This window comes from Sesamum indicum, linkage group LG8, assembly GCF_026168435.1.
Source record: "Sesamum indicum cultivar Baizhima isolate 11 linkage group LG8, ASM2616843v1, whole genome shotgun sequence".
Lineage (NCBI taxonomy): Eukaryota > Viridiplantae > Streptophyta > Magnoliopsida > Lamiales > Pedaliaceae > Sesamum > Sesamum indicum.
This window is the reverse complement of record NC_142664.1, coordinates 10,665,553-10,737,641: the sequence shown is the minus strand read 5'-3', so window position 1 is coordinate 10,737,641 and position 72,089 is coordinate 10,665,553. Positions and strand designations below refer to the sequence as shown.

General features: G+C 36.7%; 1 protein-coding gene and 1 long non-coding RNA gene across 2 annotated transcripts; both read right to left on the bottom strand.

The window, feature by feature from the left end:
* Positions 1-37,854: 37,854 nt before the first annotated feature.
* Positions 37,855-38,352, bottom strand: LOC148787198 (uncharacterized). The gene has a single exon (XM_088883520.1). The coding sequence runs from the start codon at positions 38,350-38,352 to the stop codon at positions 37,855-37,857; it is 498 nt and encodes a 165-aa protein (XP_088739646.1).
* A 23,587-nt stretch (positions 38,353-61,939) lies between these two features.
* On the bottom strand, positions 61,940-63,718 carry LOC148787197 (uncharacterized). Its single transcript, XR_016066919.1, has 3 exons — positions 63,538-63,718; positions 62,957-63,023; positions 61,940-62,198 (listed from the first exon to the last, which is right to left on the bottom strand). It is a non-coding gene; the product is annotated as an uncharacterized LOC148787197 (long non-coding RNA).
* Between the last annotated feature and the right edge of the window lie 8,371 nt (positions 63,719-72,089).

The following is a 72,089-nucleotide window of genomic DNA, read 5'->3' as shown; positions in this document are numbered from 1 at the left end:
TTCTCCAACGTTACTTGGACCTTCCTTATACATACAAAATCTGAAACTGTGAATATTCTGTGTTCATTCTTAACTAACATCTCCACCCAGTTTGATGTTAAGGTGACGTCTATTAGTAATGATAACGGTTCTAAATTTTTGAGTGCCTCTTGTCAAACATTGCTTTAGAAACATGAAATAATACATAAAAAAAGCTGTGTTTATACACCGCAACAAAATGGAGTGGTGGAAAGAAAGCCAAGACATTTGTTACAAGTTGCTAGAGCCCTTATGCTTTAATCTCATTTACCTAGAATGTATTTGGCCGATTCTATCCTCACTGCTACCCATATCATCAATAAAATTCCTTCAGCCTCCTTGAATTGGAAATCACCTTATGAACTTCTATATAATTAACCTCCCTCATATGACAACCTTAGAACCTCTAGTTGTTTGTATTTTGCTTCCAATGTAAATCCACAGAAATTCGAATTTGAGCAAAGGGCTTTTAGGTGTATCTTTATTGGATATTTCATGGGGCAAAAAGCTTACAAACTTTATGATATTGATCACAGAACAATCATCATTTCGAGCGATGTTGTGTTTCATGAGAATTGTTTCCCTTATCATAGTTTCAGTACTTCACAAATTACAGAACCCTATCCTCTTCCTATTCAGATATTAACACTCCTGTTCCTGATGATCATACCCTTCTCTTATACACACTAATACTTCTTCTACCTCAGACTCATTTCATGTACCAGCACAAAAAAGATGGGATTTTTAACAACTTTTTTAAAACGGCCATATCATAGTTTTTGTAATGGATTGGACGTGCTGATATCATCTAGAGGATCATAAAAAGAAATCTTTTGTAACGGCCAAAACCATTACACACCCGTTACAAAATTGGTGTGTGCCTAAAACCGTTACAATTTGTAGGTCGTTACTATTTTGCCATGGTCTTTGTAACGGCTAGCTATTTTTATAATGGATAATTTTTCAGATATCAAGCTGTTAGAAAGGCAGTGACAAAAATTGTTCCAAAGTAAACAAAAGACGATATCGCAAGAACCATCACATTAGGAACGATTTTTTTTTGTGAAGGCCGTTACAAAATAACGGCTAATTTTCAACGGCTATATTTGGCGTTTCAAAGGCCGTTACACAAAAAACTTATATATATTCATTTTATTTCATTTGTTGAAAAAATTCTTATACTAATCACAAACACTCTCAACACTCTGCTTCTCGTGCATATACATTTGACTAGCTTGTAGACTATTACTTAAAGTTTGAACTGTCAACTAGTGCTGATCATCAGTTAAGTTGATTGACCAGATAACAGAGATTAATTTAATACTTTATTGTGTTTAATTAAATTAATTGTAGTACATTTACTTATTTTAGTTTTATGATTTTGTATTAGTCTTATATCATGTTAATTATATGTATTCTCCTAAATAGTGTATGCAGTACCGTAATATTTATAAATATGTTGGTCGTCAAATTGGAAAATTAATTAGATACATATTTTTATGTGTGAATACAGTGATATATATTATCATGTTACAAGAACTGAGGAGATGGATGTATAATAAAAACCTACCAGGGAGGGCAGATCTGACACCGGAGTTTGAGGATGGGTTTAAAACTTTTATAGAATAAGCAAATGGTCAGCGTGGACATATGGATGGAGAAAAAATTAGTTGTCATTGCCAAAAATGCAAAAACATTAAGTTCAGAACACCCGCGATGTCAGTTATCACTTGTGTATGGGAGGATTTATACCAGAATATTGTAATCGAACTTCTCATGGCGAGGATGGGGTGCATGAGTACTTTGAAGTTGTGACTGTCCCTCAAGTGCCTGAGGAGCAAACCTCAACTGCGTATGTCAAGGGTAATTATTCACATTGGGGTAATGAACAACATATGGAATGGGCGCAACAAATGGTTTTTTATTTAGCTCATTCTTCATATTTGTTATAGCTGTGGCCGCTATGGTTATGAGCTAGGGTTGGTAGACCATTTTTACAATGTAGTGCATGTTGCCGACCAGCCAATATGGAACAGTTGCACCCAATCTCAATTGACAACTATTGCTAAGTTGGTGGATATCAAGGTGGACGACAATATTTCTGAGCAATCATATGATCAAATATCCCAGTGGGCTAATAAAATATTGTTCCCGGGTCACACCCTGCAAAGAGATTACTACAACACAAAGAAGTTGATAAAGGATTTGAGTTTACTATTTGAGAAGATAGATGAGTGTACTAGAAGGACAACATCGATTTAGAGTACTGCAAGTTTGGTGGGGATGCTAGGTATAAGCCAACCCGAGGGCGAGACCCACACCGCAAGAAGTCCCAGTCTGCCGTCCTTAGGTACCTGCTGTTTACTCCTCTTCTGCAGAGGTTGTATTCTTCGAGGGCAACTGCCGAGCATATGACGTGGCTAAGGAAGCGACCATAAGCGGACGAAGAAAAGCATCTTTTGGGATCTTACATACTGGTCTACGCATTTGATCTAACACAACCTTGATGTCACGTACATTGAGAAAAATGCGTTCGACAATATATTTAGAGGGTACCCCTAACTCTTTCGGGATGATTGCTTCTATCCCGTACACCATGGTGAAGGGGTTTTCTCCTGTAGATCCTCTAGGAGTTGTGCGATATGCCCATAAGACACTAGTTAGCTTCTTTGTCTAATTTCCTCCTACTCGTTCTAAACGTCTTTTAATCCTTTGAACAAGTATTCGGTTGGTGACCTCTACTTGCCCATTGGCTTAGGGGTATGCTACTGCTGTAAATCTCTACTTGATGTGCAGACCCTTACACCAGTCTTGTATTTTGTGGCCATGAAATTGTCGATCGTTGTCTAAGATTATTTCTCGAGGGAATCCAAAGCGGCAAATGAAATTTTTCCATATGAATTTCATCACTTCTGCTTCCATGGTGCGGGCGTGCTGCTCAGTTTCCACCCACTTGGTGAAGTAGTTGATGGCTTCTAGCAAAAATTTTCTTTGACCAGGTGCTACGGGGAATGGTCCCACAATGTCTATCCCAATTGTGCAAAGGGGCATGGTGATAACATGGTCGTAAGGGCCTCTACAGGTTGATGTATAAGCGAAGAATGTCTTTGACACTTCCTCGCATTTGATTACCATCTACTTTGCATCATGCTTCATGGAGGGCCAGAAGTACCCTGCCCGCAGTGCTTTATTGGTGAGCATCCAAGTGCCCACATGTGCTCCACAACAACCAGTATGTATTTCCTTCAGGAAATGAATCCCTTCAGGTTGAGATAGACATCTAAGCAAAGGATGTGGTGAAGGATATTTTGTAGAGGACCACCCCCCTGTAACAGAAAACGAGAGGCCCAGGCCTTAAGCCTGGTAGCCTCCCACTGATGACCGGGAAGGAGTCCCTCCTCTAACCATTGGATGATGCGGGCCCTCCAATCGTTTGTGAAGGACAAAGTTTGGACGCAGATTGGAGTCCTCGGTTGAGGAAGGTATTGTATAGTGATCTGCCTCATCCTATAATCTTCTAGAGCATTGGCTAACTTCGAGAGGCAATCAGCCTTTATGTTCTCTTCTCTTGGAATTTGAATGATTTGAAAGCTGTCGAAATCTGTTTTGAGTTCTACTATCTATTGGAGATACAAGATCATGTTCTCTTCCTTAGCTTCATAGGAGCCTTGTATTTGATTCACAATTTATTGGGAATCTGAATAGGCTATTACATGCCTGGCTCCTACGTCTCGCGCCATTTTGAGTCTCGTCACAAGTGCTTCATATTCAGCCACGTTGTAGGCTTTGAATCCGAATTTGACAGCGAATTCCAAGTCTTCTACTTGAGGAGAGGTGAGGACTATGCCTGCGACACTACCTCGGAAGGTGGATGATCCATTCACGTGTAACAGCCATTTCTCAGCTTGGAAGGTACCTTCTTCGCACGTTCCTGTCGTTTCAGAAATGAAATCAGCTAGTGTGTGGGCTTTTATAGTGGTTCTAGGCATATAGGAGATGTCGTATTTACTCAACTCCACTGCCCATTTCACCAATTTCCTTGAGCTATCGGGTTTGCCTAGTGTCTGCTTGAAAGGTTAATTGGTCTTCACTCCCAATAGAATGTGAGAGAAAATAGGCGCGTACTCTCCTATTATTGGTGACCAATGTGAGGACTATCTTTTCTATGGAGGTATACCACCCTTCTGCTCCATTGAGGACCTTGCTAACATAATAGATTGGCATTTTCTTCATTCCTCTTTGCGAATCAGTATAGAGCTGATTGCTTGAGGGGTGGTTGATAGATAGACGTAAAGGGTATCCCTGGGGAAGTCTTCACCAGCAGGGGAGCCCCACTAGATATTGTTTGAGGCTCTCAAATGCTTGTTGGCAGGAGCCCTCCCACTTGATGTCTTTCGCCTTTCGGAGAATTTTGAAGAAAGGCTAGCTTTTTTCTGCGGATTTAGAGATGAGTCGGCTAAGCGCTGCTATCCTTTTCGTCAACCTTTGCTCCTCATTAATGTTGGAGGGTGCCTTCATATCTAGGATGTCTTTGATCTTGAGATGGTTGGCTTCAATTCCCTTTGGGTAACAATGAATCCCAAGAAAAGTCCTCCCTTCACTCCAAATGTGCATTTTCTTGGTTTGAGCTTCAATCGATATTTTCTCAAGACACCGAATGTCTCCTCCGAGTCCTCCACATGGTCTTCTTTTTCTTTGATTTTTACAAGCATGTCATGTACATATACTCCATATTTCTCCTGAGTTGTGGGCGGAATGTTTTATCAACCAAACGTTGATAGGTGGCTCCTGCATTCTTTAAGCAAATGGCATGGCTATGTAGCAAAATATTTCAGTGGATGTAATGAAGCTGACTCTCTTGTGGTCTTCAGGAGCTGCACTATTTGATGGTATCCTTGTAAGACGTCCATCATGCTTAGAAGTCCACATCTAGATGTGGAGTCCACCAGTTGGTCAATTCGAGGAAGAGAATAAAAATCCTTAGGACTGGCCTTGTTGAGATCACTGAAGTCAATGCACATTCGCCACTTTCCTCCAGGCTGGAGTACTAACACCACGTTGGATAGCCATTCGAGGAATTATATTTCCTCAATGTGACCAGCTGCCAATAATTTGTCTATCTCTAGTTGGATAATCTTGTCTTTTTCAGACCCAAAATGTCTCTTCTTTTATTTTACAGGTTTCATGCGGAGATCGATGTTGAGGTGATGGGTTATGACGTTAGGATCAATCCCTTCTAAATCTTGAGGAGTCCATGCAAAAATTGTCCATGTTGCAACATAGGCATTCGATTATTTTCTTGTGGCATCTTCTAATTGAGAGTCAATAGGCATGGATTTTTTGTATCTCCGGCACAATCTCGATATTTATTAATTCTTTCATTGGCTGGACCTTGGCGGGTGACTTTTCCTCCTCGCTGTTTTCGGCATTGCTTTTTCACGTTTACATGAGGGTGCTTCCTTATTGTGTCTGCTGGAAAATATTTGCTTGTTGTACTAGGTGGAGGATGCCTTTTTGCCCACTTATTGGAGGGTACCTCCTCAGGAACGTCCCTGGTTCTCTTTTGTCCTTTGCGTACAGCTGCTACATAGCATTTGCGAGATTGGAAAGGATCTCCTTGTACTTCTCCTACTGCTCCTAATGTAGGAAATTTAATTTTCATGTAGTAGGTGGATATTACAGCTTGGAAAGCGTTGAGAGTGGGCCTCCCTAAAATGATATTATAGGCCGAAGGGGTATCCACCATCACAAATTTTAGCAAGCATTTTCTTCGAGTAGCTCCACTGCCCAAAGTTAGAGGGAGGGAGACCATACCTCTAGGGTGGACTACTTCTCCTACAAATCCGTAAAGGGAGGTATTCACTGTTTTCAGGGGTATCCCCTAGTTGTATTTGATCATATGCTTCTCCAAACAATATATCCATGAAACTCCCTGAATCTATAAAGATGTGTCCTACTTCATAATTGGCTAATAACGCGGTGATGACTAGAGCATCATTGTGGGGGCTTTTAGGACCCGACCGAACTGGATGAGGGGGGCATTTTCCATGGTACCAAAAACCCAAACTTCGTTTACAAATGTGCCATGCGCCTCTCTGATATGCGTTTTTCTGGCATAATGAGAATCACCTCCCTGTGATCCACTTATGATCATCCGTATGACCTCTTTCTTGGGATGGTTATTAGCTTCATGTCTTCCTTGAAGGAATTTTTTACGTTCTTCATTGAGCGAAGGCTCCTGAGGGGAGACCTTCACTTCTTTTCCTTTTTTATTTTCTTGTTTGGTGTAGGGTCCCATTCCTCGAGTTTTTTCCCAGCAAACGTACTCCAGAAGGTACCCGTTTTGAATGAGCCTTTTTTATTTCATTCTTTAAATATCAACATTTTCAGTAGTATGACCGTAAACATTATTGAAATGGAAAAACTTGTTAGATCTTGGGCGTTGTGGCTGCTCTCCCCGTGATTGGGGGCGGGTGAGTAGACCTTTTTCATCGACCGCCATGAGGACCTGGGTGATAAACACTGTGAAAAGGGAATAAACAAATTGAATCCTATGGAAGGGTGCCTTCTTGTCCCTGAATTCTGTGCGTTGCTTCTTGAAAGGGACCTCTGCTCTGGCCTCTTTCCTCTTTTCTCCCGGCTTTCCTCTTGGCTTCCTGGGCCTCTTCCATTTTAATGCATTTATTTGCTCGAGCCAGGAGTGGGTCACACTTCGAGAAGGAGTTCTTGGCCAGGGACTTATTTAAGTCCCCCATCCTAGAAGCCTTGAGAGAAGGCACTCCTCTTCACTTCCTGCGTGGTGAAGGGTACCTCCAAGTCTGCAATATTAAATCTCTGCAAATACTCCCTCAAAGTCTCGTTGTCCCTTTGCCGCACTAGCAAACTAGTGTAAGCATAAGGATCTAAACTCCTCGAAGCTTGCAATTGCTCTAGGGGGCAGTTAGTTAAATCATTGCTGCGCGGCCTTGGCGAAGGTAGTCACGAAGACTCGACATTTGATCCCGTCCGTGTATCTGTGAAGTAAGGCTGCATTCTCAAAACGTCCAAGGTGTTCCTAAAGGTAAGTTGACCTATCGTACTTAGCAATAGCATGGGTACGACAATTGATCAGGAGCTCGTCCGCCATCACAACATCTGTTAAGGGGACCCCCTGCAATTCTTCTCCTGGAATTCCCGCTATCTGGTGTTGCACGTCTTGGAGGGCTTTTTGAAGACACTCCAAATGGTGTAGCCATTATTGGGGAACCTCTGGTGGATTTGCCGGAGGAAGCCATTACATCCCAGTAGGGGGGCTCATGTCACAACAACGTCTTATCCTAGAGGAATTCCTTTTGTTCCTTCTTGAAAGGTGCCTGTTTCCAGCGTGGGGGCTGGACGGGTAGGGGTTAAGATCGCCATCTGCTCTCGCACGACGACTGCAACAACTTATTGGATCGCGCCCACCAAAAGCTGGGGAAAGTTTGCCTGCTGTGGTGTCAGAGGAGGTTCTTCGTCTTGGAGGATCAGCCAATGGCTCGGTCACTCTAGGAGACAACAATGGAGCTGGGATGGTAGGGGCAGACCCTCCTACTGGTGTTGCATAGGTCCCTACAACAACCTGCAGGGCTGATTGTTACCGAGTACCTCCAAGGTCTTCTGCTTGTTAGCGAGATTGTTTGGAGTTTCCATGATATCTCACGCCTTTAATTCAAGTTTTCTATAGACGACGCCAATTGATGCGTGCAATTTTAGCACGAGCCCAAAGTTTTTGGATCTTGACGTTGGATTTGGGCTAATTGAGTAACAGCTCTTGAGAAAGAGAACCTGCAAAATAAAAAGTTAGCACTCCGATGCTTAAGTTAATTTCGGATTTAGAAATAGATGAATATAAAAATAAATTATGATAACAAATTATGATGAAAAGGAGGACTCCGAAGGCAAGAGCACGTAATTAGAGTAATAGATTAGCTGTAAGTAGAGTTTTTGAACGTGGAAAGAGAAAATCCGTTGGGGGGTACTTCCTGTATTTATAGAAGAAGAGTCATTCTATAACAAGATCCCAAGGGAGTATATCAGGTGAGAGGGGCCCGAAAATCTAATCAAAAAAAGCGGGGTTTTAGGGATAGCTCTCCTCATTATCGTTTTAACAAACAGTCCTTGGACGAGGGGGGACTCCTCCTCCTTGTGGATTCCTATCGGATGGGGAGTCCTTCAAGCTGCAATCCGACTTCCTGGGGACATCTTTCTCCTTCTAGCTTGGTTTGGAAGGACCTCAGGTTGGGCTTCATCCCTAGGCCGGATTAAGTTCCTCTCTTTGGTTGGACTTTGGTGCGGGGGGTTTTAGCACCCTCTATCACTAGTAGGACTCTGTCTTCCCTAGATGTCATACTTAAAGTAATCCCTGTATCTAAATATATAAATATCCACATAATCATCTAATCAATATCCATAAGTAATCCCAACGTCATAACAGGCATAATCAACCAACAACTTTATATGTATACATATCAAACACCACAAGTAATCCATCACAAATTATCCCCATGCTTTTACGTTCTCTCTGTACAAACAAAATGTGATTGGTATTTTAACTAACAATGAGGAGAAAACTACATACTGGTCCGACCTGCCTGAATATAGCATTTAAACCTAGCCTTCGACAGCCATATACCTCAAGATCTGTTCCCGAAAAAAAATATCAGCAAAGGAATGAGCCTGCTACTCAGTAAATAAATAACTAGCCCTATTTACATATGTACATCAAATATAGCCCAGACAAAATAAGTAGGCAACATGCATAGAATATAGTCAATTTAATTCCAACATAATCAGCTTTATTACACGATATAGCTAACTTGCAATACAACAATCAATTAAACTCCTTTTTTTTTCCTAGTTTGCTTACCAGAAGGTAATATCGTGTTTTTCCCATCAACACAATCTCATCGTTATATAAGTTCAAGTGGATTCCCTTGACAGCTGGCTCATCATTCTCATCCTGCATCACAGCTCTTTCAATTTGCACTATAGTTCTTTTATTTCACATCATAGCTTTTTTATATCATATCATAACTCTTTTCATATCGATCAAAGCTTTTTTCATTTTATTCCTTTCTCATATCGCATCATAGTTCTTTTCATTTCATTTCGCCTTACAAGCCTTTAACAACATTAAGAGGTATTCACATCACAATTATTTCCAATTTCCACCACACCATCATTTCCACATATCACCACTCTTATAAGCAACTAGTAACATAAAACCATATATCGATATATTCTCATTTTCAGACACCCACAATACATCATGCAACAAATATAATATTGCAATGTATTTTCTCATTTCATGCACACCATATCGTCAATCACATTAAATCATCCACCACTCATATATTTTCAAATAAATCAACTTCAGCATGGACCACAAATTTAATATAAAAGTAATACTACAAATAAAGAGAACATATATAGATAATACTAATTATTTACTTACCTCAACCTTACAATACTTTTATCTACTCAATGGGTAATGGTTTGGTCCTTTCACTTTACCCCGTATTCTATAATGAGTTATAACGCATACAATTAATATATCATGAATATCATAATTTTTAAATAGAATATTAAGTATTATTTGCACAATTCTTATAATTTTTTAATATTTCATTTCTATCAAAATATGAATCTTCGTTCTAGATCTTCTTAATAACTAGATACTGTAAGCTTCATAAAAATATTTATAATTTATCAAGTAATTCATAGGAATTCATTTAACCAAACCCCCTTATATATTTATAACTATCGTTTTTAAAAACATCCATAAATTAGATTATCATTAAAAACCTCATTTTTCCTCTTTAATAACATAATATTTTCTGAAATATAACTTCCGGAATATTTCTATTAAGTTTTTATCAATTCCTCACTACTTTAACCAACGATATCATTTTTATATCCGATGTGATATTCAATTCGACGCTAATTTAAATAGCTAAACTCGAAAAATATTCCGATTAAATAGTAAATCACTCAATATAAACAATATTTAATAAAAGGATTAATTAGATAATATAATTATATAAATTAATATGAATTAAAAATACAATTTTCATACCTCTATTTCTTCTTTTTTTCCACGAGAGAGAATTGCAATTTCTCAATTGTGTGTTATGTGTGTTGTGTGTTGTGTATGTGTGTGTGTTGTGTGTATGTAAGGAAAAAGGGAAGGAGTGTGAGGGGGTGGGGGTTGGTGGCCCCACCTCTCACTCTCAACTCTCTATCTCTACTCTTTATATATATATATATATATATATATATATATATTGTTTACTAACATAAACATATATATTATTATTTTTATTTTATATATATAAATTATTATTTTTATTTTATTTATTTAATTATATTTTTGTCAAAATACCCATTAGGTCATTCCTAAATTTTCTTAATTAATATAAGTTATCCCCAAATATTATACTGAACTCCGATTTAATCCGTTCAAGTTTTATTATATTCCAATTATGATATATAATTTATTTACTAATAACTAAGTTTTATAAGAATTGATCAATTAATCCTACAATTATGTAGTATAATCTTTGGGGCTTCACAGGGGGGGTTTTGGGCCGTGTCAAATGGGCCTCCCTTCAGGGCCGAACTGGGATGTAGGAGGTATTCTTCTTGGGCCAAACATGGTGATTTGGACGGGCTTCCTTTCTCCCATGCTGGTGGACCTTTATTTGGGCTCAACAATTCTTTTTGGATTGATTTCTTTTGGGCCATACCTGTCGATATCTATTTGAATATTTCGAAATATATTGTATCAATATCTCAAAGTACAAAAAGTAAATTTTACAAAAGTTTTACTACAAATAAATAAATATAGTTAAAAAATTAATTTTAAAATTTTATTTAATTGTTCGCTATATTTATTATTAATTTAAAATATGTCTACAAAATTTTCAATTGAAATTATAGAAAAGAAGAAAACAAAATTCAAACAACCATGTGGACTTCTTCTTAGAAAGAATTCGAATTACACAGACATAAAAGCACATATATGGAAATTTAAAGATTTACAAAGAATATGTTCATTGATTAGTAGAATTCTATTTACATAGTTCGAGAAATTAATTGCATAAAAATTAATGTATGATCATTCTTTTCATTTTGTAAAATATCATCCGTAGATAAAAAATAAAATCTTATAAAGAACAACGACCTTAAACTATAAAATAATTTTTAATAGGATGAAAATATAATATATATATATATATATATAATTGGTGTATAAAAAGATACAAAAAAAAAATATTTAAATAAAAATAAAAATTAAATATCATATTAATTTAGTAGAATTATATAAAAAAATATGAAACAAAAAATGTACCTATTAACACTAAAAAAATTTGTTCCTTTTCCTAAAAAAAAAAAGAAGGCAATTTGAGAAAGAAAAAAAATTAAACTATAGAATAAAAATTTAAAAGATGAAACTATATATATATATATTGGTGCACAGAAATAAACAAAGGGTAAAATTAAGCAGAAATAGAATAAATGACAGATTAAGTAGAATTATGCACGTAGATGTTAATCCAAATACGTACCCATTAAACCTAAATAAATTTGTTCATTCTTGTAGAAAAACAAACACAAAAATAGAGTGAAATATGAAAAAGAACAACATGTAATGTTTTTCTACAGGAAAAATCAACAAAAAAGGATTATATATGATAAAGTATAACTTTCGCAAAGTTGAGATAGTAAGTTGACATAAAAAAAAATTATATGACAAATAGTAAAATAGGGTGTAGTTTGATTGATAAAATATAATTTGTCTAAAAATTATTGGATGAAACTATATTATATATGAAAAAAACTAATGTATAAAAGATACAAAAGAATAAATATTTAATTGAAAATAAAAACTAAATGACAAATTAAGTAGAGTGATATAAACGAATGTTAAAATGGAATATGTAGCTATTAAAACTAAATAAATCTATTTTTTCTTGTAGCAAAACAAAATCAAGTAAAATCATCATAGAAAACATAAGAAAATGGTATTGATGTGTGCGATATTAGCACGAGCCCAAAGTTCTTTGATTTTGATATTGGATTTGGGCTAATTGAGTTAAAGTACTTGTGAAAGAAGACCTGTAAAACAACACGTTAGCACTCCGATGATTAAGTTAGTCCCGGATTTAAGAATAAATAAATGCAAAGATAAATTATACCAAGAAATTGTGAGAGAAATAAGGATCTCTTAAGCGACAGTACGAATTTTAGAATGGTAGAATAGCAGCAAGAGAGTTTCTCGGATATTGAAGGGTTGATCTGTTAAGGGGTGCCTCCCATGTATATAGAGGAAGATCCCTCCTCTGCGAGGACTCTGAAGAGAGCTATGTATTAGAGAAAAAAGGTGGGATTCTAGTGGATAAGGTCATCCTTTATCCGCTCCTTGCGCAGCACGTCTTTGGATGAGAAAGGACAACTTTGTCGTGAAGACTCCTACCTGGCGAGGAGTCCTCTTAGGCTGAAAAGTCCAATCCCTTGAGGGCACCTTCCTTCATTCGGGTTGGACTTGCAAAGATGGAGCAGGTCTTCAAACTAGGCCTCCTTCTCGGCCTAATCTTCGATGGAGCAGGCTTCTTTCTTTGACATGTCCTGGCATGGTGGGTTCCTTCTTGGGTTAAGCCTAGTTGGCCTCATTCTTGGGTTAAATCGTGCAGGATGATTCATTCTTGCTAAGCCAAGCGCCTTTCGGCGGGCTGACTCTCTCTTAGGCTGGCAGGCCTGGCTTGGGCTTAGCATTTATTTTTGGACCAATCCCTTTTGGGCTATACCCATCATTCAGCCCCCCCACTCTAAGAAGGAAGGATGCTTACTAGCTCCTTAGAGTAGGAACCCTCGTATCATCAGAAGGAGGAACTCGTCTTAATTAGCTCGGTATCTGTAAGGAAGGAGGGTGTCTTCTCTAAAGGCGGGGTCCCTATAATCTGGGAAGCAGGGACCCGTCTTAGTTAGTCTGGCATCTGCCTCTTTTACTTCCTGCTGCACTTTAGCTTATTTGAAAGCATATTTAAGGATTTTTGGTAGGCTGATTTGACGGCCGTAATCCTGGTAGGAGAGGCGCGTTCCTTTGGTAACCACAGTGCGCACATCCAATAACCTCCCTCCCACACGCATGGTCACCGTCCTTACTATAGCAGTTTCTAGGGTCGTGGGTTAAAAACTCCTCCATTAGCAATCTTTTGGTTTCTTCCCTCGTCTTCCTTCAAAATGTTTTCTTTGATGCACTACGTCTCCTTCCAGCCTTTGTCTTCTTTTGTAAGTATTTTCTTTCCATCTCCTTAGAGTTTTTTTTTCCTTTCAAAAAAATATCTTCTTCTAGGGAGTCCGTGTGCTTTCTCAAGGAGACCTTCTTGGGTGATGATCCCTCGGAGGCAATTTCTAAGAGGGCGGACCCTGCTCTACCTCGTTTTGGAAGGGGCTAGCGGAGAAGCCTGAGGCAAGCTACTCTTGCTGCTTGTTGTTTAATAGATGAGGATATGGACGAGGAAAAGGGGGAGAACGAAGGGGAGGTTTCTTCCCCTGAGGAGGAGAGGGTAAGGGCTCCATCTGAGTAGGTAGGGATGCCAGAGTCCTTCTCTGTGGATAAGGCGTCTGGGTCTCATTCGGGAGAAGAAGAGGGGGAAGTCCCTCAAGTGGAAGAGGGAGAGGGGGAGGGGGTTCCTCAATCGTCAACAAATTGGGGGCCTTCCACCATGCGAACCTTCCCAATAGACGAGCACCTTCAAGAGTGCCATGTCCCTTCTGCTTTCATTGTATATACCCTTCTCAAGTGAGTCGTCCTTTCTTTCCTCCCCCTAACTGTTTATGTTTTTTTGCTGCACAACTGCGGCCAGGTCTTCATTTTCCTGTCCCTCTTTTTTATTCTGAGGTTGCAAATATTTTTTAAGTTTCTCTAAACCTACTGGTTCCAAATTCTTTCAAGATTTTGGCCAGCTTTTTTTTATAGTTCTTTATTTTTATGGTCATCCTGTGACTGCCCACCTTTTTGCCAAATGTTATCGCCTCAAAAAAGGCTGAGAAGGGGCTCTTCTGCTTTGTTCCCCATCAGGGGGTATCCTTTTTGCATCCTCCCCATCCTCCAAAATACATGAAGAATAGTTATTTTTTTGTCCTCCGTCCTCATGCTTGGTCTTTTCCAAAACAATGGATCTTCAGGACTCCTCTTCCTACGCATATAGGACCAAGGACTGCGGCCTTGTCCTCGTTGTTGAAAAAGTTGAATGCATCCCCTTATCATTTCCGTTTTTTATTTAATGAGAGGCTATATGGACACTTCGACTTGGCCCTTAAAAACATAGCCCTTAGGGGATTTCTTGGGTATTTTATTTCGTTTTTTGTTTTTGTTTGTCATTACCTTCCAATCTTTATACTTTCTTGAAGTGATGATCCTTCTTGTTTGTGTGTAGAGAACATAATGTTCAGCAAGCTGATGAGGGATCATGTGATGGGGGGTCGTTCTGGAGGGACCCCTACTCTAAACTCTTCCAAGGGGGCCCTTGCCTCCAACGATTCAAGGGGTAAACGCGCATCCTCCGTCTTCTCTCCTAGTCCAGTGGCTGGGAGTTCTTTCAAGAAGCCTCGCAGGGGCTCCATGAGGGCCCCTCCTTCCCGTACTTCCTCCCTGCCTCCTCCCACTCCTCCTTCCAAGAAAGAAATAAACAGCCCTCCCAAGTCTTCCCGTGTGCCTTCTCCCTGCCTTTATAGCCGCTACCTGCTCGATCAGGATAAAGGAAAAGCCTCCTTGGTTGCGGATTTGAGAAGATGTGCTTTATCTCCTGGGGACAAGCAGCTTTTGTCTCCTCTCTCAAAGGAGGAACTGGAAGGGATAGGAGCTCTCTACATCTTTAAAGTACCTTCCTGTCTATATTTTGTGTCTTTACTTGTGTACCTTCTTATGTTTTTCGTATGCCGGCTCTGTCTATGAGGAACTGTCTTCTAGGTCTTAAGGGACTCCCCCTATCCCCCCAAACGATGCCCAAAAGCGAAAATTGGAGGATGGGATGGAGTGCCTACAAAGTGAGAATGCCAAACTGAGGGAGACCAAGAAGGAGATGACGAGCCGCTGCCAACAATTGGAGAGGGAGGTGAGGAAACTGTAGAAGGAAGTAGCCAGCCATGAGAACGCATTGAAGAAGGAGGTGGAAAAAGAAGTGATGGACTTCCCCAATTCTAAGGTGGGCAAAAATTATCTGGAGGCCTACTGGAAGAGCCGCTTGAAGGAGTTCAAGAGGTCCATGGAGTATCAGCAGGAGCTGGCCAAGATAGCGGGGCCCTTCTTTGAGCATGGCTTCACAACTGTAAAAAGAACAATTCCAAGATCAAAGGTAACTCGCTGAAGGAGAGGAGCTTCCTTTCTTGATCTTGCCACAGCCTTATATAACGTGCCTGATCATTTTGCTGAACTATCCATCATAGGAGAGGGAGTCCGCCTCCCAGATTCAGGTTGTTTTATATTTGGGCCTTCTCTTCATACTTCTTTTCAGGTTCATACTGATCTTTAAAGAATTTTTGCTGAAGGAGATTTTGATAACTTGTTGGGGGAGGTTGAGGCAGAAGTAAAGAGTCCCCCAAACGAAGCCGCGGCAGACGCCACAACGGGGGATCCCTAGGGAGAAGGCGCCTCAGATGAGAAGGAAGAACAACCTCCTCTGGCCACTGATGCAGCTCCTCCTACCACCCCAATGCCTACTGTTGATGCTCCTCTAGAAAAAGAGATAGAAAAGTGGGGAAAAACCTGATAGTGTAATGTGACTCCCGGTTGGATGAAATAATTTTTACTTTCCTTGCTATGCTTGTTTTTCCCGCATTAGAAATGAGGATGAGACGATTCCATTTTCAGCTCTATTGGGATGTTTTTTTTTTGTACGCCCCTGGCCATAGTTTTAGGCCAGGGGCTTGAAATGCAACGCTTCTGGTTTTTTTTTTCATATTTAATGTCTATCTTTAGATTGGCGTTGTTCCATGAATTCTTGGGAACCTTCAGGCTTGATTGTGATTAAGGGTTCCTTGAAGCTTTCTGGAGGGAGGCCTTCTCAAACTTTTCTCAACAAAAAGTTTTTCTATATTTTTCTCTGAAAGATGCCTTCTGAAAGCTCCTTGGCAGGAGATTCCTTTCATCTTTCTTGAAGGACACCTCCTAGAATTTCTAGGCAGGCGGGTCCCCTTCAACTCCCTTGAGCAATGCTTCCTTAAGCTTTCCGGGTAGGTAGGCTCCCTTCAATTTTTCTTGCGGGATATCTCCTTAACTTTTCTCGCATGTGAGTATTTGAATAGTACTTCATAAAATATATATTTACACAAGAAATAATGAAATATAAAGCAAGCAAGGGCTTAAAATGGGAGTCCGAGAGGTCCCTTTGGTGGTGGAGGCCTGCATAAGTTTTAGCACGGCTTATTTCTATACAACTTTTATGCCTCACTTTAAAAAATGTAATACATCATTCCTATCTAAGAGGGACGTCTGCAGACGAGGAATTGGTGGTGGGAACCCTGCAAGATGACTTTTTTGGGGGTATCTTCCGGGAAGATATTTTAGAGTGAGTCCTTCAAGAGGACTTATGGGAGGATGTCCTGTGGGAGGACATTTTTGAAGGGAGTCATTCATGAGGACTTATGGAAGGATGCCCCACAGGAGGACATTTTTAGAGGGAGTCCTTCAGGACGACTTGTTGAAGGATGTCCTACGGGACGACATTTTTGGAGGGAATCCTTCAGGAGGACCCTACGGGAGGACATTTATAGATGGAGTCCTTTAGGAAGACTTATTCAAGGATGCCCTGTGGGAGGACATTTTTAGAAGGAGTCCTTCAGGAGGACTTATTGGATGGTGCCTTGTGTGTGATGGAGGCGGCTTTCTTTAGGCATAATACTTCTTGAGGTTGTGAATGTTCCAAGGGCATGGTAGTGGACGCCCTTTAAAGTCTTCAAGCTCTTAAGCTTGTTGTCCTATTACTGTTGTAACCTTGAAAGGTCCTTCTCAAGTAGGGTCTATCATTCCCACTGGTTCCAGTGTATCCACTTATGCCCAGCGCGCGCACAGGCAGTGCAGCCACACGCGACGGCTATGCGGCTGTTAGGTTGCTGCTGCAGTTGATGGCCGACAGCTGGGCCTTTTTTCGCCATTTTTCTGGAAAATTGGATTTTCTAATTTTTGTATATTTTCTAAAAAAATTTAAGTTTTGCTAATTTAATTTTGGAGAAAATTGTATTTTTTATAGAATTAAATTGCTTTAATTAATTTAATTGTTTTGCGTGCATTAGATGCACGAGGCTGTGCCATCCATTTGAATTGAAAATTTTAAGTTTGTTGTTTTCTGCATATAGTTGTTTCTCAGGGTATTGCATATCATGATGTTTTCTTGGAATGTTCATTTTCTTGTCTAGCATGAATTATTGTTATTATATGCTAAAATGAATGTGAATGGATGATCATGGAGCCCTAGACCGCATGTATGTCTTTTAATTTTTGTTGGGTGGGCCCGTGTGTCCTTATGATTTATATTCTCACTCCTTCTCGTTTTTAGCCTTGGAATAATAAGCTTGCTATCTCCCTCCTAATGTTCTTTCCCCAACTTCTGATCGAGGTTTCTTTTTAAGTTGTAACGAGAGTAATATAGGGCATTTTGATAAGGTTTTATTTTAAGCAAGCCTATAGAGAAGAAGGTGCATGGAGAAGAAGTTCCACGAAGGAGGAGGGCCACGGAGAAGGCAGCCTATGGAGATATCACAAGGGCCATCTATATGTTGATGGAAAAATTACATTTGTAATAGCGTAGGGCCCTTAGACTCACTACGGGCTCAGTGTGTGGCATAGGCTGGGCTCGTGATCATCCAACAGGGGTATGCTGGGTATCATTGAATGCAATGTATTTATTTAATGGTTTAAATATTTGATATTTCTGCATTTACTGTTAATACGTGATGAGGTCTTGGTATTAAACTCAATAATAACTCTCACGAGTCGTGGCACCTTCGGGATAGAGGAAATCTGTACCATTGTTCTGAACAAAGGAATATGTTTACCATTTCCCTGTCTCACAAGTCATGGGGAGCGGCTAATTAAATGTGATTTAGTTGATGGATCAAGCGTAACACCGAGTAACATGATTCACTTGGAGTCCTCGGAATCATGTGAAGAGGTGAGACAAAAGATCTTGGAAATCTCATGGAATGAAAATGATATTGGATACCTCCCACAAGGCTTTCGCTATGCGAATCGTAAATGCGGGGCATGACAAATTCACTTGTAGATCCCAAGCCCACTAGGAAATGTTATTCCCGAAACCCTACTTGAGAGTGGTGGGCTTTCATATAAATAGTGGGAGAGTTAAAGACTAAAGACCAAGTCTTGAAACTTAATTTATAATATTACAATCACTAGTTGATTTCTGTTTAATTTTCTATTTTCTAGAAAATGTCTAAGAGCCTTTTAACTATGATAACGGAGACTAACAAATTTAATGGCACGAACTACAACGACTGGCTGCGAAGTCTGAGGATTGTCCTAGATTTCGAGAATCAAGACTATGTCTTGGACAAGCCACTCCCGACGGCCTTGCCGGAAGGGTCGTCGCCCGGAGAACGTATCACATTCAAAAAGTGGCTTGAGGATAACCGCCAGGTCCGCAGTATCATATTGTCTTCGATATCCAATGAAATCCAAAAGCAATACGATAGGCCGGATGATGTTCCCTCGATAATGCTCTCTCTGAAGGAAGTTTATGCTGTTCCTCAAAAGCATTCTTCGGGGCCAACATGGACGAAGGATCATCTATACAAAGTCACGGGTTAAGATGCTATCCTTAGTGGAGAAGCTAGAAGATCGTAAAGCTGGGCTTGACAATAACACGTACATTGGCCTGATCCTTCAGTTTCTTCCTCCGTCCTAGGACCCGTTTATTATTAACTACAACATGAACGGACTTGAGAAGTCTATTAATGAGTTAATTAATATGCTGGTCCAATATGAGGTGACGACTCACAAGTTTACGCTGGCAGTATTGGTAGCAGAGGTTTCAACCTCCAAAGCGAAAAGCAAGAGAATCGGACGGTGGAAGAGGAAGAAAGGCAAGGGAAAAGCTATCGCAGCCACTGTTGGCTCTTCGAGTGCCCCTACTATTCCTGCGGGAATAGGGATAGGAAAAGAGAAGGTTGACAGTTTTCAGCGGTCGAAGGCAAATGATGTGTACATGCAATGCCAAGGAAGGGGGTATTGGAAGAGGGAATGCCCACAACTCCTCTCCAACTCAGGTGTGTTTGTGACTGAAGTGAATATGATAATTAATTCTACTTCTTGGGTATTGGATACCGACTGTGGAGCTCACATCTGCAATAACTTGCAGGTGCTGGAAAGAAGCAAAAAGTTAAGTAAGGACGGGATGATACTAAAGCTACGCGATGGGAAGGCCGTCGCTGCGGAAGCTGTGGGATCTCTTGACTCAGTTATTAGTGATATATTTGGATACATTCAAAAGACTGTCATTATGTACCAAGCATGATCAAGAATATTATTCCCATTCCTATTTTAGACAATGATGGTTATAAATTTGTGATGAATAAAAATTATTTTTATTTGATGATTGATAATAACTCTCATTTGCTTGGTACATTAGTCAATGGTCTTTATATTCTCCATCACTAATTAAATTGGAACTGCCCAACACAAATAAAAATTAGATAATCATAAAAACGCACAGTTATGGCATGCAAGGTAGGTCATATCTCAAAAGATAGGATGAGGAAGTAGGTAGACTCAAAGAGTTTAGAGGTAGACGATTTGGACAACCTACCAACTTGCGAATCCTATCTGAAAGGAAAAATGACCAAGAAGCCTTTTGTTGGACAAAGTACGCTTGCTAATGGTCTTTTGGATTTGATCCATACAGATATCTGTGGACCATTAAATACTCCGACTAGAGGAGGATACTCGTACTTCATAACTAATACCAATGATCACTCACAATATGGTTATGTTTACCTAATGAGGTGCAAGTTTGAGGCCTTTGGAAGGTTCAAGGAGACTTGAAGTCGAGAATTAAACTGGCATAAAATTAAAATCCTTCAGTCAGACTGAGGCGAAGAGTATATAAGTGGTGAATTCATTGATTACTTAAACGAGAATAGAATTCTCTCTCAACAGTCTCCTCCTAGAATGCCACAACTTAATGGTGTGGCTGAAAGGAGGAATCGAACTTTGTTGAACATAGTTCGTTCCATGATGAGTTTTTACGAAATTGCCTTTCTTCTGGGGTCATGCTCTTGAGACGGCAGCCAAATTACTTAACATGGCGCCATCTAAGACGGTGCTCCAAACGCCATATGAGATATGGCATGACAAGTCTACATCCTACAAGTACGTGAGAGTGTGGGGTAGTCCCACATACGTCAAGAGGCTAGTAGGAGACCTACTAGACTCAAGGTCTAGTCTATACATATTTGTTAGAAATTCGAATGTAACTGCAGGATACTACTTCTGAGATCCATTTGCGCAAAAGGTTTTTATCTCAAAAAATGCAATGTTCATGGTAAACAATTTTCTTGCGGATAGCGGACGCGATGAGGTGCTACTTGAGGAAACCAGTGAGACACCTCAGCAGAATGGCGGAAAATCATTTGAGCCTATAGTTACCACTGATAGTGTTCCAGTCCTCCTTAAGTTGACTAGGAATCGCAACCGCTTGATAGGTACAGATTCTTGGAATTGACTAGTCAATTGAAATATGATCCAAAGATATACAAAGAAGCAATGTTGGAAATCAATTCGGATAAGTGGCTTGAGTCCATGAGATCCGAAACGGACTCGATGGGTTCAAATCAAGTTTCCATCATAGATCCACCTAAAGGTGTTAAACCTGTTGGGTGTAAATGGGTTTACAAACGTAAGCTTGGAGCTGACGGGGAGGTTAAAACTTTCAAGGCTAGGGTCATGGCAAAAGGATACACTCAACGACCTAGGGTTGATTTTGAGGAAACATATTTGCCATAGCCATGGCCAAGTCCATTGGGATTCTGCTTGCCATAGCAGCATGATATGGTTATCAAATATGGCAAATGGACGTGAAAACGGCATTTCTCGATGGTTTCATTGAGGAATAGATCTACATGGATCAGCCAGAGGGTTTCACTTCGGTTGGAGAAGATTCAAAGATTAGAAGATTTGTTGTCTTTCAAGGTCCATCTATGGCCTCAAACAAGCTTCTGGAAGCTGGAACACAAGTTTTGATGAAGTTATACGAGGTTATGATTTTATCAAAAATGAATTCAATCCTTGTGTATACAAGAAGGTCAGTAGGAGCACGGTGGCGTACCTTGTGCTTTATGTAGACGACATCTTGCTCAGTGGGAATGATGTCAAAATGTTGGATGACATTAAAGTATGGTTGTCCATACAATTTTTCATGATGGATATAGATGAGGCCTCTTACACCCTTAGCATCAAGATCTAAATGGATAGATCTAGAAGGATGTTAGGATTAACCCAAATTCTTGTATATTGAGAAAGTCTTGAAGAGATTCAAGATAGAGAACTGAAAATGAGGATTCCTTCCCATGAAGCATGGGATTAAAATGTCCAAGAGGCAGTCTCCCAAGACTGATGAGGAACTTGAAAGGATGTCAAACATCCCCTATGCTTCAATCGAAGGAAGCATTCAGTGTGCTGACTAGTGCACCTGGCCTGATGTCGCGTACTCTTTTATCATAACAAGCAGATATCTAGCATGCGCCGGGGATGCGCACTTGAGCGCAGTCAAGACAATACTTAAGTACCTAAAAAGGACTAAAGATATGTTCTTGATTTACGGTAGTGGAGAATGATACTGGAAGGCTATAACGACATTAGGTTCCAGTATTCAAGCTGAATGGTGGTACGGTTGCTTGGAAAAGTTTCAAGTAGGATACCACAGCGGATTCCACCATGGAGGCTAAATACATAGCAACTTCAGAAGCAACTAAGGAAGTGGTTTAGTTGAAAAACTACATCCAAGAGTTAAGTGTAGTACCTAGCATTGCTGAGCCTGTATTTATCTTCAACGATAACTATTGGGCCATAGCACAAGCAAAGGAGTCGAGATCTCATCACCGTTCCAAATATATTCTTAGACCCTAACATCTGCTTAGAGAGATGGTGAGCAGAGGTGACATTAGGATGGACCGAGTCAGCTCAGCAGAAAGCATAGCGAATCCACTTACTAAGCCGATGTCGCAAATTGCTCATACTCGGCATTTAGATGAGATGGATTTGAGGCCGATGGGTGATTAGTTTTAGATTAAGTAGGAGATTGTTAGAATAGGTGACCTGAAAGCCAATTTGATTCGCATACTTGTAATCTATTATGACAGTAACTCGATTCTATGCAATATTATTCAGTGAATAAAATGAGTATTCACCATTGGCATTTCATTTTTTGTGCTCATTACATATATGTTTGCATTTTTTAGTATCATAACAAAGTGCACATACCACTTTAACAACTGTACAATAGTTGGACTGCACATTGGATGGCAGTCATGAAATTAATTTTCAAGGGTTGGGTCCGAAATATTCTGAGTCGCGGACCTCGAGAATGGGCATCGAGTGTTCTATGGAGAATTGCATTAAGAGTTGCATTCATTTAGTGAGTGCCGTGTTTCATTGGCGACAGACGTACGTGGGACGTCTATGCGATCTTAGTGGGTTGATTGGCTAGGTGTCGAGTCGATTGAGCTGACTTGCGGGGATCATCGTACTTGATCGGTATGACTCGAATCCCAGACTCCGATAGTGAAAGCAATGAAAAATATGAGTGGATTGACCCGGTAACGCGCAAGCAGAAGCGGTAATATAAATGTGAGTGGACTAGAATCCACGGTCTTCTGCTTGTTAGCTGGATTGCTGGGGATCTGTATAGTAACTCACGCCTTTAGCTCAATTTTCCACAGACAGTGTTAATTGATGTGTACGATTTTAGCACGAGTTCAAAGTCCTTGGATCTTGATGTCAAATTTGGGCTAAAACAACAGGTTAGCACTCCGATACTTAAGTTAGTTCTGAATTTAAGTATAAATAAATATAAAGATAACTTATAACGAGAAATTGTGAGAGAAATAAGGATATCGTAAGCGAACGCATGAATTTTAGAATGACAGAGTAGCAGACAAGAAAGTTTCTTGAATGGTGAAGGAGTGATCTGTTGAGGGGTGCCTCCCATATTTATAGAGGAGGAGCCCTTCTCCGCAAGGACTCTGAAGAGAGTTGTGTATCTGAGAAGGAAGGTGGTATTCTGGTGGATAAGGTCGTCCTTTATCCACTCGTTCCATAGCACGTCTTCGAATGAGAAAGGACTCCTCCTATGTGAAGACTCCTATCTGGCGAGGAGTCCTCTTAAGCTGAAGAGTCCAATCCCTTAAGGGCACCTTCCTTCCTTCGGGCTGACTTTGGAAAGACGCAACAAGCCTTCATACTGGGCCTCCTTCTCAGCCCAGTCTTCGATAGAGTAGGCTTATTTTTTGGACAGGTCCTGGCTGGTGGGCTCCTTCTTAGGTTGAGCCTAGTGGACCTCCTTTTGGGTGGAATCATATAGGATGCTTCATTCTTGGGTTAACCCCAACACCTTTAGGCGGGTTGACTCTCTCCTGAACTGGCGGGCTTGGCTTGGACTTAGCATTTCTTCTTGGGCCAATTTCTTTTGGGCCATGCCCATCAGGTGTAAATTATTATTTCAATAACTTTTAAGTATCATGAAAAATAGTATATAAGAACAATAAAATGATATCATGATTAAGAGTAAAACTTCAATTTGTTCGCAGCAGATGAGTGTAAAAGATAATAAATATAAAATTTAATAAACACATATATATATATATATATGAGTGAGTGGTAATGATTAACTTCAAAGATCATAGAGAAAAACAAATAAATTAGTACCATAGAAAATTGTAAGATGTCGATAGAAAAATAATTAAAAGAAGCATAGTAAGTGTTAAATTTTCAAGTCATTTAGTCGAGAATAGAAAACTGATAGAAATGAGCATATCTAACAAATGAAGTGATGCATAGTAAATTTTGTTCTATTTAAATACAAGTATATGGAGGCCATAATCATTCGATAACTATTTAAGATAAATACAACTTAAATCAGTATCATAATCTTAGAGATACAATTTTCGATAAATATAGAATAAATATTTTATATTAAAATAGATAATATTTTCAACCAATAAAATTTTTTCTTCATAATTAATAATTCAATTATAATATTGGAAAAAAACTAAATAAATATTTAATAAATCAAAATAGCTATTTTTTCTAGTTAATAAGATTTTTTCTTGACAATTAAAAATAATAATTATAATCTTCAAATAAGATTTCCATAAATACAAAATAATACTTAATATATTTAAAATAAATAGTGTCTCTAACCAATGAATCTTTTTAGCCGCCATTTTTCTTCAAGTTTTAAAAGAGGAAAAAAAAAAGGAAGAATTTAATCAACAAATTTTCTATATAGTCTTAACTTTTAACTTTTTATTTATTTTGTCTTTCTTCTAATTTTTTCTAATCTATGGATTAGAAAAGTATGATAAAGTCAATATTATAAATACAATAAAATAAATACGATAAAGCTTATATTTTACTTTACGTATATTCTACAGGTATTGCATTATACACAAAATAGATTATTTACAATATTTTTTTAAGAATACATATAGAAAGTTTGTGGTTTAACTTTATTTTTTTGATTTTTTTTGTCTCTCTTGAAACTTGAAAAAAGATGGAGGAAATGGATACATTTGACCAAGCTTGAAAAATACGACAAAATCGGAGGAAAATGGCTAATTTTTTTCCTTCAAATGAAACTTTCGTCAACTTTAATGATTTTATTAAAAAATACTAAAAATACCAAAAAAATAATAATAATAATTTGAGGACTAAAACTATAATGTCAAATTGTTCTAGGACAAAAACTGTACAAGTAGCTTTGTTTGAGGTCGAAAATTGTATTTATTCCTAGAAAAACCTCATGTTTAGAAAACTAACTTCTTGGGATTAGGTCTTGGCCGAAATGCCCGAGGTTGAAGTCTCATGAATAAATATGACATCTTGACTTTGAATCAATGTGGTTTGTTATAATTTGCTGTTTTATATAAAATTATGAATCACCTAAAAAGTTTTTTCTTTTTCTTTTTGGTTGGACTAAATTAACCTAAAGGATACAAATATAAAATAATATACTTATTATTTCTTATTAACTCCTTTTGACATTACACATACTCTAATAATTACTTGTTATATTATTCACATTTATTCCTACTAATTACTTTTCACATTATACTTATTTAATCATATAATTTTTTTGTATATTATATTTATAATATATAGCATTTACTAGGTTTCCCCCTATCATATAAGGCCTACAGAAAATCACAAAAATTGAAATGATTTAATGCTGAAATGTTACTACCATACATATAAATGAGAATTAGTTAAATCAGTTAACATATCAAAATAGGTTAGATGACAAATGGAAATCTATTAAATGAATTGTCATGTAAGAAAACAATTTGAAGAGTAACATACAAATGCGAAAAGAATAATGAGAATAAATTAAATCACTTATTATGTAAAGTGAACACTTTTTGTTGTAAGATAGATTAAAATGTAAATTGAGATTTGATCTTTTCAATAATATACGATATAAATTATCAATCCGTGTAAAAAAAATATAAAAATGTGTAAATGCTACTTCTAAACTATCACCACACATCCATTTTGCAAAAGAAAAAGTAGCAAAAATGGCGTAAAACCATAGATAAACACTATCTATACTATTATAAAAAGTGTGAATAATACAAAGATTTTTACATTTTTCTTTATATTACATGTTATAGTTTTATTAATATAGTTATCTATGATGAGTGGCTACAGACAAGGCGACAGGGACAAGATACAAACGGATATGGCCACAAGAAAAATTTAAAAATATTAGAACACAAAACGGCACTCACACTGCTATAAACGATATAATTGTTATTATATATGTTCTCAGTTTCTCATAAAATTAAAATATGGGATATGAAAAATATTAAATAAAGCCTAAAATAAGCATGTCTTGCATCTAAATATTTATACCTCCCGTACTGTTTGTAAATTTTGTTACTCATCGCGCCCAGTGCAGTACTACGTACATTCCGGTTGTCCTCATGCCACTGACTATATTTGTCGAACGTGAAATATTCTCATGGAAAGAACCCTTCAGGCAAAGTGCGAGGCAAAGACTTATGCAGAACATAAGTCTGGTTCTTGAAATCGAGGACTATCCTTAGTATATTTCCCAGGCAATTCGAGTAGTTTGTTCCATCAAATTTATTAGCATCAAGTATGGTTTTAAGTAGATTCTTAGACATCTATTAATAAATAGAAAAATTAGTAGATTATCATAATATTATGTTCAAGTTAAGGACTTGGACTTCAGTCAATAACGCTCTCATTATTTCTATGAGAGTCCATCATTCTCAAATGGTGTTTCGGGAAATATTTTCCTAGTGGGCTTGGGGTCCACAAACGAAGTTCTCCATGCCCCACTTTTATGATTCAAATAGAAATAACAATGTAGGAGGCATCAAATAACATTCTTAACCTATGAGATCCTCAAGATATTTTGCCTAACCTTTTTCACGTGATTACGAGGACTCCAAGCGAGCGACCTTACTTAGTGTCAGACTCGACCCATCCAACGAATCATATTGCAGACTATCGCCCTCCCTGAATCATGACACTAGAAAATATGTTTATATTCACTTCGTTCACAACAATAGTGCAGCTTCATTTCAGTCCAAATGTGCCACGACTCGTGAAAACACGTATGGATGAAATCAACTTCCTTATTACATTATCGTGGATGGAAGGAATGGAATAACAATCCTTTGTTTATTTTCATTTTAGGATCTAATAATTTAACTTGGTCAAATCAAGTGATAGTCATTTGTTATTTATTTGACCCATACCTCGTCAAATTTTAGTATTTTGTATGCATAATATTCTAAATATTAACATCATTAATTAAAATGCATCGCATGCGAAAATAAAAGCGTACGTCCCTGTTGGATGATAACAAGCCCAATAACCTACGCGGTGCACTGAGCCCGAGGTGAATCTTTGGCAGTCTAGGGTCGGCCCTGCGGTATTACAAGATATTTAACCCATTAATATATTATGGGCCTTGTAACCTCTCTTTATTTTTTCATCTCCTTCGTTGGTACCGTCCTTGGGGCCTCTTCTCCATGGATCTCTATGGGCCAACCCATGGCTCTTTCATGGGCCTTCATCATCAGGGCTTGCTCTCTACAATTATTATAAAAAATAAAAATAAACCTCTCTCTAACCTATTGAAAGGGTACCTCAAACAAAAGTTAGTGGGAGTACATAAATAAGGAGAAAGTAAGCCTTAAAATAGTTAGGCTAAAATGAAGAGATAAGAAAATAAAAAGTATGCAGGCCCCAAAATTATAGAAAAGAAACCATCCACAAGGTCCAATGAGCTTTGCGATCATCCATGTTACAATATTAACAAAACAATACATTTATTTCCACAATAAATATGCACAAAAACTATAATGCAAACCATGCATTACAGTAATGATATCCAATATCATAAATGAATCACATATCCAATTCAATGAATTTTACATAAAAAATAATGCAACTTAAGTATGGACATAAGTGCAACCCCATGCAAACAAATAGTTCGTGTTTGAATATCCATTAAAATTAATTTTACTAATTTAATTTTGGAGAATACCAAATTTCGACAAAAAATTAAATATTTCAAAATTAATTGTTTCTGAAAAATATGCAAAAAATTCTGAAAAAATAGAAAATATTAATCCAGATGACCAACCGGCCCAGCCTGGCACCAGCTAGGCTCACACACACAGACACCCCTGCCAGATGCGCTCGTGTCACAGCCGGCATTAGCAGACAGGGCTCTGTGCCGTGTGTTGTGTGCACACCTGCACGTATAGGCTCGCGCCTGCCCGCGCCTACTAGTATGCACGCCGACAAGCGCGCTGGCCAAGCCGAATGAGCAAGGCTCTCGCTGCTAGCATGTACTCTTGCCAGCCAGTGATCGGTGGCCAGGCAGCAACACATCTACTGTTGTTTTTCTTTTAAATTTCTGAAACTTTTAGTTTTTTTTCTACAATACTTGAAACAATAAGAAATTTGAAAATTTTCAAATTTGAAAAAATTCTCATGCCCAAAATTAAATGCATAATTAAAACATCGAAAACTTTAGTTCTAGATATGTAATTAAGACAAAAAATCCAGCTTCCAAAAGCCAATTAAAATATATTATCATGCAAATCCGTATTAAATATGTTAAATTCTAGACCTATACACCGATTCGGGCTGTTATACCACTTGAAGGGTGGAAGCTCGAAAAATCAAAAAATAATAATTTAACATACAATTAAATCTAAAAAAAGGGGTATACCCTTAATCTTTTATTGGGCGTTTGGTGTAAAAACAAAACAAAGGAGGCCAAGAGTTCCAATAAAAATAAATAAGAGGGACGAAAATACTAAATGAGATTTTTACACCTTGTTGTTTTTATCATTCGGCTACAAGTATTGATTCCTTGTTCCGGATCTGTTCATAGTGATATCTTGATCTAGAGACCATCCAAAGACTAACACCAAGAATGTGGAGATCTTGTGCTAGCAAAACATCCATGAAAGTGCAAAGAATCAACAACGTTATTGATTAACGTTTGATCTCTTGTTCCTGTTTCGATCGTTGAGATCTTGAGAGGGTATTTTGAGAGAAAATAGGAGAAAACTTTTCATGGGTGTGCATGTGCAGCAGCTGCTGGTTGGCCACAAGGATTTCAGAGCCTTTATAGGTGACCTATGCACAAGATCCCAAGGAGTCTTGACCTAGACTCCAACGACCATCTAACACCTCTAAACTACCTAGTGGTTGATTTTGGTGCACCCTAGGACACCAATTCGGCCAAACCTCACCCAAGGAGGAGTTTTCTCCTTAACCTAGCCGCGGTCCTCCTTAACCTACCTTGTGGCTGATTTTGGTGCACCCTAGGACACCAATTCGGCCAAACCACACTCAAGGAGGAGTTTCCTCCTTAACCTAGCCATGGTCTAACCAAGGCTTTGGGCTTGTATTTTAATGGACCAGCTCTTGACTAATTAAAATTAAATCAAGCCCACGTCTAATGTACTTTAAATTAAACCTAGTTTAATTTATAAGCCAATATTAGAATATCCTTTAATCAAATTAAAGGATCCAACCCTTTTATTGTCTCTCTTTCAATTTATAAATCGGACCAAGTCCAATAAGATTAATCCAATTAATTTTGACGGCTAACTTGAAATTCTAATTAATCTAATTTATTGAACTTTAAGTCATTCATCCAATGGACTGGTCTAAATAAATAAATTTTGTCACGGTTTGCTAGAAACATAACCCTGGGAACATCTGTATACTTAAAAAAAAAAACAAATTTTGTTGGAAAATATTCCATCCTCACCAGAATTTGGTAATTTTGTTATTCATTCACTAGGATGCATATTCCGACGGTCTTTTTTCTTTCAACTTAAATTTCCGGAATCCAATTCATGAATGAAATTTAATCCTCAAAGCGTAATAATTCTCTAAAATTATGAATTAGGTAGTGACATTAATTTATACCTATCTTTTATATACCAAACCATTAATTATATTTTAAGATTCAGACACACCTACCACATATATTTCTTTAAACGTTTTCAGCCTTTGAAACCGAATTTCAAAAGATCCTTAGATAAAAATATTGTCAAATTTCAACAAAACCCACAATGGTTGATTTTCGAGTATCAGTTTTAACTTCATCACTGCTTTAAGTTTTTCAATCTTACTTAAAAACTTGAGTTGTATATAAAGATTTTTGTAAAGATAAATCGTTGATTACAATACAACAATATGTACAGATTGATGAACTCTCTAATCAATTTTCATAAATATTATCTTTTCTTTTCTTTGCCATTTTTGGAGGAATCTGATGTAGAATATAATTTATTATATTGTATTCATAGATAGCATGAATATATATTTTCTTTCTAAAAATGATTCTTGTCTAATTATTACAATAATATTAAGTAAAGACAAACCAAAAAGAAGAAATTAGCAGGAAATATTATGAGAAAAAGACAGAACGTCAATTCCGAGTCTTCTACTACCCCCAATCGAGCTTTGTTGTTTGAAATACTCACACATACACACACAATATTTACTCACACTCTCTCACTCAACCACTCACACTTCACATTTGCTCATGCGTTTTCTCCCTCAACGCACTCACTGTAGAACACTGTTCAAGTCCATAAAGTACTACGCTCAGAGAGCCCTAGGAACGTTACATCTGATTCCTTTGGTATCCAAGAAATGGTGGAAAACTCCATAAATGTAAGATGAATTCTATGCAGGCAACTCCATTATTCCTTTTCTCAAGAATTTGATTCTTTCTTTTTCCTTCTTTAATTCTTTTTTTTAATTGATTTGTTAATTCGTCATTGTGTATAATTTGCCAATAGAATTCTTCAAGAACATACACTAAAGATTTTGGCCGGATTATTTCATCCGACCCAAATTCAAATTCATCTTGTGAATATTCCGGTGATGTGCTATCGCAGGATCCCATCTCTTGTGCTCTGTGGGCAAGTTTAATGGAGCCATAGGTACATATTTAATTATTTTTCTTTTTGTTCCTGCCAATTTATTTTAAATTAATTTTCTTTCCTGTCAAAATTTTAAAAAATAAATATTCAAATTTGAATATATTAAGAATTTTTGTTCCGTAGTTAGGGTTCAACATGAGATTCAACTTTATTTATTTGATAACTGTTTTAAAATAAATTCATGTGAAACTCCTTATTGAGGCTGTAGAAATCATGCTCAATAAAACTTGTCTTTTTCTTTTTTACCTTATGTTTTGATATATTTTCTTACCATGACCGCGCCATATCTTATATAACATCTGGGGTACATCTTTGGACAGCACCATGTTGAGGAACTTGGCCGCTGTGTCAAGAGCGTATCCCTAGAAGGACAGGGGCAATTAAGTAAAACTCATCATGGATTAAACCATGTCTAACAGGGTTCGACTTCTCCTTTTGGCCACACCGTTAAGCTGTGGCGTTCCAGGAGGAGTCCATCGAGAGAGAATTCCATTCTCCATTAAGTAATCCATGAACTCACCACTTAAATATTCCCCACCTCGGTCTGGCTGAAAGGCTTTGATCTTATGGCTAGTTTGATTCTCTACTTGAAGTCTGAATTCCTTTAATATTCCAAATGCGTTAGACTTGTACCTCATGAGGTAAACATAACTATACTGTGAGTGATCTTAAATAAAGGTATGAAGTATGAATATCCTCTTTTAGTCGGAGTATTCAGTGGTCCGCAGATGTCTGTGTGGATTAAGTCCCACAGACCACTAGCAAACGTACTTTGTCCAACAAAAGGTTTCTTGGTCATTTTCCCTTTTAGACAGGACTCGCAAGTTAATAGTCTACCCAAGTCATCTACCTCTAGACTTCTTGATTCTACCAACTTCCTCATCCTTTCTATGAAGATATGACCTAACCTTACATGCCAAATCTGTGTATTTTCATGATTATCTAATTTTTATTTATGTTGGGCAGTTATAATCCAATTTGACTTTTGGAAAATATAAAAACCGTTCTTTAATGTACCAAGCAGATAAAGGGTATCATCAATCATTAAATAAAAACTATTTTTATTAATCTTAAATGCATAACCATCATTGTCTCAAATAGGAATGGAAATAATATTTTTTATCATGATTGGTACATAATAATAGTTCATTAATTCTATCTTAATATGATCACTAATACCTAAGTTAAGAGATCCCACCGATTCCGCAGCAACGACCTTGTTATCACCAAGCCTTAGGACCATCTCGTCCTTACTTAGATTTCTGCTTCTTTCCGGCACCCACAAATCATTGTAGACACAGTTAGTATTCAATACCCAAGAAGCAAAATTAGTTATGATATTTACTTCAATACAAACGTACTTGGGTTGGAGAGAAGTTGTGGGCACTCCCTCTTCATGGAAATGAATGCAAACATCATTTGCCCTCGACCACTGTGAAGCACCGTGCTTCCCTTTCCCTTTGCCCTTTTCCACTGGAGCAATAGAGGCACTTGGAGCGCTAGCAGTGGCTGCGATGTCTTTTCCTTTTCCCTTCATCCTCTTCCAGCGCCCGGCCCTCTTGCCTTTCGCCTTGGAGGTTGAAGCCTCTCCCATCAGTAACATAGGTGCAGACTTGTGGGTCATTGCCTCGTATTAGACCAGTATATTAATTAACTCATGAATAGTCTTTTTAAGTAAGTTCATGTTGTAGTTTATGATAAATGGGTCATAAGAGAGAGGAAGTGATTGGAGGATCACATCAATATACGTGTTGTTGTCAAGCCCAGCTTTGAGGTCTTTGCGCTTCTCCATGAGGGATAACATCTTTATCGCATGACTTTACATAGAAGATCCTTCAGTCATCTTTGTCCTTAAAAATGTTTTTGTAGCGGCACATCTAATATTCCTATCAGTAATCGTATAAACTTCGATCATATGAAGCATTATCGAGGGAACGTCTTCTTGCCTATCATATTGTTGTTGGATGTCATTGGTCATCGAAACTAATATGATACTGCAACCTTATCACATGTTTTTCGGGCAAAGACCCTTCCGAAAACGTTGGTAGGAGCGGCTTGTCCAAGACATAGCCTGGTTCTTGAAACCTAGGAAAATCCTTAGATTTTGCAGCTAGTCGTTGTAGTTCGTGCCATTGAATTTATTATTCTCCATTATCAGAGTTAAGGGGTTCTTAGACAAGTTCTACATGATAGAATTAAACAGAAATCAACATATGATAGTAATATTATTGATAAGTTCAAGACATGTTCTTTAGTCTTTAACTCTCTCACTATTTATATGAAGCCCACCACTCTCAAGAGCGGTTTCGAAAAGTAATTTCTTAGTGCGCTTGGGATCCATAACAACAGTTTGGGTAAAGGTAAACTTTTCATAAATGAGAAAAAGATATAATACAACAGTGCTCAAATGCTAGGTTCTCCCTCGACAGGCCAAGGAATACACCACAATCTAAAGTGCACTAGTGCTAAAAGAGCTAGTTAAGTTAATGCTAAGAATACGTAGTCTGACATCCTCTACAATGAAGCTAGCCAAAATAGTCGGAGTCCTCTCAGTGTGCTCGAAACGTCTCATGTTGCTCTCCCTCCAAATATGGTAAACACGTGATCCAAGTAACGCACGGTATGCCAACATTAATGATGTGCATTCCTCTCCATTTCCTAGTAGCCCTTTCGATGTACGTTAGCCACTCCCTGTTGGGACATAGGAATCGTACAACACGCCGAACGACAGTCAAGCATCGATGACTATACTGGCAGCGAAAGAATAAGTGCGTGTCTGTCTCCATATTATCCTCATTGCATAGGACGCAGCCTCCGAGGTGTGATAACCATTGTTTGTCCGTCGTGGAGAGCTTCTCCAAAATGGCGAGTCAAAGGATAAACACGTGGCGTGGTATTTTGAGAGGTCCAGAAAGTAGTGAATACCAACCTACTTTCGGACCAGGAGGATCAAACAGGTGATAAAGGACTTGGATCATGGGAGCCCCACCCGAAAATCTCTAGATGATCCAATCGTTGCCTCCATGAATCATTAGTAATGTGTACACGATTTCCAAACATTCCATATCAGTGATAGGGGGCCAATGCCACTATCCCTCATGGATGACAAACTTCAACATAATGGGTTCCTGCAGACCCGTGATGCTCTGTACCCGAGGAAATCTCTTAATAAGAGGGCCAAGGTGGCGCCATGGGTCTCTCCACAAATAAAAGTCTTGCCCATCTCCAATGCGATATTCAACCTCTGATCTCAACCAAGTCTGGAGCCGTAAGAGCTTCCTCCAACCCCATGAGCCTCTATGTTCTGAAATAATCTAAATAGAGGAGTCTCGTAATCATCCTTGGTAGAGCCAATTCACCAAGATAGATGTCATATCACAACAGATGACATCACACAATTTTTGCACATGAGTGCCCGGTTCAATGTGCCAATATCCTTCAATCCTTTGACCTCCTTCGACCAATGGTTTACGCACATCGTTCTAGGCCACTTTAGCATATCCACTACTCTCCGTGCCTTTCTATAGGAAGTTCCGTACCCGTTTCTCAATATCATTTATGACTCTTTTAGGAAGAATGAAAGTCGATGCCCAATAAATATTATGGGAAGTGAGCACAAATTTAATAATTTGCACCCGTCCCGTGTATGAAAAAGACAACCCCTCCCAACCAGCAATATGTGTATCAATCTTATGCAATAACGAAAGACAATCAGATATTGTTAGTCTAGATGAAATCAAGGGAAGTCCTAAATACCTCATCAGGAGTTGTCCCTCCTGGAAACCAAGCATCGCCAACAGCTCCTCTTTGAGACCTTGCGCAGATCGGGAGAGAATGAGGTGACTCTTCTGAACATTCAGTCGGAGACCTGACCAATCTCCAAAGGTCCAGCCCTTCTTTGAAGACACGTATAGAATCAAGTTCAGCTCGAAAAAATAGTATAGCATCATTAGCGAAACCCATCTAGGAGATACTAAAAAGGGATTACCCATGAGTATGAAACCGAAGTAAACTTACTTTAACTACAATCCCATAAAACTGTTAAGATTTGGACTATCTCATAATTATATGAAACATGAACATAAAAAAAGCCAAAACCCTAGCATTTGTATACAAAATTTTCTAAGCTAAATAATAACTTCTTGTTAATATGAAAGGTAAGTAAACTTGGCTTAATAATACCATTAAAAACTGCTAAAAGTTAGACTAACTTAAAATTCCACGAATTTTGAAGCAAAAGTAGGCGTAAACCTTAACGTTTGTATGGTAAATTTTTAAGCAAAATAATTACATGTTATTATGAAAGGAAAGTAAACTTGTTTTAATAATATCGTGTAAAAGTGCTAAAAATTGGACTATTTAAGAATTCCAAGAAACATGAACCATAAGTAGGACTAAACTGTTGGATTTCTTTGGTAAATTTTTTAATCTAAACAATAACTACATATTAGTATGAAAGTGAAGTAAAGTTGCTCTAATAGCTCCATGTTAAACTGCTAAAATTTGAACTATCTCAGAATTTGATGAAACTTGAACCAAAAGCAAACCTAAATCTTAGCATTTTTAATGGTAATTTTTCTAATCTAAATAAGAACTTCATATTTGTATGAAAGGAAGTAAACCTTCTTTAATAATACCGCGTAAAATTGTTAAAATTTTGACTAACAATTCCACTGTAGCACCCTCTACTCGCTACATCTAATTATCACTATTTCATCCTTACTTAGTCAGAACTCATTCTATTTCAACCCGTAAAATAAATTCTAATTTATCAATATAACATTATATATCACAAAAGATAATATATACCACCAAAAGTAATATTTACCCTCACTACATTGTCTCATGTACATAACCTTAAGGAAAATCATACCACAACGTTAAACACAAATTCCGATAAAAGACCAGAATATTTAACAACCCAACAATCAAAAACTCTGGCTTCAGAAGTCACGGCTGACCCACCTAATAAAGACGACGGCACCGCTCAAGTCCAATGTGGCTAATCAGTGTGACCTATCTCCTGAAAGGTACGTGGTAAGGAATGAGCTGCCTACTCAATCAGTATAGCTGATCAATTTATATATATATACACAAACAAAGATTCACGTACATGCAGTCACACCAACAACGGTCATTCGTCATACAACAATATCAGATATAAGCAACAATACATACTCACAGCTGTAAATCAATCCACGACATAATATTCATCCGTTATCATTTATTAGTTAAGGGCCCCACTTACTCTAGCTGAAGTACATCAGTCAATGATTTCGCCGGCCATCATCATATTATACACAGCACAGGATACCCGTTGTGTGATATCCCCACACTCTTTTACTCCAGCTGTGTAGCAATATAGCACAGGATATCACAACAAACACGGTACCCCAACACCACCCCAGTGTGTAGCTAACAGCACAGGATATTCCTACTGCCCCGGAATACCCCGGTACCCTACGCGCCATGGTACCTAGCTTAAATCATATATTTTTCATATCTCATTATCAATCACATTATCATCAATCACATTTTTATAAACCATTGACTGTATTCCTAACTAGGTAAGCATCATCTTTTATTTCAACTCACAATCATCATTCCATTCTTTATAATAATCACTTTCTCGATAACAACTCCCACTTTGATTTCATCAACAATCAATTACATGATTATCACATAATCATATCCCGCATATCTCTACATTACCATCACATATCACATAGTAACAATTTCACCAATATTATGGTAATCTAACAAATAATCCACAACTAATGATATAAACCATCATTATACAAAAGCCACGCATAATAATATAAAGCCAAGTCCACGTTCACATACAAGAAACCAATATATATAGTATATACAATACTACACATATAGATATATATATATATATCCAATTAGCTATACTTACCTAATATCCCAAAATGCTTCTGTTTTACGAGGGACTACTCAACCCTCTCCTTTATCGTCACGTCCTATAGTAGAATGTTATACGTATAATCAATATATTTATAGAATATCATAAACTATAAATAAATTATTATATAATATTTTTACATTTGTTTACCAATCTTTTAGTATTCATTTATATTAAAGTCCAAACTCCTGTTCCATTTCTTTCAAATAACTACCCTTTTCTAAGCTTCTCAAACATATATTTAATTTATCAACTAATTCATAAGAATTCATTTAATCAAACCCCTTATATATTCATAACTATCATTTTTAATAACATCCGTAAGTTATATTATCGTTAAATTCTCATTTTTCCTCTTTAATAACATAATATTTCTTAAATATAATTTTCAAATCATTTCTATGAATTTTCTACCAATTTATCGTGCTATATAATTTAATTAAGCAATAATACATGGAATTACATATTTGGTTAATCATTCCATCGAAATTCTATAAATTGGCTATAATAATAATTAAATTTAACAAATCTAATATTTTATATTACCCAACTATATCATTTTTATAGCAAATGTAATATTTAATTTGACACTAATTTAAATAGCCAAAATCATAAAATACTCCGATTAAATAGTTCACCGCTCAATATAATCAACATTTAATAAACGGGCTAATTAAATAATATAATTATATAAATTAATAAAAATTAAATTACAATTTTCGTACCTCTATTTTTTGGAAAATGTGTGTGTGCGTCGGTGTGTGTAAATGTGGGTGTGTGTGTGTTAATATGTAATTGCTCTCAATTCACATACTTATTTATATGTTTAATAATTGGTGAGGCGGTGGCAGCACATGCCACCGCCCACCTTTTTTTCTTTTTTTTTTATATATTTTATACTTTTGATAATTACCATTGTGTTCTTCCTAATTTCTTAATTAGTATAATTTACTTTCAAATATTATAACAAACTCCAATTTAATCCGTTCAAGTGTTATTATATTTCAAATTCAATCTATAATTTATTTACTAATTAAATTTAAATTTTTAATAATTAACAATTAGTCTCCCAATTACGTGAAAAATTCTACGGACGTCACAATTCTGCCCTCTTAATAAAAATGACGAAATTTTAGTAACTTACCCGCTCAATGGAATAAATAGGAATATTTCTCTTTTATATTCTCCTCCACATATGTTAACTCCTCTATCTCCGGCTCACGAATAATGTGGCTAGGATCAGACCGATATCGTCGCAGCATCGAAACATGGAAAACATCATGTATTTGTGACAACTCTGCTGGTAATGCCAGTCGATATGCCAGTGGTCCGATTCTTTCAGTAATTTCATACGGTCCAATATATCTCGGACTTAGCTTCCCTTGCTTGCCAAACCTCAGAATTCCCCTCCAAGGAGATATCTTCAGGATAATCTTATCACCTACTTCATACTCCATCTCCCTTCGATGTTGATCAACATAACTTTTTTGTCGATCTTGTGCTGCTTTCAAACACTTCTTAACTACCAGTACCTTTTCCACTGTTTCCTGCACCAATTCAGGACCTTCTAGTTGTCTTAATCCTTCTATATCCCAACAAATCGGACTGCGACACCTTCTTCCATATGAAGCTTCATATGGAGCCATACCGATACTAGAGTGAAAACTGTTATTATATGCAAACTCCATTAGAGGTAGATGATCATCCCAGTTGCCCTTAAACTCCATTGTACAAGCTCTCATCATATCTTCAAGGGTTTAAATCGTTCTTTCTGACTGCCCATCTGTTTGAGGATGAAATGCAGTGCTGAAATGTAACTTTGTGCCCAATGCCATTTGCAAACTTTCCCAAAAAGCGTGAGGTAAATCGGGGATCTCTATCTCACACAATCGATATAGGCACTCCATGTAATCTCACTATCTCAGAAATGTATAATCCAGCTAACTTATTCGTACGGACAAGAAATGAGCAGATTTCGTCAATCTATCCACAATTACCCAAATAGCGTCGTGCTTTCTGAATGTTCGTGCCAACCCCACAACAAAATCCATAGTGATCTTCTCCCACTTCCATTCTGGTATTGATAGAGGTCACAGTTTACCTGCTGGTGCCTGATGTTCTGCCTTTACTTGCTGACATGTCATATATTTAGCCACAAATTCAGCTACATCCTTCTTCATAGTCTGCCACCAGTAATAAGGTCTTAAATTTTGATAAATTTTTGTAGTGCCCGGGTGCATCGCATATGGTGCATTATGAGCTTCTCGCAAAATCGCTTCGCGTAACCCATCCGTATCAGGCACACAAACTCGTCCCTCATTCACTATTATTCTATCAATTCTTATCGAAAAATTTATTTTCCTACCTTGTTTTATCCTTTCCAGCATCCGTAATAAGAAAGGATCTCGGGTGCGCTTCTTTGATCTAATCCACAAAGTCTGGCTTAAGTTGCAAGGCTGCCAATAAACCCGCTACCTGGTCAACCTCCAGTTCCGTATTCATAGACCTCATCTCCAACAACAATGTCTGATTGTGACTCTCCAGATTGGCTAATGTACTTGAACTCTTTCTACTCAAAGCATCTGCTACCACGTTCGCTTTCCCTGGATAGAAGTTAATAATCCAATCATAATCCTTCAGCAATTCTATCCATTTTCTCTGTCTCAAATTCAATTCCTTTTGTGTCAAGATATATTTCAAACTTTTATGGTTAGTAAGGATCTGAAATTTTTTTCCGTACAAGTAATGTCTCTAGATCTTCAGTGCATGCACAATCGCGCCTAACTCTAAGTCATGTGTGGGATAATTTAACTCATGGTTCCTCAATTGGCGGGATGCATAAGCAATTACCTTTCCATTTTGCATCAGACACATCCCAAACCTTGTTTAGAAGCATTTGTATACACTATATATCCACCACTACCAGACGGAAAAACCAAAATCATATTGGAGGTCAGTCTCTTCTTCAACTCATCAAAACTTTGTTGACACTGTTCCGTCCACTGAAATTCTACCCCCTTTCTGAGCAACTTGGTTAGAGGACCGGCAATTATAGAGAAACCTTCAACAAATCTCCTGTAATATCCAGCCAATCCTAAGAAGCTTCGGACTTTAGTAGCATTCTTTGGCACTCTCCATTCCATAATAGCCTTTACTTTTGAAGGGTCAAGCATAACCCCATCACCAGATACTACATGCCCGAGGAAAATCAACTGATTAACCCAAAATTCATATTTAATTAACTTAGCATATAACTCCTTCTCTTTCAAAATCTGTAACACTATCCTCAAATGTTGCTCATGCTCTTCTCTATCCCTCGAGTATACCAAAATGTCATCTATAAACACAATAACGAAGTGATCCAGATATTCTTGAAATGTACGATTCATTAATGCCATTAATGTCGCTGGTGCATTTGTTAACCAAAAGGGCATCACCAGAAACTCATAATGACCATAACGAGTACGGAAAGCTGTCTTCAGTATGTCATTCTCTGCTATCCTCAGCTGCCAATAACCAGACCTCAAATCGATTTTTGAAAATGTTGTAGCTCCCTTTAACTGGTCTAGCAGGTCATCAATCCTCGGCAATGGATATTTATTCTTCACTGTTACCCTGTTTAATTGGCGGTAATCGATACATAACCTCATACTCCCATCTTTCTTCTTCACAAACAGTACTGGCGCTCCCCACGGCGAAGTACTCGGCCTGATAAACCCTTTCCCCAATAATTCTTCGATTTGCTTTTTGAGCTTATGTAATTCCACTAGGGCCATTCTGTACGGCGAAATAGAAATTGGGGCAACTCCCGGGAGAGTTTTTATGGCAAAATCCACTTCCCTATGCGGTGGCAATCCTGGTAAATCGTCAGGAAACACTTCAGGGAAGTCTCTCACTACCGGGATTTCCTCCAATGCGGGATTAACCTTCCCGGTATCTACCACATGGGTTAGATATGCTTCACAACCCTCTAACATCAATCATCTTGCCTCCATGGCTGATATTACACAAACTGGTACTACCTGACGATCCCCCACAAATATTACCTTTGATTCGCCAGAACATTCGATCATCACTTCTTTTTTATAACAGTCAACTATTGCTTTATGTTGCGCTAACCAATCCATCCCCAGAATCACATCAAACTCCTTCAAATCCAGCACTATATGGTCTACAGGTAAATTTACATCTCCGATTCTCACTAAGCTCCCTTTCCTAACACTGTTCACTACCACACCCCCTCCCACGGGCAAATAAACCATCAAATTACATCCCAACGGACTATTCTCTCCCGGTATTTTAGATGCAAATTCGGATGAAATATATGAATGTGTAGAGCCAGGATCAATCAAAACATAAGCCATAATGTCAGATAACAATATCGTACCTGATATCACGTCATACGATGCTGGGGCTTCCTCTCGTAATGTTATATATCCTTGCCTGGGTCTGTCCCTGAGTAACTTGTGCTCCAGCCCCCCTCATACCGCTACCAATAGCATGACCACTATCTCTGTTACCGGCGTCTCTACCTCTGCCTCTGCCTCTACTAGCTCCCCTATCACTACTCCCAACACTACTTTGACTCTGAGTCTCGCTAGCAATACTTTGAACCACACCCATAGTCTGACTCGAACAATTTCTGGCAATGTGTCCTCTACCTCCACAGCGATAACAAATCTTCGGTATATCCTCTCGTCGCCAACATGGCCCTTGATGTTGTCTTCCACAGGTAAAACAGATTGGAGGAAAAATTGGTCCTCGACCACAACTCGGTCCAACTCCCCTTCTGGATTCAGTTGAAGGCATAACAAATGAGCTACGTTCGAATGAACCTCTACTAAAGCCCGTGGATCCCTCGAACCTCTGTCCACTACTTCCTCGAAAAATGTGACCACCACGTGTAAAACTCCCACTTGCCGCTGAAAATGAGCGGCCGGTTCCCCTCTTGGTCAACCTACTCGATTCCCCTATTGTATACGTTGATTTTCTCTTCTCATCCCCCTTCTTCTTGTCCTCCATTACTGCTTCTTCCATCCGGACTACTGATTCAACAAGAGTTTTAAAATTTGTAATTCTGACTGCAAGGCCTCTTCTGATCTCCGGTCGTAGCCCCTGTTCAAAACGGTAACAGCGATCCTCCTGCGTCGCTATTGCTTCTCGTGCATACTTGGCTAGTGTTGCAAAACGGAGTTCATATTCTGCCACTGTCTAATCATCCCCTTGCACTAAATTCAGAAACTCCATCCTCTTCTTGTCTCGGTACATCTTGGGTCTGTATTTGTCATCAAACTCTTTCTAAAACTCAGCCCAAGTTATTTCTCTTGGCTCATATCCCCTCTTTAGAGACCTCCACCAAATCGAGACATTACTCACGAACAAATTTTTAAGCAAAATAATTACATGTTAATATGAAAGGAAAGTAAACTTGTTTTAATAATATCGTGTAAAAGTGCTAAAAATTGGACTATTTAAGAATTTCAAGAAACATGAACCATAAGTAGGCCTAAACTGTTGGATTTCTTTGGTAAATTTTTTAATCTAAACAATAACTACATATTAGTATGAAACTGAAGTAAAGTTGCTCTAATAGCTCCATGTTAAACTGCTAAAATTTGAACTATCTCAGAATTTGATGAAACTTGAACCAAAAGCAAACCTAAATTTTAGCATTTTTAATGATAAATTTTCTAATCTAAATAAGAACTTCATATTAGTATGAAAGGAAGTAAACCTTCTTTAATAATACCACGTAAAATTGTTAAAATTTGGACTAACAATTCCACTGTGGCACCCTCTACTCGCTACATCTAATTATCACTATTTCATCCTTACTTCGTCCGAACTCATTCTATAAGTAATTCTATTTCAACTCGTAAAATAAATTCTAATTTATCAATATAACATTATATATCACAAAAGATAATATATACCACCAAAACTAATATTTACCCTCACTACCTATTCTCATGTACATAACCTCAAGGAAAATCATATCACAATTTTAAACACAAATCCTGATAAAAGACCAGAATATTTAACAACCCAACAATCAAAAACTCTGGCTTCAGAAGTCACGGCTGACCCACCTAATAAAGACGACGGCATCGCTCAAAGTCCAATGTGGCTAATCAGTGTGACCTATCTCCTAAAAGGTACGTGGCAAGGAATGAGCTGCCTACTCAATAAGTATAGTTGATCAATTTATATATATATACAGATAAAGATTGACGTACATGCAGTCACACCTACAACGGTCATTCATCATACAACAATATCAGATATAAGCAACAATACATACTCACAATTGTAAATCAATGCACGACATAATATTCATTCGTTATCATTTATTAGTTAAGGGCCCCACTTACTCTAGTTAAAGTACATCAGTCAATGGTTTCGCCGGCCATCATCATATTATACACAACACAGGATACCTGTTGTGTGATATCCCAACACTCTTTTACTCCAGCTGTGTAGTAAACTTGCTATAATAATACTGCGAAAAGCTGCTAATATTTGGAATATCTCAAAGTTGCACCAAACTCGAATTCAAAGCAGGCCTAAACCCTAAAATTTCCTATGCTAAATTTTCTAAACTAAACAATGATGACAAGTTAGTATGAACAGGAAGTAAACTTGCTTTAACTAAAACTCTGTAAAACTGCTAAAATTTGGATTATCGCATAATTATATGAAACTTTAGCAAAAAGAAGTCAAAACCCTAGCATTTGTATACAAAACTTTCTAAGCTAAATACTAATTGATTGTTTGTATGAAAGGTAAGTAAACTTACTTCTATAATACCATTGTAGACTATTAAAATTTGGACTATCTCACAATTCCACGAAATTTGAAGCAAAAGTAGGCGTAAACCATAGCATTAGTATGGTAAAATTTCTAAGTTAAATAATAACTACATGTTAGTATGAAAGGGAAGTAAACTTGCTTTAATAATACCGCGTAAAATTGATAAAACTTGGACTATCTAAGATTTTTACGAAACTTGAACCAAAAGTAAGCCTAAACCATAGCATTTCTATGGAATCTTTTTAAGATAAACATTAACTACATATTAGTATGAAAGCAAAGTAAAGGTGCTTTAATAATACTGTGTTAAACTGCTAAAATTTGGACAATATCTGAATTCCATGAAACTTGAACCAAGAGCTGGCCTAAACATTTGCATTTTTCATTGCAAATTTTCAAACCTAAATAAAAACTGCATGTTAGTGTGAAAGGAAAATCAACTAACCTTAACAATACTGTGTAAAACTGCTAAAAGTTTGACTATCTCAAAATTTCATTAAATTTGAATTAATTGTAGGCCTAAACTCTAGCATCTGTATGGTAAAATTTCAAGCTAAATATAACGATATGTTAGTATGAAATAGAAGTAAACTTGCTTTATTAACACCGCGTAAAGATGCTAAAATTTGGATTATGTTAGAGTTGCACGAAATTTGAATCAAAAGCAGGCGTAAACCCTAGCATTTTGTATGGTAAAATTTCTAAGATAAATAATTACTACATTTAGTAAGAAACAGAAGTAAACTTGCTTTAATAGTACTACATAAAGACATTAACATTTGGTCTATTTCATAATTCCACTAAACTTGAAACAAAAGCCTAACCCTAGCATTTTGTAAGGTAAGTTTTCTAAGCCAAATAATGTTTACATGTTAGTACTAAGGGAAGTAAACTTGCTTGATTAAAACCCTGTAGAACTGTTCAAATTTGAACTATATCATAATTCTGTGAAACTTGAACAAAAAATAAGCTATACTCTAGCATTTGTATGAAAGGTAAGTAAATTTGCTTTAATAATACTGGGTAAAACTGTTAAACTTGGACTATCTCAGAGTTCCACAAAATTTGAAGCAAAAGTAGCCCTAAACACTAGCATTTGTATGGTAAAATTTCTAAGATAAATAAAAACTACATGTTAGTATAAATAGAAAATAAACTTGCTTTAATAATACTGTGTTAAATTGCAAAAATTTGGACTATCTAAGAATTTTACGAAACTTGAACCAAAAGATGCCCTAAACTGTAACATTTCTGGTAAACGTTTTTAATCAAAACATTAACTACATATCAGTATGGAATCGAAGTAAAGTTGCTTTAATAATACCGCGTTAAACTGCTAAAATTTGGACTATCTCATAATTTCATGAAACTTGAACCATAAACAGGCCTAAACCTTAGCATTTTATATGGTAAATTTTCTAAGCTAAATAATAACTACATGTTAGTATTAAAGGAAAGTAAACTTACTTTTAATAATACCGCGTAAAATGACTTAAGTTTGGAACTATCTAGGGTTTCATTAAATTTGAATCAATGTGTGACTAAACCCTAGCATTTCTATAGTAAATTTCTAAGCTAAATAATAACTACATGCTTGTATGAGAAGGAAGTAAACTTCCTTTAATAATACCACATAAAGCTGCTAAATTTTAATTATCTCAGAGTTGTACGAAACTTGAATCAAAAGCAAGCCTAAACCCTAACATTTTGTATGATAAAATTTCTAAGCTAAATAATAACAACATTTAGTACGCAAAGAAAGTAAACTTGCTTTAATAGTACCACGTAAAACCACTAACATTTGGTCTATTTGACAATTCCACTAAAATTGAACCAAAAGTAAGCCTATACCCTAGCAATTTGTATTCTAAATTTTCTAAGCTAAATAATGATTACATATCATTACGAAAGAGAAGTCTACTTGTTTTTCTAAAACCCCGTAAAACTACTAAAATTTGGACTATCTCATAATTCCATGAAACTTTAACAAAACTTAAGCCTAAACCCTAGCATTTGTATACAAAATTTTCTAAGCAAAATAATAATTCTTTGTTAGTATGAAAGGTAAGTAAACTTGCTTTAATAATACCACGTAAAACTACTGAAATCATTTTCTCAAAATTATACGAAATATGAAGCAAAAAATGGGCCTAAACCCTACCATTTGTATGGTAAAATAAGCTAAATAATGACTATATGTTTGTATGAAAGAAAAGTAAACTTGGTTTAAAAATACCGCATAAAACTGCTAAAATTTGGACCATCTCAGAATTCCACGAAATTTGAATCAAATGTAGCCCTAAACCCTCGCATTTGTATGGTAAAATTTCTAAGCTAAATAATAACTACTTGTTAGTATGAAAGAAAAGTAAACTTTCTTTTATAATACCGTGCAAAGTTTCTAAAAAATTTGGACTATCTCAGGGTTGCACGAAACTTGAACCAAAAGCAGGCCTAAACCCTAATATTTTGTATAGTTAAATTACTAAGCTAAATAATGACTATATTTTGTATGAAAGGGAATTAAACTTGCTTTAATAGCATTGATAAAACCACTAATATTCGGTCTATCTCACAATTTCAATAAACTTCAGACAAAAGGAGACCTAAACCCTAACATTTTGTATGGTAAATTTTCTAAGCCAAAAACTGATTACATATTAGTATGAAGGGCAGTAAACTTGGTTTACTAAAACCCGTAAAACTGCTAAAATTTGTACTATCTCATAATTTAATGAAACTTGAACAAAATGAAGGCCTAAACCCTAGCATTTGTATACAAAATTTTCTTAGCTAAATAATAATTTTTTGTTAGTATAAAAGGTAAGTAAACTTGCTTTAATAATACCACGTAAAACTGCCAAAATTTGGATTATCTCAAAATTTCACAAAATTTGAAGCAAAAATAGGCCTAAACCTTAGCATTTGTATGGTAAAATTACTAAGCTAAATAATAACTACATGTTATTATCAAAGGAAAGTAAACTTGCTTAAATAATACCACGTAAAACTGCTAAAATTTGGGTTATCTCAGGATTTCATGAAATTTGAAACAATGTAGCCCTAAACCCTAGCATTTTTATGATAAAATTTCTAAGCTAAATAGTAACTATATATTAAAATGAAAGCGGAGTAAAGTTGCTTTAGTAATACCGTGCTAGACTGCTAAAATTTGGACTATCCCATAATTACACGAAACTTGAACCAAAAGCAAGCCTAAACCCTAGCAAAGTATGGTATATTTTCTAAACTAAACAGCTTGCCTGTGCGCACGCTGCCACCCTGTGCGCCAGCGCGTGCGCTGCCCAGGCCTGTTCGTAAGCTCACGGACGCATGCGCATGCTACACACTATCGGTCGGCAGTGCACTGCTACAGTTGCCATTTTTCTTTTTGATTTCCTCACATTAAACCAAAATTAAAAATAAGTATTTTACCATAAAATCCAATATTCAGAAAATACTTAAATCATCCATAAATTGCAAAAATTAAATAAATTAATTTTATCACATAATTGTTCAATAATAAGCAAAAATACATCATGCTTCAAAAGCGATAAAAACATATTTTCATGCATATTCACAAAAAAATATAGCCCCTACATCGAATCGGGCTCTGATACCACTTGAAAGCCACCGCGAGGTGCGAGTGGATCAGCCCGAGAACGCGGAAGCGAAAGTGGTGATAATAAAATGCATAAATTAGAACAAAAATGCAATAAAACAACAATTCCAAGTTGTGTACTCTAGGAGTTCTCAGGCGTTTGATATAGCTAATAAAATAAATGAAAATAAATTAACGGGGCTAATGGTTGACAATAAGATCAAGAATTACCTCTTTCTTTGATTCACTTCAAATTCATTTGATCGTTCACGCAAGGCTTCAACATAGAATCCCTCTAAAGTTGCGTCCACACCACACCGGAATTTGGGATCCCTCAATTCTCTTTGCTAGAAGAAAATTAGGAAGAAAACACACCAAGTGTGTATGAGAGAGGGGCTCGATCGAGTGGTGAATTAGAGAGTAAATTATTTTTGTGTATTGTGTATTCATTCATTTTATTCCAAATAACTAATACACATATATACTTTGTATGAATGCATTAAAATATGTGTAGATTCATTTAACCATCCAAAAGGTAATAAAATAAGTTATTCCAACTAAAGAATGACTAACATGGCACTTTCCAAAAGTGAACTTCTTAGTCAATAATTTACTTTTCTAACAATTTTCACCAGCTTAATTAATTGGCGTGGGCCAATTTTTAATTAATTAAAATACAAGGCCCAATAAATCTTAATTAAATTTAATTTAATTAAATCTCACTTAATTAATTCTATCATATATTTAATTCAATTAAATATAGATTAAATATATGAGCCCAACAAGCCTTTATTGATTAATAAGTCTAACTTATTAAATAATAAGGGCAAGCCCAATATAAATTAATCCAATTAATTTATCCTTGGGCTTATCCATCCAATGCATCCTTCTCATATATAAGTAATCCAATTACTTATGGAATTAATTTCTAAATAATTCCTTATCCCTTTCGGTGATTTATGTGTGACTCTTTAGGTCACCTTTCAGCTAGACTTGGGCTAGCGTCAAACACTATTATTAATTAAATTTAGTTTAATTAATAATTCTCGATCAACTCTTGATCAAGAAAGTCCGTTACCATGGGTGACCATCTAGCAGAGGTCCATGTGAAGTTTTAGGCTCCCAAGACTATACGGATACGGTCCTTTCATCTACCGTCTCCCGGCCTCAGTCTAGAGCATGAAATTGAGCGTTAGTTCCCATCGTGGACTAGGCATCTATACTTAATACTTGAGATTGCATTACGCCAAATTGCTCGACATAGGAACCTCTTTTTTCTATTCGACCAATGACTATGGCCACAACTTTATAGAGCGTTAACGCATCTCCAAGTGCATAGGAGATACCTCTATCACGTTTTGACAGGGGCATGATCCTCTTCTTGGAAGTCACCATCCTCACTACATACTTTGACTGCACTAGACAAGGCTTATTATGACCATGTCTGAGACAGGATCACCTCTCGCACAAATCTAAGATACGGTCATCGCATGCACGTGACATCCATGATTCCTCAAGTTTAAGGACTACTCCCGTACTATCGGTGCTGAAGACTCAAATTATACCGACCAGGCCTCCAAGACGTCCATATGACAGTCCCCGCAAGTCAGTTCAGTCGATTCAACACCTAGCCAATCGGCCCATTATGATCAGTTAGACATCCCACATTTGTAGTCGAGGAATCACGGCACTCATCAAATGAATGCGAGTTTTAATGCAAGTCTCAATAGGACTCTTGATGCCACTCTGGAGGTCCTCGACTTGAAACATTTCAAACCCAACCCTAAATAGTTGGTTTCATAACCGCCATCTAATATGCAGTCCAACTGTTGCACGGTTGTTAAAGTGGTCTGTGGGCATCTGTTGTGACGTCCTAGCAATGCTTGAAGTAATTTGGTAAGCACAATAGATACGTGTACCAACAACGAATTCATACCATATTCATTGGGATAATATTAATAAAGATTATTTGAATGGTTCTCAAAACAGCCAATCTAATTAGATTTTGATGACCATTCCAATATGTGAATGGATGATTTAGCGTAGGCTCTTGGTTCCACATCTGGTTTGAAAGGCACCGTGAGGTCCAAGTGGATCGGACTGGGAACGCACAAGCGAAAGCGGCGATAACAAAATGTGTAACTTAAAATGATAATGCAATAAAATCATAATTCCAAGGGATGTTCCCTTGGAGTTCCCGAGCGTTCGATGTAGTTACTAATAATAAATGATAATAATAAAATTAACGGGGCTATTGGTTCAATGAAATACGAGAGGTACTAGAACGTAAATTCGAGAATTACCTCTTTCTTCGATTTACTTTGAACCACCTTCATTTGATCGTTCACGCAAGCCTTCAATGTAGAATCCCTCTAAAGTTGCGTCCACACCATACCAGAATTTGGGATCCCTAAATTCACTTTGTTAGAAGTAAATTAGGGAGAAAATTACACACCAAGTGTGCATACAAGAGGGACGGCCGAGTGGAAATTAGAGAGTAGGAAATTGTTTTCTTGTATTCTTCGTTCATTCATTAGTTATTCTAAATAACTAATATACATATAAATACCTTGTATGAATGCATTAAAATATGTCTAGGTTCATTTAACTATCCATTGATAATAAAATCCTTTATTACAAATAAAGAATGACTAACATGGAACTTTCCATAAGTAGATTTATTAGTCAATAATTTTCTTTTCTAACAATTTCCACCAACTTAATTAATGGGCTTGGACCGATTTTAATTAATTAAAATACAAGGTCCAATTAATTAAATCTAATTTAATTAAAGTATCCTTAATTAAGTCCATCATATATTTAATCCAATTAAATATATGAGCCCAATAACCCTTTATTAAATAATAAATACAAGTTATTGAATAAAAAGCTCAAGCCCAATATAAATTAATCCAATCTATTTATCCTTGGACTTATCTAAACAATGGATCCCTCTCATATATAAGTAATCCAATTACTTACAGAATTAATTTTCAATTAATTTCTCGTCCCTTCTCGATGATTTGTATGTGACTTTTTAGGTTCACCTTTCAGCCAGACTTGGGCTAGTGTCCAACACTATTATTAATTAAATTTAATATAATTAATAATTCTCGATCGACCCTGGATCAGGAAAGCCCGTCACCATATGTGGTCGTCTAGCAACAGTCCATGGCACTAGAGACTAGGCGAATTTTTATGTGAACTTTTAGGCTCTCGAGTCCATACGGGTATGGTCCTTCCGCCTACCGTTTGGCCTTAATCTAGAGCATGGAATTGGCCATCAGTTCCCATCCTGGACTAGGCGTCTATGTTAATACTTGAGATCGCTATATGCTAAATTGCTTGACATAGGAACCTTTTCTTCCTATCCGAAAAATGACTGTGGCCACAGCTTTATAGAGCGTAGACGCATCTCCAACTGCATAGGAGATGCCTCTATCACGTTTTGACATGAAACGGATCCTCTTCTTGGAACTCACCATCCTCGCTGCATACTTGGACTACACTAGACAAGGCTTATGATTACCATGTTTGAGACATGATCACCTCTCGCATAAATTTAAGATACAGTCATCGCATGCACGTGACTATCGTGATTCCTCAAGTCTCAGGACTACTCCCGTACTATCGAAGCTGGGGACTTGAGTCATACCGGTCAAGCCTCCAAGACTTCCATATGACGATCCCCGCAAATCAATTCAGTCGATTCAACGCCTAGCCAATCGATCCATGAAGATCGCATAGACATCCCACGTCTGTCGCTGATGAAACACAACACTCATCAAACAAATGTGACTCTTAATGCAAGTCTCAATAGGACTCTCGATGCCCAGTCTCGAGGTACTCGACTTGGAACATTTCAGACCCAACCCTAAACAGTTGGTTTCACAATAGCCATCCAATGGGCAGTCCAACTGTTTTCCAATGTAACTTCAAAATTGCCATACATTCAATTTTCTATGATAAGGTTCCTTTTAGTATTCCATTCAAAACATTTCCAATTTTACCACATTGTCAAAAATCTCAAATGTACGTTTGTTTTGAGATTACATATTATTCATTTGATCCTTGAAGCTATTATTGCTATAGCCTTCCAGAATCAACTCTCCATTTATGTGCGTCAAAGGCTCTTCTTCAATCCTTATTTAGGTATTAAAGATAGCTCCTCAACAGCTGCCTGTTCGTCGGTGCACACTCGATATTCATTGTTATGCTAAAAAAGCATAAGCAACATCAGTTTTCAGTGCACCTAACAGCATTTCATGCTGCTTACAGCAAAGACGTAGGGGATGTCAAATATCTAAGATCCTCATCAATGAATGAATCTTGGACAGCATATCCCTAGATAGGAATCAAATTCCTATTATAGAGAATTTTATTAATAACTTTCAGGTTTTAGACTTCCACAACATCTTTCTCTCATTCTAAATGGTCAAAGACGTTTAATATCTAAAACACTTGGAACACAATTGAGCTCCCACTGACCTTCTACCTTGTTCTTGACCAAGTCATGTACCTCATGATCTTGTCAAAACAAGTATGTGGGACGTTCAAACCCAATTTGAACCCCATAATGGATTTTATGGCTCCAAGCTATTTATCTGGATCGATGTCCTACATTGCTTCTCCTTTTCTAATTTTAGAAACTCGTACCTCTCGGATGACCAGAGTTTTCTGATCGTCCTTTAGAGAACTAAGATATGGTCAGTTAAAGTTTCGATTACAAATGATGTTTGCATTATTCCATAATGAACATGTATAAATCGGACTCTAAGTCTAACTTTCCTCCCATTAGTCGTTTGACGTATGCAAGACCATTCTTCATACTCAAGATTTTTGTAGGGCATAGGTTGTTTACATTGTTCCATAACTAACCTGTATAAATAAGACTCCGAGCCTAATTTTCCTCCTACTAGTCCTTTGACGTATGATGGACCATTTCTCATACTCAAAACTTTTGTAGGACACAGGTTTGCCATTCCATATCAAATATGGTGTCTCGATTGCGACTTAAGAAAACCCCACGTTTTACAAAGGGGCGATTTTTCGATAGTCCACATCCAGACGGCCCAACTGATTCAATGAAGCATGGATCGAACATGTCCAATGGAGGTCTCAATTTCTTCCTTACCAGAGACAGTTCAACATCATCTCTTTTACTAAATGAGAATTCCATTCTCATTTTGGATGTTTCAAGAACTCCCACTAAATATGCACCACCTGGATCCCATTGAAGGGTTTGTCTCCATAATCAGTTTGGTTCTCCAACTCAAGACTAATTTCTCCGAACTTCCTAGAAGTCCTTAGACTTATGAACCCTCTACTGGTATTTGGGTATTTAGTAACTTACAGATGTCTATTTTGGATCAAATCCAATAAATCGCTTTTTGACAAGTATTCTTTGTCCCATAAAGTGCTTTCATAGCTTTCTTCCTTCTCAGAAATGATTCATAAGCTAATAAACTCAAATCATCTATTCCTAGACTCTTTGAATCCACCAACCAACTCGTCCTAACTAGAGGGATATGGCCTAACTCATCCATGTCATTCTCCATAAGTTATGTTCTTGACCATTCGTCATTTGTTTTTAGCATGCATAATCCAATTATGCAGTACGACAATTTAATAACTCGACAGACTCAAAAGAATCTTTTATTGATCAAGCTTGTAGTTCTGTCCAACAATTAACGAACGACTTGATCATGATGAGTTACATAATCGCATACTATTTCAACATGAATACTAACAACTAAGTTTACTTTGTCTTATTACATTTCCAATAATGGCCCAGCCATTCCTTAGCTTTAAGACTACTTGACTTAGCGTTCTATTCCTTTTTTTTTCTACAAACCATTTGCAGAAATGCGTTTCGGGAGCAAGTGTCCAACACATAAGAACAGTAATCATGTTTGCTCAACAAATGCCATAGTTGGATGAAGGAGAGTTCACAACACTCCCTCTTCTAATGCCCTTCAGCAATTACATGCAAACATCATAAGTAAATTTAACTGTCGAATCGTTATTCCATTTTTCCTTACCCTCGCCCATAAAGGCGACAGGAGTGCCCAAAGTGCTTGCAGAGGCTGACTTTGTTTCATCATTCTTTTTCATTTGGCGTCTGGCTCTCTTGCCGTACACTTTTGAGGTTGAAGCCTCCAAATCCAATACCGATGGTGCAGATTCTTCAATCGTTGCTTAGTATTAGTCCAACCATTTTATCAACTCATGAAATGGCCTTCTTAAGCCCATTTAGAGTTTATGACAAATAGGTCGAAGGAGGCATGAAGACCCAAAGGATCACATCAATGTACATCTCCTTTCGAGATCAACATTGAGCTTACTCAGCTCTTCCACAAGGGATAGCATCTCAATCCCATGTTTATGTACAGACGATCCTCAATCCTCTTGGCTTCAGAAATGCTTCCGTCGCGGCATATCCAATATGCCGATTCGACGCCACATAAAGTTGATTTATGTGAAATATTTATTGAACCAAGAACGTCCAACCTGTCATAACGCTCATGAGTGACAGAAGCAGGTATGACGCTGCAAACCTTGCGATTGTCCTTATGCCTTATCCCGAACGTCAAATGTTCCTTAAGTAAAGACTCCTTTTGCAAGTCCGATGGAAGTGGATTTTTCATGACACAAGACTAGGTTCAAAAATCGAGGACAATCCTCTGATTTTCACAGTCAATATTAATCAATTATGTTCCATTTAAATGAATCTCAAAGTAAAGAAGATTGGAAAATGGTATCCTAGACATACATTCTAAACGCAAAGCAGAAACAGCAAGTAGATTATAGCAATATTGAGTTGAGTTAAGTCTCGGTCTTTAGTCGTTAACTTCTCCCCCTATTTCTACAAAATCTCACCATTGTCAAGTGGTAGTTTCGAAAAATTCTTTCCTAGTGGGGTTGGAATCCATAAGAAAATTTTCCATGCCTCGTTTTTACAATTCACAAGGCAAAAGCCTCATGGGAGGTATCCAATATCATTCTCATCCCATGAGGTTTACAAGATATTTTGCCTCACCTCTTTACATGCGAGGGGATCAGCCCTGGAACACGCAAGTGGAAGCGATTAAAATCAATTACGTAAATTAAAACGAAAGCGCAATAAAATCATAATTCCAAGGGTGTACCATTGAAGTTCCGAGGTGTTTGATGTAGTTAATAAAATTAATGGGGTAATGGGTGGAATGAAAACCAAGAGGAACAAAAACGTAAATCAAGGATTACCTCTTTCTTTTATTTACTTCGAACCACATTCGTTTTGATCCGTTCACGCAAGACTTCAACGTAGAAGCCCTCGAAAGTCGCGTCGAAACCACACCAGAATTGGGATCCCTCAATTCTCTTTGCTAGAAGAAAATTAGGGAGAAAAATATACACCAAGTGCATACAAGAGGGGCAACCGAGTGGAAATTAGGAGAGTAGGAAGTTATTTTTGTGTATTCATTTATTAGTTATTCCAAATAACTAATAAACATATAGATACCTTGAATGGATGCATTAAAATATGTCTAGGTTCATTTAACCATCCATAAGTTTATAAAATACATTATTCCAAATAAAGGATGACTAACATGGAATTTCCAAAAGTGAATTTGTTAGTCAATAATTTTCTTTTCTAACAATTTCCACCAATTTAATTAATGGGCTTGGGCCAATTTTAATTAATTAAAATACAAGGCCTAATTAATTAAATCCAATTTAATTAAAGCCTACTTCATTAAGTCTATCATATATTTAATCCAATTAAATATATGAACCCAATAACCCTTTATTAAATAATAAGTCCAACTTATTAAATAATAAGGGCAAGGTCAATATAAATTAATCCAATCAATTTATCATTGGGCTTAGGCCTGTCAACGAGTCGAGCTCGAGCTCGACGAGCTGGCCGAGGTCAAGCTCGAGCTCGAGCTCGACAATGTATTCTCGAGCTCGAGCTCGAGCTCGAGCTCAAGCTCAGTTTCTCGAGCTCGAGCTCGAGCTGTCGAGCTCAACTCGAGCTCACCAACCTCGACAGCTCGAATCATCATCATTATTATTATTATTATTATTATTATTATTATTGCTTTAAATCATGAGATCGAATCATAAAATTTTACATAGATATAGTTAATTATGTTCATACCGTCTGATATGATCTAATTGACATAGTCTTGTATATATTTAAATTTCGTATGAATCGGGTGCCCGAATTTTAAAATTTCATAAGTATTGATTAAACTTTTTAATCTCATTATATATATAATAAAATAATAATTAGAATTGTTCAACCATCATCATCATTACTATTATTATTATTATTATTATTATTTTAAATAATAAAATCGAATAATCAAATTTTTACATAGATATAGTTGAAATTAAATGTTAACAATTTGCAAAATTTATGTATTTAAAAATGTTAGTATAACATTGATGTAACTATCATCTTACATTATTGAAAAATATGGGTTAATCGGGCCATCAAAATTCAGATCTGACCGTTAGATATGATAAAACTTACAAAAAAATACATTTGGTAAAGTTTTAGATTTATTGGATATACGGATGTTGAGATATCGTACTCGAAACATAAGAGTAATCATTCAAGACGGTGTATCGTTGAATCAGGCCATGTGATTTTAAATCATACCGTCGGATATGATCTAATGGGCACAATCTTGTATATATTTAAATTTCGTATGAATCAGGTGTCCGAATTTTAAGATATCGTACTTATTGATTAAATTTTTTAATCTCATTATATATATAATAAAATAATAATTAGAATTGTTCAACCACCACCACCATCATCATCATCATTATTATTATTGTTGTTGTTATTATTATTATTATTATTATTATTTTTAGATTAATTCATAGGAATTACTAAATCTTGACATAAATTTATAAATAATAAAAATTTATAAGTGAATTAATTGTCAATTTAAGAAAAATATAATGTAAAACAAATATATATTAAAATATAACATAAAGTTTATATATGTCATATTAAATAATAATTTTAATTATAAAAAAATTATAATTTACTAAGTTGTTGATTAAATTTATTTTTATATAAAGATTAAATGTATAAATAAAAGTACCATAATTTATTACTATCCAAAATAAAATGTATGATATTGATTAATAATTATAATATATGGTCAATTTTAATTATAAAACTAATCAAATATTAAATATAAAATTAAATATATAAAAAATTCAAAAATAAAAAAATATATAAAAAAAATAAAAAAATATTCACCAGCTCGCGAGCCAGCTCGCGAGCTGGTGAACAGCCAAATATGAGCTCGAGCTCGAGCTCGATAGGAGCTCGAATTTTTCGAGCTCGAGTCGAGCTCAAAGTCGAGCCGGCTCGACTCATCTGCCACCCCTAATTGGGCTTATCCAAACAATGGAGCTGGGGACTCAAGTCATACCGACCAAGCCTCCAAGGCTTACATATAACGATCCCCACGAGTTAGTTCAGTCGATTTGACACCTAGCTAATCGACACATTAAGATCGCATAGACGTCCCACGTCTGTCGGCGAGGAAACACGACACTAATCAAATGAATGTGACTCTTAATGCAACCTTCAATAGGACTCTCGATGCCAAATCTCAAAGTCATCGACTTGGAACATTTCAGACCCAATCTTAAACAGTTAGTTTCATGAGCGTCATCCCATGCGTAATCCAACTGTTGAGCGTCATCCCATGGGTCTCAAAACTGCCGATCCAATTGGCTTTTGGTCACCCATTCACACAATGCAGTAGGTTCATCTATTCTTAAAGGTTTCCCAATTTTGGAAGCAATGGTGAGCAAATCATTTTTCTCATATAAATGGACTGGAAGCTCTGATAATCTAATCCAGACCGGTGCAATTGATGATTCAATTTGGGGATCAAAGTTAGGTGTCCATTTAAACACTCTCATATGAAAGCTATCAAATGTCCATTCACCTTTAAGGTAGATTCTAGAGAAATCTTCTTCTTTAGATAGGCAAATCAATACATGCTTAAGACTAAGCCTATCAACAGTGACATTACCTTTCAAACCAAGTTTCACAATTCTAAGACACAGGAAATCAAGATTTCGGAGGCCATGAGAAAACTTACCAACCGAACTAAATTTCAACCTAGAAGCTAGAAGAGTTGTTTCGTCATATGGATAGATAATACCTGGTTCGCCTTTGTAGCTAAAGTCAAACCGATCATGCGAATATCACAATCCTGGAAGGTTTTCTTGGTAGCTTGCAATGGGTCATGCTGAAAGTGAGACTATGACATATGTTGAACAATTTTTGGCAAGAAATTTTTTGTTGAATTGCTCCTTGGGATTGGTCGTAGTATGAGAAGTGGTGGAGTTGGGAGTTGCAGCTACTGAAGGTTAAGTCCCAGCCATCTTCAAATTTGGAGGAGCTCACTGTTCCATGAGAGAAGAGTGAATGGGTGGAGCAACTATTCGAATAGGTGACCAAAAGCTAATTAGATTGGCAATTTTGAGAACCATTCAAGCAATCAGTATATGAGTAATATTTGACCCGACGAATATGGTAAGCATTCGTCTTTGGCATATGTATCTATTGTGCATACAAAAATTACGTTAAGCACTGCTTTGACATCACAATAGATGCCCATAGACCACTTTAACAACCGTGCAATAGTTGGACTGTGTATTGGATGTCAGTCATGAAATCAACTACCAAAGGTTGGGTCCAAAACGCTCAAAGTCGAGGACATCGAGAGTGGGCATCAAGTGTCCTATGGTGACTTGCATTAAGAGTCGAATTCATTATATGAGTGTCGTGTTTCATTAGCGACAGACGAGGGACGTCTGTATGATCTTAGTGGGTCGATTGGCTAGGTGTTGAATCGACTGAACTGACTTGCTAGGATCATCACATGGAAGCCTTGGAGGCTTGGTCGGTTTAACTCAAATCCCTGACTACGATAGTACGGGAGTAGTCCTCAGACTTGAAGAATCACGGCAGTCTGTGCATACGATGACTGTATCTCAGATCTGTACGAGAGGTGACTGGATCACATACATGATCATCAGAAACCTTATCTAGTGCACTCGGAGTATGTAGCAAGGACGATGAGTTCCAAGAAGAGAATCCGTCCCCTGTTAGTATGTGATAGAGGTATCTCCTATGCACTCTGAGATGCATCCACGCTCTGTGAACTTGTTGCCACAGTCATTGATCGAATAGGAAAAAGAGGTTCCTATATCGAGAAACTTGGCGTAATGCAATCTCAAGTATTAAAAATATACACATAGTCCAGGATGAGAACCGACACCTAATTTCATGCCCTAGACTAAGGTCCGGAGATGGTAGATGGAAGGACTGTACCCGTATAGACTCTGGAGCTTAAAAGTTCACATGGATTTTCACCTAGTCTCTAGTGTCATGGACCATTGCTAGACTGCCACCCATGGCGATAGAGTTTCTTAATCAAGAGTTGATCGAGAATTATTAATTAAATTGAATTTAATTAATCATAGTGTTGGACACTAGCCCAAGTTTAGTAGAAAGGTGAACCTAAAGGGTCACAGACAAATCACCAAGGAAGGACGAGGAATTAATTGAGAATTAATCCATAAGTAATTGGATTACTTATATATGAGATCGATCCATTGGATGGATAAGCCCAAAGATAAATTGATTGGATTAATTTATATTGGACTTGCCCTTATGATTTAATAAGTTGGACTTATTATTTAATAAAGGCTTATTAGGCTCCTGTATTTAATTAGATTAAATATATGATGGACTTAATTAAGTAGGCTTTAATTAAATTGGATTTATTTAATTAGGCCTGATATTTTAATTAATTAAAAATCGGCCCAAGCCCATTACTTAAGTTGGTGAAAATAATTGGAAAAGAAAATTATTGACTAACAAATTCACTTTTAGAAAGTGCCATGTTAGTAATCCTTTATTTGAAATAAAGGATTTTATTACCTTATGGATGGTTAAATGAACCTAAGCATATGTTAATGCATCCATACAAGGTATACATATGTATATTAGTCATTTGGAATAACTAATGAATACATATCAAAGTAAGTAATAGTTTCCTCTCCCCTAATCACTCCACTTAGCCGAACGCCCTCATGTGAATAGATAGTCTTTTTTTTCCTCAATTCTTTTCTAGAAAATGAAGTTCAGGAATCCCAAGTTCCGGTGTGGTGTCGATGCAACTTTAGAGGGCTTTTACATTGAAGCCTCGCGTGAACGGATCAAACGAATGAGGTTGCAAATAAATCAAATTAAAGGTAATTCTTAATTTACATTTATGTACCTCTCGTTTTACATTTAACCATTAGCCCCATTAATTCTATAATAATCGTTTATTTCATTAACTACATTAAATGCCCGGGAGCTCCAAGGGTACACCCCTTGGATTATGGTTGTATTGCAATTTCATTTCAATTTATGCAATTTATTTTAACCGCTTCCACTTGAGCATTTTCGAGCTGATCTACTCACACTTCGCGGTGCCTTTCAGAAGAATACAACCTCTGAAAACAGGAAGTAAGAGATAGGTACCTAAGTATGGCATACGGAGACTTCTTCCGGCATAGGTTAGCTTGTACCTAGTTTCCCCACAAAACTTGAAGTACTTCAAATCAACGTCATCCTTCTAGTGCAGCATACAACCATTCTTACATGTGTCAATCTTCTCAATGGGTAAACCTAAATGCTTTATCAACTTCTTTGTGCTGTAGAAATCTCTCGGCAGGTGAGACTTAGGGGCAATATTTTATTAGCCCATTGGGATATCCGATCATATGATCGCTCAGAAATATGGCCGTCCATCTTGCTGCCACCAACTCAGCAATAGTTGCCAATTGAGATTGGGTACAGCCCTTCCACATTGGCTGGTCAGCAGCATGCACTTTACTGAAAAAACATTCTGCCAACCGTGAATCATAATCATAGGGGCCACTGCCATAATAATATGAACTAGGACCAACATCAATAGGGTAGGACCTCGTACCATCATCAAGCACACCATCGTGAAAAGAAGAAAAATAACCATCTTCTGAGCCCAATCTATATGTTCTTCATCACCGCAATGTGAATAATTATCCTCGACATAGCTAGCTAAGGTTTTCTCCTCCAGCACTGGAGGGATAGTCACAGCCTCAAAGCTCTCCTGTACCTTATCCTCATCCAGAGAAGTCCTATTATATATTCTGGCATAAACCCTCGCATACACAAGCAATAACTGACATCATCGCTTGTGTGGAACATTGTGTTTTTGCATTTTCTACAAGTACACCTATTTCTGTCTCCATCCATATGTCCATGTTGACCCTTTACCCATTCTATGAAAGTCTTAAGCCCATGCTCAAACTCTAATGTTAGACTTGTCCTCCCAGGAAAGTTCTTATTATACATCCATCTCCTCAATTCTCGTGACCTGATAATATATATCACTGTATTCACATATAAATATAAATATTTAGTTAATTTTCTAATTTGACGACCTAAAAATTTATAAATATTACACTATACTATTTAGGAGAATACATATAATTAATATGATGTAAGATTAATAAAAAATCATAAAACTAAAATAAGTAAACTACAACTAATTTAATTAAACACAATAAAGTATTAAATTAGTCTCTATTACATGCTCAACCAACTTAAGTGATGATCAGCACTAGTTGATGGACCAAAATTCGAGTAATAATCTACAAGCTAATCAAATGTATATGCACGAAAATCAGAGTGTTGAGAGTGTGTGTGGTTAGTATAAGAATTTTTACAACAAATGAAATGAAATGAAACGAATATATATAAGTTATTTTGTAGCGGCTTTTGTAATGACCTTTAGAATGCATAAGATAGCCGTTGAAAACTAGCCGTTAGAACGTATAGCCTTCATTTTGTAATGGTCTTTACAAAAAAAACCATCTCTAATGTGGTGGTTATTTTAATACCGTCTTTTTGTATATTTTGCAACGATTTTTGCCAGTTTCGTTGTAATAGCTGATTACTTGACCAAATAGCCATTACAAAAATAACTAGTCGTTACAAAAATGATAGCAAAATAGTAATAGCCTACAAATTGTAACAGTTTTAGGCACACATAAATTTTGTAATGGGTGTTGCAACAGTTTTGGCCGATACAAAAAAGAAATTATTTTTATTATCCCTTAATGACGTCAGCACGTCCAATCCGTTACAAAGCTGCTACAAAGCCATGTGTATTGGAATAGCCATATGGCCGTTACAAAAAGCCGTTATAAATCCCACCTTTTTTTGTAATGCACAAATAATCTAATTCATTAATGATAGGGCCTATTGTTCATTGTCAAGAAAATTTTACCTAGCCAATTGAACATGCAAATATGTAATTGCTTGTTTAGTTCAATAACTAGTGGTAACTTCATCATGTTCTAGTGGTTGATTATGTTGTGCGGGCACAATCTAAATTAAATAAATTCTTGTAGGAATATATTGGTTAGAATTGGCCCTTTCTAGTTATGAATATTGTTGGTAAATTAAATCATGAGAATGTTCCCAAGGTTATTTACTAGTTAGAGAATTAGTCAATAGACGTTCCTTGGCTAGCAAAAAGATAAGGAAGAGTGAGGTTGTTAGGTCATACTAATGATCATAACCAATTTATCTATTATGAATGATTGTAATTTTTACATCTATGACCAACTATGGAATTGAGCATGATCTTGTTACTCATTAGCAAGCATTGTTAATGTAGCACCCCCTTCGCTACAAGAGCTATATTTACCCTAAATGTCATACTTATAGTAATCCCTGTGTTTATATATATAAATGCACATAATCATCTGATTAATATACATACGTATTCACAACGTCATAACGACATAGTCAACCCACAACATCACATATATACAAATCAAACACCACAGGTGATCCACCACAGTTAATCTCTACGCCCATGTTCTCTTTATACAAACAAAATAAGATTTGTACTCTGGCTGACAAGAGGAGAAAACAGCATACTGGCCCGACCTGACTGAGTATAGTGCGTAGACCTATTCTTCGACAGTCAAACACCTCAAAGTCTACTCCTGAAAGAAAGTATCAACAGAGGGATGAGCCTGCCACTCAGTAAGTAAATAATTAGCCCTATCTATATATGTACATCAAACACAGCCCAAACATGACAAGTAGGCAACATGCATGGATTATAGTCAATTTAACCCCAACATAATCAATTGTAGTACACCACATAGCTATCTCACAATAATATAATCAGTTAAACTTTTTTTTTCCTAGTTTGCTTACCAGAAGGTGATATCGTGTTTTTCCCGTCAACTCAATCTCACCGTCATATAAATTTAAGTGAATCCCCTTGACAGCCGGCTCATCAATCTCATTTCGCATCATAGCTCTTTTCAATTCGCATCATAGCTCTTTTCACATCACATCTTTTTTTTTTCATATCGCATCAAAGCTCTTTTCATTTCATTTCTTTCTCATATCGCATCAAAGCTCTTTTCAACACGTCAAGGGGTATTCACGCCACAATTATATTCAATTTCCACCACTCCCTCATTTCCACATATCACCATTCTTGTAAGCAACTAGTAACGTAAAACAATATATCATTACATTCTCATTTTCAGATACCCACAACACAACATACAACAAACATGATATTCAACATATTTTCTCATTCCACGTACACAATGCCATCAATCAATTCAAATCATTCGCCACGCATATATTTTCAGATAAAACAATATCAGCATGAATCACAAAGTCATATAATAGTAATACCACAAATAAAGAGAACATATATAGATAATACTAATTATTTACTTACCTCAACCTCACAACGTTTCTTTTTACTCAATCGCTAATTGTCAGTCCTTTCACCTCACCCCCGTATCCTATAATGAGTTATACCACACACAATTAATATATCGAGAATATCGTGATTTCTGTTAAATATAATACTAAATATTATTCGTATAATTTCTTATAACTCTTTAATATTCCACTTCTATTGACGTACAAATCTTCATTTTTCCTCTTTATTAACATACCATTTATTAAATAAAATTTTCGAAATATTTCTATGGATTTCTTATCACTTTCTCGCTATTATATAATTTAATTAAATAACAATATGTAGAATTGTGTATTTAGTTAACAATTCCGATGGAATTATATAAATTGGCTATAACAACATTCAAATCTAATAAATTTAATAATCTAATTAACCAACGATATCATTTTTTATATCCAATTTAATATTTAATTCGACACTATTTTAAATAGCCAAACTCATAAAATACTCCGGTTAAATAGTGCATCACTTAGTATAAACAACATTTAGTAAATAAACTAATTAAATAATATAATTATATAAATTAATAAAATTTTAAAATGATAAAATCGTACCTCTGTTTCTTTCTTTCCTGCGCAAGAGCAAGCCTCACTTTTTATGTGTGTGTGTTATGCATGTGTGTATGTAATATGCTTGTGTGTGTATTTAAGGAAAAGAGAGGAGAGTGAGGCGGTGGGCTGGTGGGCCCACCCTCAATTTTCTTTTCTTTCTCTCATATATATATATATCACTTACTAATATATATATATAACTTACATATATGTATTTACATTATATTACTTACTTATATATATACTATTTATATATATATAATATTATTATTATTTTATCTAATTAATTAGACTTTTCTCAAAATACCATTTACGTCCTTCCTAATTTTCTTAATTAATAGAAATTATCCCAAAATATTATAACGAACTCCAATTTAATTCATTCAAGTGTTATTATGCTCCAATTATGACCCATAATTTAGTGGCTAATTAACTAAATTTCACGAAAATTTACCAATTAATCCTACAATTATGTATTATAATATTTGGGGCGTCACAGTTAAGGTCCTTGAAATCTGTACACATTCTCCACTTCCCCCCTAGCTTGTGAATAATACCGCATAAGCCAAACATTCAGTATACTGGACTTCCTGAACATATCCTTTATGGGGTTGAACTTGTTCTTAATATGGTTATGTAATACTTTCTTGCTTTCTAATGATCTCCTTTTACTTGCCTAATACCATTCATTGTCAGGAACTTAATTTTAAAAATGGTAAGTTGATACTTCAGCCTGAAACTAATTTAAAGTAGGGCATCCCAATATAATGTTATAAGCAAAAGGTATATCAACAACCAAATACCTGACTACAATGGTTTTTCGACACGGATCTGCTCTAAGAGATATTGGCAAACTTATAACTCCTGCAGGAGCTGCAGTTCCTCCTTCAAATCCAATAAATGGGGTATTAACTGCTTAAATGTCTGTTAGAGGTAGGCCCATTTTGTCGATCAGATTCCTGAAAATGATGTCGGTAGAACTGCCACTGTCTACCAATACCTTCTGGACAGAAAAATTTGCTACATCTATTGTGATGACTATGTGGGAAGAGTATGTTCGCAAGGTCCCGATCATCAAAAGTTATGGCACTTGCCTCCGTGGGAATCAACAACATTGTGGATTCTGAATGTCCCTCATCACTTGGCATTAATCTCACATACTTCTTTCTCGGACTCATTGAATCTCCACAGGAAGGTTCTCCAAATATTGTGTTGATCACCCCTCTTTTGGGTTGATTATCATCATTTAAATCATCCTTCTTTGGGGGCTTTCATGTCTCCTCTCACGATTGTGAGATGTACTTCTCTTTCTCGAGGATTGTGTTCATTGTTTTTCATTCGCTCTCGCTTTGTAAATTCTTTCAAATAACTTTTCCTAATCAACCTCTCAATTTCATATTTCAATTGGAAACAATCTTTAGTGTCATGGCCCTTCTCCTTGTGGAACTTGCAATAAAAATTTGAATTCATTTTTAAGGAGTTAGCCTAGTTACTAAGGCCATTGGAGTAACTTCTTCTCAATGTTCAGCAAGGTCTGGATTCTCATAGTTGTGAATGGAGTATATTCGTGGAACATTTTGTGCCTTGGTGCTGGGTCTTTTTCAAACTCAGGAAGTGCTTTTTCTGTTCCTTTCTTCCCTTTCTTCCCTTTCTTTTGGTCCTCGTCTTTTCTTGCTTGGACCTTCCATTCATTCTTCTTGAGAATGTTCATCTCTTCTTCTTGAATGTACTTTTCAGCTATCATATGAAGTTCTTCAACATTAGCAGGAGGGTCCCTGGCCAATGCTGACGCAAGAGTTCCTTTCTTTAGTCTATGGATCAATATTGAAGTCATTATATCCACTCTGAGGTCGTGGTACCTCCAAGACCTCCGTGTTAAATCTATCGATGAACGCTCTCAAGGTCTTGTCATCTTTTTCTTGATGGAGAACGAGTAAGTTGCCGATCTTTTATCTTTCTTTTGACTAGCAAAATGGTGCAAAAACTTGCAGGCCAACTTATCATAAGAAACCACTATAGCAGGAAATAAAGAACTGAAACATCACTACCCTCTTGCATAAAGCGTGGTAACAAATATTTGACAACAAAGAGCATTAGACAGTCCACAATTATAAGATATTAACGTAGGCTGTTAAATGCTCTTCGGGGTCCTTATAGCTGTGATATTTCGGTACATCTGCAATTTTTACATTTGGTCCCAAAGTTTCTGCTAAGATTTTAGGGATGAACTAGGATCCCATTCTCACAACAACATTTTCCATTTCAACTTGAGCTTCCGAACCCATTGCAACTGGTCGTCTCAAATCTTCTAACCTTCTGCTAGTCGGTCTTCCTGTTCGTTAATTTCATGAATTTCTTCGTATCTCCGAGTCTGTTCTTCTACAATAGTATTTCTTCCACTGCTCACCTCTTCCGATGGGGCTCTCCAGGCTTTTAATATGCTCTAGGATGCAAAGGAGGAGGCCGAAGAAGTTCTTCCTCATCCCTCTTCCGGAGAAGTCTTCTCCTCACCCTAGGGTGGAGAACAGGTTCTAGAACATAAGATTACAGTGAAGCTTCACGCTGCTCTATCACCGCTTGCGATGCTAGAGATGGAGGGGGCAATGCCACCATGCCTCTTTCAATTGCCTACTCGTCAAACATTTGCCTCAGATCATTCCTCGATATCGTAATCATTTCATTAGCCTCTTGAATACTTATGACCTGAGTACTCGATGACCCTGCCACCACTTGATTTCCTTGTCTCTAGTGGGATTGAGGGGGAATGTCCACCACCTTCTTCACACTCGAAAAGAACTATGACAGTTCCCATTGACGGCTCCAAATGTTATACCACAGAATTATCAAAGGTATCCACAAGCACACCAGGGGATATTTATGGTCTCTAAAGCAGTTAGACGATGGTAGTTCAAGGAATCTAAGTAGCCTGCAAGAGAGAAATCCGTTAGAGCCAAGTCAAAAGGGATTCCAACGATGGCTCTCGACGATCAAGTTAGCGGGAATCCCAGATGATGTCCATAGAATATATGAGAGATAGAGTGACCCAACCATGTTTTGGAGATAGAGAGTCATATTTATATGTGTTTGTAGGTTATACAATTTCATGTGCACCCTTAGATTTTGTCTTGATCCAATGGGTGGCAATGGCCCGTACATACCTAGCATATAATGACAGGAAGTGTCCAGGGGACCAACCGTACATAAAGGATTAAATGCAATTTTGATCCTCTAACTATAGCCAAATCCAATTTTAGTCCTTTAACTTGTTAGGATTTGGATTTGGTCCTCTATGTATTTTAATTTCTCAATTTTAGGATTTTTTTCGATGAAAAATTACCCAGTCCGCCAGAAATTTCCACATGGAGCCCATGTGGACCTTTAAATTAGGGCTGAGACATAATTAGTTATTTTAAGTTGACTTGAAAATTTTTGGATTTAAAAAAAATTGACATGGCATAAAATTCCACATCACTGAGAAAGAGGGAAAGCACTCAGCAGCAGCAGCACATCGTGAGCTTTTTATAGGAGAACGCAGAAGCCCCATTTTTCAAATGAAGAACCCTAATCGATTTCCCTCTTCTCGCCACTTCTCTCGCTAAAATTCCATCAATGTCCGTTGTTACAAGTTCAAACGAGTGTCATTGTGGAAGGCCCACAATGATGTGCACGGCGTGGACGAACGAGAACCCAGGGAGAAGGTTTCACTCCTGTCAGCAGTACAAGGTAAGAAAACCTACCTTGGGTTAGAATTTCTCTAAAAATATTATTCTTTGCTGTGTGGAAAGGCTGATTTTTATGGTTTTTTGGCAAAGAGGAGGGTGTAGGTTTTTTGCATGGGATGATCCCTCAATGTGCCAAAGTGCTAGGGCCATTATTCCAGGTTTGCTAAGGAGAATAAATGGTCTGGAAGCAGAGGTTGAAGTGCTGAGAAAGAGAAACAACAAAAATAAAAATAAAACTTAGTTAGCTTAGCTTTGCTTTGGAAGATTTTGTGTTGGTTGTTGAAATAGGTACATAGGCAGTTAGATAAATTTGGTGTTGTTGTTGCTGTTGTAGTAGAAGGAAAATATTCCTTTGCAATTATCGAATGTACAAGTGTAATTGGTTTTGATTCGAAATGATATTTGGTAATATACAAGTGTGGTTTTATCTTTATTTGTTGTTTATGGAAGCATTAGATTTTTGGTTTATGGAACTAAATATGAGCATCAGGAAAACTGAAATAAACAGGCTGGAAATGAGCATTGGCAAAAACTGAAATAAATAGCCTGGAATTGAGCATCTGCAAAAACTGAAAAAGCTTGGAATGTAGAATCTGGAGAAACTAAAAAACTGGAATTAAACATCGAAAAAATAAAAAAATGGAATGAACATCTTGAACACTGGGATTGAACATCTATAAAAGAGCAACTTTTGATTCACTTCACAACGACACAAGGTTCACAATAAGTGCACTTTTCATTGTTTCTGCAAACATATGTGCATAATTCAGAGTTAAATAAACAAAATGAGCTGTGAACTTGAGTCAGCATCCAGCTTTACATCAAAAAGAGCAAAAACAACAAAATACAATTGTCAACCTAATGAACTAAGCATCTGATGAACTAATCTGGCTTAAATCTAAAAACTTTTATCCTCCTTCTCTTAATATTGCAGCACGGTTTTCTTGTGGTGCTCTTGATGTGTTGGAAAAAACTGGTAACCCCTTGGCTGCCAATCATAGGTGGAAATGCTTGAATTTGCACTCTAGGTTGTAAGGTTAAGTGCTGGTTTGATTGTTGCAGTTGTTGATACATTGATGGACCTTTCTTGTATACTGGAGCTGCTGCAACTTGAGACTCCTGTTGTGTGATACAGGGTTCAACACTTGGTTCATCCATAGGATCTTCTTCAGGGGTAAAGGTGGAAGAATGGTAGCACCTTGTGTTTCCTATGAAAAGAAAAATCCAAAAATAGGTGAACCTTGCAGAAACTTACATATTGTCATCTGTTTGCCAACTTGAGTTTGTAAAAACTTCTAAAAAATTACAGAAACTTAAACTTAGAGTTGACTTTGCCATCTGTTTGCCAACTTGAGTTTCTTGTGCTACTTTCTTCTTTTTGCTTTCTTCTTACAGGGTATGCTTGACAGTTTCCACTTCCTACAACTACAACTCCTTGACCCAAGATCCACACAATGTTGACTACCATTAAAAAAAGATACTTGGTAATGGAGATCATCAGCTTTGATGGGCATACAATCAGACACCTTATTTGCATGTTTCTGTAAGATTTGTTGTATTTTAGGACACAATCTGTTCTTCCACTTTGTTGCACTCCTATCTCTATTTTTTTCCATCCTTCTCATAAGATATTCTCTAATCCATTCAAGCATGGTAAGAATTGGTTTGTCTCTTACATCCAAAGTGCATGCATTGAATGTCTCACACACATTATTCAACAACATATCACATGTAGATGACTCACTGAAGTGAGACCTAGTCCACTGAACTGCAGGTTTATCATTAAACCAGTCATAAGCTTGCTGTGACAGATTTATCATTTCTTGCATTCTCATTTTCCACCCACCCACAGTACATGCTTTGGCAGCATTCCAGAATGCATTTTTGAATGCTAAACCCTAAACCCAGTTTGTTTAATGTTATTGTGAAAATGCCTCACACAAAATCTGTGAACACATTTTGGGAAAACTTCTTCAAATGCTTGCATTAAGCTTTTTTGTTTATCAGACATGAATGTATATTCATATTCCCTATTTATATTAAGTTCATTTTTAAACACAAATTCGAAACCAATCCCAAGTCTCTCTGCATTCTTTATTCACTACAGCATATGCAATAGGGAATAAATAATTGTTTGGATCTACGCTTATTGCAGTGAGAAGAATACCCCCATTAGGCTCCTTCAAGTGACACCCATCAACTCCAATTATAGGCCTACATCCAGCTTTAAACCCAGTCCTCCGAATAGTCCCAAAGTTTGCTATACTGCCATTGAGGACTACCTTTAAGTTCCTTTAATGCTGCTTTTTTGGCTCTATAAGCCTGATGCCTAGACACATTCACCCTCAACTCATTTATTATGTCCACACTTTAAATCCCTTCACACATCTCTTTGCATTAGACTTCAATTTTTGTAAGTATTTATCTTTTATCCAATTTGTCTTCACATTTTTTACTACAAAAATTTGAGGACATGAATGATGGTCCCTCAAGAGGTTTATCTGGAAAGTTTCTTCACCCTTTACTTTAATTGCATGCATTGTCCATTCACAGTCGAGGATTCCACATTTTGCATATACCCTCAATTTGTCATTTTTGATGAATTTTAGTGCTTTCTTGGTCTTAATTGCATAAGACTGCAGTGTCTTCTTATATTCAGCTTTTTTATTGAACATCATCCCCAATTCAAAGGTTGGGTCATAAGTTTCTTCAGGGTTAAAGACATGGTAAGAAGGTCCAGTTCCCTCCCCCATCTGAGTCCTTATGTTCATCTAGGTCCCCATCATTGTCAACATCTTTTTCTTCATTTCCAGATTCACTACATTCCCCCCCAACTGCTGCTTCTAGCCTAAAAACTTCCCCCCCTTCATTCATTTCTTCGATCTCAAAATCACTATCAACTAAATAGTCATCCCCCTCACCCTCACCAAAATCAGCCCCCTCATCACCCTCACCAACATCAGCCCCTTCACCCTCACCAACCTCAACCTCTTCACCATTCTCAGAACCCTCAAGCCCCTCACCCCCTTCAGCACCCTCAATCCCCTCACCCAAAAACTGGTAACCCTCACCTAATTCAGCACCATCACCAATGTGTTGTTTAGTGAATCACATGCACAATGTGCTGCTAAGTGTTTTTCCTCTTTTTCAGTGATGTGGATTTTTATACCATGTCATTCTTTTTTTTAAAAAAATCGAAAAATGGCCAAGTCATCTTAAAATAGCCAATTATGTCTCAACCCTAATTTAAAGGTCCAAATGGGCTCCAGGTGGAAATTTTCAGGGGACTGGGTAATTTTTTGGATAAAAAAGGTCCGAAAAATGAGCAATTAAAATACATACAAGATCAGATCCAAACCCTAACAAATTAAAGGACTAAAACGGAATTTGGCTATAGTTAGAGGACCAAAATTGCTCAAAATGCGTTAGAGCCAAGTCAAAAGGGATTTCAACTATGGCTCCCGACGATTAAGTTAGTGGGAATCCCAAATGATGTCGATAAAATATATGAGAGATAGAGTGACCCAACCATATTTTGGAGACGGAGAGCCATATTTATATGTGTTTGTGGGTTAAACGATTTCATATGCACCCTTAGATCTAGTCTTGATCCAACGGGTGGCAATGGCTCGTACATACCTAGCTGATAATAACAGGAAGTGTCCAGGGGACCAACTGTGCAGTTTGAAAAAGTGGTCGCAGCACTGGTACTATTCTGACATTTCTATCTCCTGTGCTCAGAGGTATTTGGAGTCCTTTAGGCAATCGCTTATGTTCTGAGCTCATCAAGGTCTGCTCTTGGGGCAAAGGTATATCTGCATATTTCTATCAATTCTAACTTCTCATAAAGTCTCTATTTGCATTATGAAAGTCTGTAGTGGTAGGTATGAAATATACCCACATCAGATATTGTAGATAAGTATATTATTCTTTTATAAAAAAGAATATAGCAGTTTTTCCTTTTTGTGTTTTAAAAGTGTAGCAATTTATCCTCCTTTTAGGTAGAGAAATTGCTTCATTTTAAAAAATATAGTGAATACTTTAATATTATTTTTTTATAAATAAATAATTAATAATATCACAAAAATGATAAATTACATTAAAAACCTTACCTGATTTACTCGTACCCTTTATCGTTAAACCACAATATAATAATGTGGGATAGTCCCCATTTAATTCATCAATAGAGTAACATATTTATATAGAAAGACAATAGAGCCTATTAATTTGACACTAAAAGGAGTCAACTTAAATAAAATTCCATAGTTAAATTTTTAAAAGTTTAACGTGGCAATGCTAACGCTAATCGTTATATGAATCATCCTCCCAACTCTTCACACGTGGTAGAGTAGTAAAATTTTATATTCTTGAACTCCAAAGAAAATTCAAATAAAGAAAAATAGTCTGAATCTAGACCTCTCTACACAGCATTAAATGTAATTTACCTTAATAAAATTGGAAAACTAATAAAAAAGATAATTATATTTACATTCTTATCTATGGTTTATTGACATAAACTATCCATATCTTTTGTATAATTATAGAAACTACCCCTAATAATAAAAAAATAGGAGTAATTTGTATAATGATGCTAACATTTTTAAAAGGTGTGTTTGTAATTTTTTAAAAAAAAATAAAGAGTAGTTTGTGTAAGTGATATCGACATTTGGTGGGTGTATATGTAATTATCTAAAACATATGAGTGATTTATATAAATACACTATAAATTAGAAGTGTAAATATAATTATCTCATTAAAAAATTCTATAAAAAAACCTATCATTTAAAAAAGGATGTAAAAAGGAAAAGTGTGTTATTTTTTAAATGGTTTTTT

Excerpts from the sequence above, each read along its gene's own strand:
- LOC148787198 (XM_088883520.1), bottom strand. The coding sequence starts at position 38,352 with ATGGCTCCATATGAAGCTTCATATGGAAGAAGGTGTCGCAGTCCGATT.